Here is a 72,089-nt window from a genome sequence, read left to right on the forward strand (position 1 = left end):
GCCCAGGGGGCGAGTCAGAACCATATACCGCAGTCCACTGAGTCCGTCCCAGGGAACCATATTCCGCAGTCCACTGAGTCCGCCCCAGGGAACCATATTCCACTGTCCATTGAGTCCTCCCCAGGGACCAATATTCCACTGTGTCCGCTCCAGTGACCCATATTCCACTGTCCACTTAGTCCATCCCAGGGATTCATATTCCACTGTCCACTGAGTCCGTCCCAGTGACCCATACATATTTTACTATCCACTGAGTCTGCCCCATGGACCCATATTCCACTATCCACTGAGTCCACTCCAGGGACCCATATTCCACTGTCCACTGAGGCCACTCCAGGGACCCATATTCCAATGTAAATTTTTTTTTTTCACATAATTTACTGATGACTGAGCTTAATTAAACTACAGACATTTACTGTCCATTGAGCTCACTTGCACGCCTACATTTCACTGAGCTCATTTAAGGCACCCATATTCCACTGTCCATTGAGTCCTCCCCAGGGACCCATATTCCGCTAAGATCAGCCAAGGGCCTTCTCTGCTCATCTGGATACAGACCGGCCATGAATAATAAGACATGTGATATGAATTTCTAGTATTTACCTCATACAGTCCCAGCCGCATGAGCTGAGACACCGGGCCGAGAACTGGACCATGACTGCCCTCCAAAGCTGGGTGCAGCACAACATCAGACTCTGCCCTTTAATCACTGATCCAAGTGCTGACGAATTCCTCACCCATCTTATTATTTATATTATAGGAATACATATAGGATAAGAACACAGCTCAGTAATGGCCGACACTTGTGTTTATGGCTCTGCCCGCCCTCAGTAATGGCCAACACTGTTGTGTTCATGGCTCTGCCTGCTCTCAGTAATGAATGACACTGTTGTGTTCATGGCTCTGCCCGACCTCAGTAATGGATGACACTGTTGTGTTCATGGTTCTGCCCGCCCTCAGTAATGGATGACACTGTTGTGTTCATGGCTCTGCCCACCCTCAGTAATGAATGAAACTGTTGTGTTTTGGCTCTGCCCGCCCTCAGTAATGAATGACACTGTTGTGTTCATGGCACTGCCCACCCTCAGTAATGGATGACACTGTTGTGTTTATGGCTCTGCCCGACCTCAGTAATGGATGACACTGTTGTGTTCATGGCTCTGCTCGCCCTCAGTAATGAATGACACTGTTGTGTTCATGGCTCTGCCCGCCCTCAGTAATAGATGGCACTGTTGTGTTCATGGCTCTGCCCGCCCTCAGTAATGAATGACACTGTTGTGTTCATGGCTCTGCCTATTGGGTGCAGCACAGACTCTGCCCATTAATCACCGTGCCATGTGCTGAGCCATTCCTCAGCCATCTTAGAATTTATACTATGAGAAAACATACAGGATAAAGCTCCAGGTAACACCTCTGCCCCACCACACTATCCACCATCATAGGCAATGTAGATAAGCAAATGGTGGGTATATAGTGTGACTGCAAACATATTGTAATGATGAATGCAGCAACCCCAGGATGTATACATCAAGCAGGGCAGGATATGAAAGACTAAAAGCTGCCATATATACAGGAGGACAGCCATATATAGTGGGGTACAATGATCCAAAACCTGCATAACTATATACACTGGGGTAATGACATATATGCAGGGGTAAAGATTTCTAATGTATATACCGGGGTACTGCTACAGTTCAGGGGTACAATATATATATATATATAGGGGAAGTACCTACAGTACAGACCAAAAGTTTGGACACACCTTCTCATTTAAAGATTTTTCTGTATTTTCATGACTATGAAAATTATACATTCACACTGAAGGCATCAAAACTATGAATTAACACATGTAGAATTATATACTTAACAAAAAAGTGTGAAACAACTGAAAATATGTCTTATATTCTAGGTTCATCAAAGTAGCCACCTTTTGCTTTGATGACTGCTTTGCACACTCTTGGCATTCTCTTGATGAGCTTCAAGAGGTAGTCACCGGAAATGGTCTTCCAACAATCTTGAAGGAGTTCCCAGAGATGCTTAGCACTTGTTGACCCTTTTGCCTTCACTCTGCGGTCCAGCTCACCCCAAACCATCTCAATTGGGTTCAGGTATGGTGACTGTGGAGGCCAGGTCATCTGGCGTAGCACCCCATCACTCTCCTTCTTGGTCAAATAGCCCTTACACAGCCTGGAGGTGTGTTTGGGGTCATTGTCCTGTTGAAAAATAAATGATGGTCCAACTAAACGCAAACCGGATGGAATAGCATGCCGCTGCAAGATGCTGTGGTAGCCATGTTGGTTCAGTATGCCTTCAATTTTGAATAAATCCCCAACAGTGTCACCAGCAAAGCACCCCCACACCATCACACCTCCTCCTCCATGCTTCCCGGTGGGAACCAGGCATGTAGAGTCCATCCGTTCATCTTTTCTGCGTCGCACAAAGACACGGTGTTGGAACCAAAGATCTCAAATTTGGACTCATCAGACCAAAGCACAGATTTCCACTGGTCTAATGTCCATTCCTTGTGTTCTTTAGCCCAAACAAGTCTCTTTTGCTTGTTGCCTGTCCTTAGCAGTGGTTTCTTAGCAGCTATTTTACAATGAAGGCCTGCTGCACAAAGTCTCCTCTTAACAGTTGTTGAAGAGATGTGTCTGCTGCTAGAACTTTGTGTGGCATTGACCTGGTCTCTAATCTGAGCTGCTGTTAACCTGCGATTTCTGAGGCTGGTGACTCGGATAAACTTACCCTCAGAAGCAGAGGTGACTCTTGGTCTTCCTTTCCTGGGGCGGTCCTCATGTGAGCCAGTTTCTTTGTAGCGCTTGATAGTTTTTGCAACTGCACTTGGGGACACTTTCAAAGTTTTCCCAATTTTTCGGACAGACTGACCTTCATTTCTTAAAGTAATGATGGCCACTCGTTTTTCTTTACCTAGCTGCTTTTTTTCTTGCCATAATACAAATTCTAACAGTCTATTTAGTAGGACTATTAGCTGTGTATCCACCAGACGTCTGCACAACACAACTGATGGTCCCAACTCCATTTATACGGCAAGAAATCCCACCTATTAAACCTGACAGGGCACACCTGTGAAGTGAAAACCATTTCCGGTGACTACCTCTTGAAGCTCATCAAGAGAATGCCAAGTGTGTGCAAAGCAGTCATCAAAGCTAAAGGTGGCTACTTTGAAGAACCTAGAATATAAGACATATTTTCAGTTGTTCCACACTTTTTTGTTAAGTATATATATCGGGGGTGAGGGGAGGGCCGCATTGGCAGTGGAGCAGAGACTAGCTCCCTGCCCAACAGATGAGGGAAGGACCTTTGATGATGTCATACCCATGTGACTTATGTTTGGGGCCATGAAACAGCAGAAGAGAAGAGAGAAACTAGTGACAGGTAATTAGGGAACAGGAGGTACATATGGGGTTGCAGGATGTATATGTGGTGCAGGCTATATGTGAGGGTACATATGGGGGTGCAGGATGTATATGGGGGTTCAGGCTATATATAAGGGTACATATGGGGGTGCATGCTGTAGCATCGGCGTCTCTGCCCCGTTCTAGGCAGAGACGCCGTCCCTCTCACCTCCCCGCTCCTGGCGCGGCGTCCTCCAGCGCTTCTCTCCCCGCTGCTTCCGGCACGCGCTCCTTCCCCGGCAGTGTGCTTAGGGCGCGCGCGCGCTCCCCCTCTCTTAAAGGGACCGTGCGCGCCGTCCTAAGGAGTCCCCGGCCAATTGCCGGAGGACCTCCCATATAATAGGCACCTCCTCCAAAATGGAGGTGCCCGAGCAATGTTGTTGCACTGTTCACTACTCTGCTTCAGCCCTCAGGTCCCGTTGCCAGTTACCTGCCAGTTACCTGCCAGAAACCTGCCAGTTTGCTGTCTGTTTCCTGCCTGACATTCCTCCTACCTGCTTGCTAGCCTGAGGTCCGACGGTCTGCCTTCCTACCCCTGTCAGTCTGTCTATGGACCAGCTTGCCCACTCACCTGGGAGCGCTCATCTGCTACCTGTCTGTTTGCCTACCTGGAGGCTCCGCCGTCACATGCTGTGACCACCTGCTTATCCAGAGACTCTCGCCTGCTCACCTGGGAGCACTCATCTGCATCCGCCTGTTAGCCTACCTGGAGGCTCCGCCGTCACATGCTGTGACCACCTGCTTATCCAGAGACTCTCGCCTGCTCACCTGGGAGCACTCATCTGCATCCGCCTGTTAGCCTACCTGGAGGCTCCGCTGTCACATGCTGTGACCACCTGCTTATCCAGAGACTCTCGCCTGCTCACCTGGGAGCACTCATCTGCATCCGCCTGTTAGCCTACCTGGAGGCTCCGCCGTCACATGCTGTGACCACCTGCTTTTCCAGAGACTCTCGCCTGCTCACCTGGGAGCACTCATCTGTCATCCGCCTGCTAGCCTACCTGGAGGCTCAGCCGTCACAGGTCGTACCTACCCTATACCCAGAGACTGTCCCGGTCACCTGCTGTGACTGCCTGCCCGTCTACCCTGGTCGCCACCCGCTCCCTTACAAGGACCACCCCCTTGTATAGTAGCTCAGAGGTTCCGCCACCCAGACCCGTTACAGTTTGCTCGGGCCATGGAACCCGGTGGCACCCAAGCTCCCTCGTTCTCAGACCTGTGTCATGAACTGTCCCGTCAGAGGTCCCAACAGGAGTCCATCCTGGGTCACCTGCGGAATGTCAATTCTCGCCTGGACACTCTGACTGTTCTGCCTGCAACCACCGCCAGTGCCATGACTCGCAATCCGGCAGCTCCACTGCTCACTAATAACATGGTATCCTACCCCGGCTTTCTGCACCTCCTCGTTTTGGAGGCGACTCCGCCCAGGCTCGGCGCTTCATAAATCAGTGCACCCTGCACTTTGAACTCCTGTCTCACCAGTTTAACTCCGACCGGGCCAAAATTGCCTTCATCATGTCCCATCTCACCGGGGAGGCCCTGGCCTGGCTAAATCCTCTATGGGAGAGAGGAGACCCCCTGGTGTCCGACTTGCCTGCCTTTCTCACGGCTTTCCGGAAAGTCTTCGACGAACCCGGACGGAAGACCTCATCCGCATCATCTCTGCTACGCCTCCGTCAGGGAAGTCTCACCGTGGGCCAATATGCCATACGGTTCCGTACCCTTGCCTCGGAGCTGGCCTGGGATAATGACGCTCTGGTTTCCGTCTTCTGGGAGGGTCTGTCCGGCCGTATTAAAGATGAACTTGCCGGTCGGGACATTTGACGCGCCCCTGGGCCTGTGTCGCGCTGCGCTGCGCATGCGGGAGCTTACCCGGAGCCGGATCTGTTTAGGGTTGTAGTCTCGTGGCGGTGACCCAGTCCGTGCCCAGGGAGTCAAACTGGACGGCAGTCTGTTAGCGGTAGAAAATGGTTGATGACTACGCCACCCGTTGAATGCAGCCAGGGGGCTGCTGCTGCAGGGCAGACCGCTGAGGCCGGTGGAAGGATGGTGCAGCGTGATAGTATAACCCCCAACGGGAGGGGTATGGCCTCAGGGCAGCCGACGTGGATGATGGGGGTAGCAGGAACCACTCAGAGACGGTATGGTAGCGTTCAGGGTCTTTACTGGTAACAACGATAGACCCTCCCGGAGTACTTGCTAGCGAACGGGGCCTGGTCAGTCCTTGAGCAGATGGGATCTCCCCTGGCCAGGCGTAGTTGTAGGACTCCCAAGCTGACTGTACTCTTCTGGCTACCTTGCTAGAAGCTGATGTAAGTAGCCCACGTCCCTGAGTGTACCGTGTGGTGCTCACCCGTACGGCCGGTGACTCGGGGCCTTCTAATGGCTTCCGCTCCACGATGGCGGTGCTGGTCCCACGCGTGTGACCGGGCCTTCGGGCTTCTGGGCCAGGGGACCTGAAATCCCCTGCCTGACGGATTCTGCTGCTGGGTAGAAGTTAGTCCCCACAGCCTCGGACTCCGGGTCCGGTAAAGAATCTTCTTAGTCAGGGCGAGCTCTTTAGCTGCCAGCCCCTGACTCCTTGTGACTCTGCTGCTTCCTATGCTGCTCTTGTCTCTACTCTTCCTGGACTCCAGGCTCAGGCCCCAGGACAGGGCCTGCCTGTGGAGCAGAGCCCATAGAGCAGCTCTGCTCCCTGTCTTCTCCTCTCAGAACTCCCTACCCTGCCTCAGCCCCAGGTTTATATAGGGGAAGTCCTTCCCCTCCCAAGACTGAGCAGGAGGTGTGGCATGCACAGGATCCCTGACCAAAGGACCTCCCACCTGCTCTCAGACATAACATTACATTACTGTGGAAAACCAGACCCCTGGGGTGCCACATTCCCCCCTAGTGAAATTTAGTACTCCGGGACTAAACACATTTTTGTAACATAACAAAGTATAAACAATAACATTACAATAAGGAAACGCATAAAGCTGGTCACGGCGTGTCCGTAACCGGGTGCAGTCTTTGAAGAAAGCAAGGTGTCCATTTCACCAAAACAGGGAGACGTAACCAGGTAGGGGTCTGTCCTACCCCGAGTCCTTAACAGTCTTTTAGTCCATCCTGGGTTACGCTCCAACTATGTACAAGGATTCCCGGTAAATCCACCAAGGACTCCTATAAATAACTGGAAACACATAATATTTACAAGATATGGCCGCTCTCAGTCCTCGGCCAGTGGGGATAAGGATTGGCTGCTCACAGTCCTCAGCCTGTGGGGAGATGGGATGGCTGCTCACAGTCCTCAGCCTGGTTAAGGATAGGGGACACACGGGAACAGTTCACACTTGTCCCAACGGGGACCATATTTTAATTAGCAACACAAGTACCCCTACGGGTAACTATGTACAGTTCCCCTTTACCGTACTTCAGTAACGGCATCCTCCTGCTCCTTCTTGTGTGTAGGCTTCAGACCCGTCCGGGTCCTCTTGGCTTTCCTCGTATTGGTAGTACTGCAGCTCCTCCTTGGTTAACGTGGAGGGCGTACAGTCCTTTTGCACCTGGGGAGTTCAGGCCTTGCGACCAGGCGTGGAGAGGGTCGCCGTTGATGACGCCCGGGGTCAGAGGGTGTAACTTTGGGCCTGGGCGCGGGCTGGTGGTGGTAGTGCCCAGGGCTGGAGGGCTTGGCCGCAGGGCTTGTTGCGGGGGCTGGAGCAGGTCGGTGTCTGCAGCGCCCGAAATCGGCGGCTCCACCAGGGGGCCCGGGAGCAGGCTGACGCTGGCAGCGTCCGGGACAGGGAGACTCCTCTTACCTGCTCCCGCGACCGCTCCTGCGTCACGCGTCTTCTCCCGGCGCTGGTCGGGGCCGGCGACGACTGGGGCACTGCCGATGCTGGGCAGCTTAGTCTGCTGCCGGTCCGCCATCTTGCTGTCCGTTCCTGGTGTCCTCCTCCCCCCTAGTGGACCGTGGCCTACCTTCCGGAGATCCTCTTCCGTAGGCCGCGGCTCCGCAGTCAATCGTCGGGGTAGAGGACCTGGCGTCGCGCTCCTGTGACGTCGGCGTCTGCTGGGCTCCTTCCAGGACCTTACGCAACGTCCGGACGTGAGGCGGGGCTTCAGTTCTCGCGCGCTTTCGGAGTCCACGCCCATCTTCTTCCCGCGCGGCATCTCCAAGATGGCGCCAGATGGCGGGAAAACTCCTCGGATGGCGGGAAGAAGGCCGAAGATGGCGCCGGATGGCGGGAAACTTCACCGATGGCGGGAAGAAGGTAGAAGATGGCGCCGGATGGCGGGAAACCTCCACGGATAGCGGGAATCTTCACCACTGGTAAGTTTGAACAGTCTTTGCTTTTCAGGCACGCAGTACCCGGTGGTTGCGGGCACGAAATCCTGCCGACTACGCCAAAGTTGACGCGCCCCTGGGCCTGTGTCGCGCTGCGCTGCGCATGCGGGAGCTTACCCGGAGCCGGATCTGTTTATGGTTGTAGTCTCGTGGCGGTGACCCGGTCCGTGCCCAGGGAGTCAAACTGGACGGCAGTCTGTTAGCGGTAGAAAATGGTTGATGACTACGCCACCCGTTGAATGCAGCCAGGGGGCTGCTGCTGCAGGGCAGACCGCTGAGGCCGGTGGAAGGATGGTGCAGCGTGATAGTATAACCCCCAACGGGAGGGGTATGGCCTCAGGGCAGCCGACGTGGATGATGGGGGTAGCAGGAACCACTCAGAGACGGTATGGTAGCGTTCAGGGTCTTTACTGGTAACAACGATAGACCCTCCCGGAGTACTTGCTAGCGAACGGGGCCTGGTCAGTCCTTGAGCAGATGGGATCTCCCCTGGCCAGGCGTAGTTGTAGGACTCCCAAGCTGACTGTACTCTTCTGGCTACCTTGCTAGAAGCTGATGTAAGTAGCCCACGTCCCTGAGTGTACCGTGTGGTGCTCACCCGTACGGCCGGTGACTCGGGGCCTTCTAATGGCTTCCGCTCCACGATGGCGGTGCTGGTCCCACGCGTGTGACCGGGCCTTCGGGCTTCTGGGCCAGGGGACCTGAAATCCCCTGCCTGACGGATTCTGCTGCTGGGTAGAAGTTAGTCCCCACAGCCTCGGACTCCGGGTCCGGTAAAGAATCTTTTTAGTCAGGGCGAGCTCTTTAGCTGCCAGCCCCTGACTCCTTGTGACTCTGCTGCTTCCTATGCTGCTCTTGTCTCTACTCTTCCTGGACTCCAGGCTCAGGCCCCAGGACAGGGCCTGCCTGTGGAGCAGAGCCCATAGAGCAGCTCTGCTCCCTGTCTTCTCCTCTCAGAACTCCCTACCCTGCCTCAGCCCCAGGTTTATATAGGGGAAGTCCTTCCCCTCCCAAGACTGAGCAGGAGGTGTGGCATGCACAGGATCCCTGACCAAAGGACCTCCCACCTGCTCTCAGACATAACATTACATTACTGTGGAAAACCAGACCCCTGGGGTGCCACACATTCCTACCACTCTCGATGACCTAATAACTCTTGCCACCCGGATTGACCTGCGGTTCCAGGAGCGAGCCAAAGAGGTCACCCGTGAGAGGAGGTTTCCACGTCTAGCTCCTACTTTTCAGAAACCCGTCACTCCCTCCGTCTCTCCTCAGGTACGCTCTCCTGAGCCTTTGCAAGTCGACCAGACCAAGATGGTCGGTTCCCGCCAAGAATCTCGCCGAGCCGAGGGAAGCTGTTTCTATTGTGGCAGTATGAAGCACTTCATCCGTTCCTGCCCGGAAAAGCCGGGAAACACCAGTGTCTAGGACCACTCGGAGAGGTCATCCTAGACAAAAGTAAGCCCTCTCCGTCTCTGACCTTACCGGTCTCTATTGCCTGGGGAGAGAACCGTCTCTTTGAACTCGCCCATCTGGATTCTGGAGCTGCTGGAAACCTCATCTCCCAGTCTCTGGTAGAGAGATACCATATTCCCACCAAGTCCCTGGCTGAACCATTGTCAGTCGCCTCCGTGGATGGAAGACTTCTCTCGGAGACCATCCTGCTCGTCACTGAACCCATAACCCTGCAGGTGGGAATGCTGCACTCTGAGGAGATCTCATTCCATGTGCTGTCCGGACTTTCTCACTCCCTGTTGCTAGGTCTACCTTGGCTCCAGACACATGAACCCGTATTGAACTGGCGGTCCGGTGAAGTACTCCGCTGGGGTCCTGACTGCCATAGGACCTGCCTGGTCCCGGTCCGTCCACTTCGCCCTCAGCCTACTCCAGCTAACTTACCTGGTCTCCCGGCTCCCTACTGGCCCTATGCGGACGTCTTCGGTAAGAAGGAAGCTGAGACGTTGCCACCCCATAGGCCATACGATTGCCCGATCGACCTGGTACCTGGTACCACTCCTCCCCGTGGGCGTATCTACCCGTTGTCTGCAGCCGAGACCCGAGCCATGTCTGAGTACATTGAAGAGAATCTGGCTAGGGGATTTATCCGAAAATCTACCTCCCCGGCTGGAGCCGGATTCTTCTTTGTCAAAAAGAAAGACGGCTCGCTACGTCCCTGTATTGACTACAGAGGACTCAATCTCATCACGGTAAAAAACAAATATCCCCTGCCAATCATCTCCGAATTGTTTGACCGTCTCAAGGGCGCCAGGATCTTCTCCAAGCTGGATCTACGAGGAGCGTATAATCTGGTCCGTATCCGTCAAGGAGACGAGTGGAAGACGGCATTCAATACACGGGACGGTCACTACGAGTACCTTGTGATGCCCTTCGGTCTCTGTAATGCTCCCTCGGTCTTTCAGGAACTAGTCAACGACATCTTCCGTGACCTCCTGTACTCCTGCGTAGTGGTATACCTGGACGATATCTTGGTCTTCTCTCCGGATCTCCCCACACACCGGAGGGATGTTCGTCAGGTCCTGCTTAGGCTTCGGCAGAACCACCTTTATGCCAAATACGAGAAGTGCCTCTTCGATCAGACCTCCCTTCCGTTCTTGGGCTATGTCATCTCCCAAACAGGTCTGCAAATAGATCCCGAGAAGCTCTCTTCCGTTCTAAAATGGCCTCGTCCTGAAGGTTTGAAGGCGATACAGCGATTCCTGGGCTTCGCTAATTACTATCGTCTTTTCATCCCACACTTCTCGTCTCGGACTGCTCCCATATCTGCACTTACCCGTAAGGGGGCTAACCCCAGGACATGGTCGCCTGAAGCCGAGGAGGCCTTCCTTTCCCTAAAGAAAGCCTTTGCCTCTGCTCCCGTCCTGCACCGTCCGGACTGTAATAAACAATTCTACCTGGAGGTTGATGCCTCCTCCTCCGGAGCCGGAGCGGTGCTCACCCAGAAGTCTTCTACCGGGAGAATGGTAACGTGCGGCTTCTTCTCCAAAATCTTCTCCTCGTCGGAGCGCAACTACTCCATAGGAGACCGTGAATTGCTAGCCATCAAATTGGCACTGGGAGAGTGGCGCTATCTGCTTGAAGGGGCTCTCTACCCGGTAATTATCTACACGGATCACAAAAACCTGGCATATCTCCAAAAGGCCCAGAGACTCAATCCTCGCCAGGCCCGGTGGTCGTTGTTTTTTGCCCGCTTCGACTTCATCCTTCATTTCCGTCCGGCGGACAAGAACGTCAAAGCTGATGCCTTGTCCCGGTCCTTCCTGTCCTCCGATCAAGAGGGGGAACCTACGCACATCATCGACTCCTCCAAGGTGATGAATGTGGCCCCCTTGGATATGACTCGTCTTCCACCCGGTAAGACGTTCGTAGCTGTGCCAGATCGGGAGAGGGTTCTTCGCTGGGGACATTCTTCTAAACTAGCTGGCCATGCTGGCCAAAAGAAGACCTTCCAACTTATTACCCGGCATTACTGGTGGCCTACCCTGCGTAAGGACGTGGTAGACTTCGTCGCGGCCTGTTCATCCTGTGCCCGTAACAAAGTTCCCCGACATCTACCTGCCGGCCATCTCCTGCCCCTTCCCGTACCTGCTGCTCCTTGGCAACACATCGCTATGGACTTTATCACCGACCTTCCAGTTTCTGCCGGTTGTACTGTCATTTGGGTTGTCGCTGACCGTTTTTCTAAGATGGCCCACTTCATTCCCCTGCCTGGTCTTCCGTCTGCACCCGAGCTGGCTAAAGACTTTATCCGCCACATCTTCCGTCTCCATGGTCTGCCCCTCCACATCGTGTCGGATCGTGGGGTTCAGTTCACCTCTCGCTTCTGGAGAGCCACATGTAAGCTGCTGGACATTACCCTGGATTTCTCCTCCGCTTACCACCCTCAGTCCAATGGTCAAGTGGAGCGGATCAATCAGATCTTGACCAGCTACCTCCGGCACTTCGTTGATGCTCACCACTCGGACTGGGTGGATCTCCTACCATGGGCCGAGTTCTCTTATAACAACCATGAGAGCGAGTCCTCTTCCAAATCCCCGTTCTTTATAGTCGGTGGCCAACATCCCCGGATTCCACTTCCTGTCTCCGTTTCTGTGGACAACCCTGCTGCGGAGTCTCTTGTCAGCGAATTTTCTACTGTTTGGGAGAGCACCAGGTCCGCTCTTCTTCTCTCCTCTGAGCGGATGAAGAGATATGCTGATAAGAGACGTCTGGATCCGCCCCAATTCCGTCCGGGAGACAAGGTTTGGCTCTCATCCAAACATGTGCGGCTCAAAGTACCCTCCTACAAGTTGGGTCCTCGATTCATCGGCCCCTTCGAAGTCCTCAGGCAAATTAACCCTGTGGCCTACAAATTAAAACTCCCGGCCACTCTACGGATCCCCAACTCCTTCCACGTATCCCTCCTCAAACCCGATGTCTTTAACTTTTTTTCCAAAAATCCAGGTGCCCCTCCTGCTCCGGTTTCCGCTGATGACATCTTTGAGGTAGAGAGTATTCTGGCCTCCAAGAGGGTAAGAGGAAAAACCTTTTTTCTGGTAGATTGGAAGGGGTTTGGTCCTGAGGAGAGAACTTGGGAACTCAGGGAGAACATCAACGCCCCGCTTCTCCTTGAGAAATTTCTTTCTGGCCAAAAAAAGAGGGGGCCTAAAGGGGGGGGTACTGTAGCATCGGCGTCTCTGCCCCGTTCTAGGCAGAGACGCCGTCCCTCTCACCTCCCCGCTCCTGGCGCGGCGTCCTCCAGCGCTTCTCTCCCCGCTGCTTCCGGCACGCGCTCCTTCCCCGGCAGTGTGCTTAGGGCGCGCGCGCGCTCCCCCTCTCTTAAAGGGACCGCTCGCGCCGTCCTAAGGAGTCCCCGGCCAATTGCCGGAGGACCTCCCATATAATAGGCACCTCCTCCAAAATGGAGGTGCCCGAGCAATGTTGTTGCACTGTTCACTACTCTGCTTCAGCCCTCAGGTCCCGTTGCCAGTTACCTGCCAGTTACCTGCCAGAAACCTGCCAGTTTGCTGTCTGTTTCCTGCCTGACATTCCTCCTACCTGCTTGCTAGCCTGAGGTCCGACGGTCTGCCTTCCTACCCCTGTCAGTCTGTCTATGGACCAGCTTGCCCACTCACCTGGGAGCGCTCATCTGCTACCTGTCTGTTTGCCTACCTTGAGGCTCCGCCGTCACATGCTGTGACCACCTGCTTATCCAGAGACTCTCGCCTGCTCACCTGGGAGCACTCATCTGCATCCGCCTGTTAGCCTACCTGGAGGCTCCGCCGTCACATGCTGTGACCACCTGCTTATCCAGAGACTCTCGCCTGCTCACCTGGGAGCACTCATCTGCATCCGCCTGTTAGCCTACCTGGAGGCTCCGCCATCACATGCTGTGACCACCTGCTTTTCCAGAGACTCTCGCCTGCTCACCTGGGAGCACTCATCTGTCATCCGCCTGCTAGCCTACCTGGAGGCTCAGCCATCACAGGTCGTACCTACCCTATACCCAGAGACTGTCCCGGTCACCTGCTGTGACTGCCTGCCCGTCTACCCTGGTCGCCACCCGCTCCCTTACAAGGACCACCCCCTTGTATAGTAGCTCAGAGGTTCCGCCGCCCAGACCCGTTACACATGCTATATGTAGGGGAACATATGGGGGTGGAGGCAACATATGGGGGTGCAGGCTATATGTGAGGGTACATATGGGGGTGCAGGCTATATGTCATGGTACATATGGGGGTCCAGGCTACATGTCGGGGTACATATGGGGGTGCAGGCTATATGTGAGGGTACATAGAGTGGTGCAGGCTATAAGTCCGGGTACATATGGGGGTGCATACTATATGTGGGGGTACATATTTGGGTGCAGGCTACATGTGGGGGTACAGACTATATGTCATGGTATATATGGGGGTGCAGGCTATATGTGAGGGTACATATGGGGGTGCAGGCTATATGTGAGGGAACATATGAGGGTGCAGGCTACATGTGAGGGTACAAATGGGGGTGCAGGCTATATGTGAGGGAACATATGAGGGTGCAGGCTACATGTGAGGGTACATATGGGGGTACAGGCTATATGTGGGGGTCCATATGGGTGGGTGCAGGCTACATGCGGGGGGACATATAGGGGTGCAGGCTATATGTGAGGGTACATATGGGGGTGCAGGCTACAGTACAGACCAAAAGTTTGGACACACCTTCTCATTTAAAGATTTTTCTGTATTTTCATGACTATGAAAATTGTACATTCAAACTGAAGGCATCAAAGCTATGAATTAACACATGTGGAATTATATACTTAACAAAAAAGTGTGAAACAACTGAAAATATGTCTTATATTATAGGTTCTTCAAAGTAGCCACCTTTTGCTTTGATGACTGCTTTGCACACTCTTGGCATTCTCTTAATGAGCTTCAAGAGGTAGTCACCGGAAATGGTTTTCACTTCACAGGTGTGCCCTGTCAGGTTTAATAAGTGGGATTTCTTGCCTTATAAATAGGGTTGGGACAATCAGTTGTGTTGTGCAGACGTCTGGTGGATACACAGCTGATAGTCCTACTGAATAGACTGTTAGAATTTGTATTATGGCAAGAAAAAAGCAGTTAAGTAAAGAAAAACGAGTGGCCATCATTACTTTAAGAAATAAAGGTCAGTCAGTGCGAAAAATTGGGAAAACTTTGAAAGTGTCCCCAAGTGCAGTTGCAAAAACCATCAAGCGCTTCAAAGAAACTGGCTCACATGGGGACCGCCCCAGGAAAGGAAGACCAAGAGTCACCTCTGCTTCTGAGGATAAGTTTATCCGAGTCACCAGCCTCAGAAATCGCAGGTTAACAGCAGCTCAGATTAGAGACCAGGCCAATGCCACACAGAGTTCTAGCAGCAGACACATCTCTTCAACAACTGTTAAGAGGATACTTTGTGCAGCAGGTCTTCATGGTAAAATAGCTGCTAGGAAACCACGGCAAATGACAGGCAACAAGGAGAAGAGATTTGTTTGGGCTAAAGAACACAAGGAATGGACATTAGACGAGTGGAAATCTGTGCTTTGGTCTGATGAGTCCATATTTGAGATCTTTGGTTCCAACCACCATGTCTTTGTGCGACGCAGAAAAGGTGAATGGATGGACTCTACATGCCTGGTTCCCACCGTGAAGCATGGAGGAGGAGGTGTGATGGTGTGGGGGTGCTTTGCTGGTGACACTGTTGGGAATTTATTCAAAATTGAAGGCACACTGAACCAGCATTGCTACCACAGCATCTTGCAGCGGCATGCTATTCCATCCGGTTTGCGTTTAGTTGGACCATCATTTATTTTTCAACAGGACAATGACCCCAAACACACCTCCAGGCTGTGTAAGGGCTATTTGACCAAGAAGGAGAGTGATGGGGTGCTACGCCAGATGACCTGGCCTCCACAGTCACCAGACCTGAACCCAATCGAGATGGTTTGGGGTGAGCAGGACCGCAGAGTGAAGGCAAAAGGGCCAACAAGTGCTAAGCATCTCTGGGAACTCCTTCAAGATTGTTGGAAGACCATTTCCGGTGACTACCTCTTGAAGCTCATCAAGAGAATGCCAAGAGTGTGCAAAGCAGTCATCAAAGCAAAAGGTGGCTACTTTGAAGAACCTAGAATATAAGACATATTTTCAGTAGATTTACACTTTTTTGTTAAGTATATAATTCCAAATATGTTAATTCATAGTTTTGATGCCTTCAGTGTGAATGTATAATTTTCATAGTCATGAAAATACAGAAAAATCATTAAATGAGAAGGTGTGTCCAAGCTTTTGGTCTGTACTGTATATGTGAGGGTACATATGGGGGTGCAGGCTATATGTCATGGTACATATGGGGGTCCAGGCTACATGTGGGGGTACATATGGGAGTGCAGGCTATATGTGAGGGTACATAGAGTGGTGCAGGCTATATGTCCGGGTACATATGGGGGTGCATATTATATGTGGGGGTACATATTGGGGTGCAGGCTACATGTGGGGGTACAGACTATATGTCATGGTATATATGGGGGGGCAGGCTATATGTGAGGGTACATATGCGGGTGCAGGCTATATGTGAGGGAACATATGAGGGTGCAGGCTACATGTGAGGGTACATATGGGGGTACAGGCTATATGTGGGGGTCCATATGGGTGGGTGCAGTCTACATGCGGGGGGACATATAGGGGTGCAGGCTATATGTGAGGGTACATATGGGGGTGCAGGCTATATGTGAGGGTACATATGGGGGTGCAGGCTATATGTGAGGGTACATATGGGGGTGCAGGCTATATGTGGGGGTACATATGGGCGGGTGCAGGCTACATGTGGTGGTGTATATGGAAGGTGCTTGCTATATGTGGGGGTACATATGGGAGTGCAGGCTATATGTGGGGGTACATATGGGTGGGTGCAGGCTATATAAGCAGCATGGTGGTTCAGTGGTTAGCACTGCAGTCTCCCAGTGCTGTGGTCCAAGATTAAAATCCCACCAAGGACAGCATCTGTCAGGAGTTTGTATGTTCTCCTAGTGTTTGCGTGGGTTTCCTCCGGGTGCTCCGGTTTCCTCCCACATTCCAAAACTGATAGGGAATTTACATTGTGAGCCCCAATGGGGACATTGATGATAATGTCTGTAAAGTGCTTTGGAAAATGATGGCACTATATAAGCAATGCATAATAAATAAAATATGTATGGGGGTGCAGTCTAGTTGTGAGGGTGCATATGGGGAAGCAGATTGTATGTCGGTGTACATATGAGGGTGAATGCTGTATGTGGAGGTTACATGTGGGTGCAGGAAGTATGTGAGGGGTTCAGGCTGAATGTGGGGGGGTACATGGGGGTGCAAGCTGTATGTGAGGGTTAGATGGGGGTGCAGGCTGTATATGGGAGTGCATAGGGGTGCAGGCTTTATATGTGTGCGGTACAGGGCTGTGGAGTCGGTAAGCTAAACCTCGGACTCCGACTCCTCAATTTCCATGACACCAACTCCGACTCCAACTCCCTCATACATGGCTCATGTTTAAGTGATAAATTTACTGTAGCACAGATTCATCTCAGCTAAAAGTCTAGACCCTTAGATCAGGAATAGGACAGACATTTATAGGACATTTCATAACTTTCCCAAATTCTTATGAAAAAAATATTCCCCACAAACTGCATTAAACTACTGTACCCAATTTAATGTACATTTTAGGAGATGGAGTCAGACCATTTTATACCGACTCCAACTTTGACTCCACCAAAATGGACACCGACTCGACTCCACAGCCCTGGTGCGGTACATGGGGTGCGGACTGTATGTGATAGAGCGCCACAAAGGAGGGGAAGATAAGGGGAAGGTAAGCACTCCTTAGTGGAATTGAAGATACATGGAATTTTTACTGTAGACAGTGAGGGTGAGAGGTATTTATGGGCACAGTATGGAGGGAATATAGTGTGGGGAGGGATACTGCAGATGGGGACAATTTGGAGGCTACAGTTTATAACGCAGGTACAGTGTGGAGGGTGGACAGTGTATAGACCATAATTGTTAAGGGGGGGTGGTTTGACTGTTTTGTTCATAAAGAAAGCCAGTGTGGCAGGCATAGTTCATGGGGAAGGGATGGGGTGGCATAATATATAAGGGGGAACGGTGGGGAGGCAATATTTTATAGGAGAGGAGGTCATGTATCATAAGAGGGACAGTGCGGGTGTCACTTTTTGGGGCAGAAAGCACAGTGAGTAGCAATTATTTATTTAGGGCACAGCATGGGCAGCTATTTTTATTTTGTTGGCATTATAATGACACTTTTTATTTTTAAGGGCTCTGTGTCAGGATGTGCTGCCAAATTCTGTAGAAGAGGGACGTCTGCGGAGACGAGCTATAGCGACGTGACCAGATGAAGAAGAAGAGGAGAAGAATGACAATCAGAGGAGATTTCACCTATGATGTACCGGGATCTAAGGAGGCATTTACACTGGTCAATCGCAGCACTTAAATGACCACTGACTGGTTTTATGAAGCCGATTGGCAGTCATTTATTAACCTGTTCAGACTGACCAACTGCACCTTCATGCGCAGAAAGCCATCCTTAATATGATATCTCTGTGCACATAGAATAAAAATGTACTTGGCAGCTCGTTTACACTGGATGATCTGCTGCCGAGAACAATGATATTTAAGTAAGCTGAAAGGGGTATTCCCATTTCCAAGACCCTATCCCAATCTTTCCTCATGTGCAGGGCATTGCAGGACCTTAGGTATCCACGGTTATGACCGCTAGCAGCAAGCTGTCACTATGTCAGTGGTCGTAGGCATTAATACCTAAGGTCCTGCAATGCCCTGCACATGAGGAAAGATTGGGATAGGGTCTTGGAAATGGGAATACCCCTTTCAGCTTACTTAAATATCATTGTTCTACTTGAAGAAAGGACATAGCAAATCAGAAAAACTATACTATATTTCTAATTAGAGGTATTTGCTCATACTATAATTATTACAAATACTACATATTGGGATAGGATCTTGGAGATGGGAATACCCCTTTAAAGGGAATCTGTCCCATATTTGACCTTTCTAAACTATTAATATGGGCATACAGATTATAGACTGCTGAGGAGAGTGATACCTGTATGTCTCATATCAGATGCCTTGCTGTTGATAAATCATCTTTTATTACTATATATAAATGAGTTCTTCCAGGCTATGGGGAGGATGCTGCCTGGAAGAAAACTCTGCCTCCGCACTTTATGTCCATGTTTCTCACTTCCCATCAGAGTCACTCAGTACCTGTGACGTCGGCTGTTCGAGAGGAAATCTCGCACATGAGGATTACTGTTCTCTCTGCAGTCTTCCATCCTTCTATAGACACAGGCATGACTTTGTGTGGTTGTCTACCAGGAATATCAAGTTGAAGGTTCCTTTCTGGAAGCTGGGGCCAAGATTTATTGGTCCCTATAAATTAACCAACATCATTAATTCAGCAGCGTTTCGTCTTGAGCTACCTCAGGCCCTTAAGATCCACAATGTGTTTTACAGGTCTCTACTCAAGAAATATGAAGAACCTCTTGAGTCCTCTCCCCTGCCGCCACTCCCAATCATGGTTGATGATAATTTGAAGTTTCAAATTTCGAGTGCTGTGGATTCTCGTCTCCAGCGTCGTTCCCTACAGTACTTGGTGCACTGGAAGGAAAGGATGTGGGTTTCGGCATAAGAGGTGAATGCCCCTAGGCTAGTTCGTTTGTTCCACACCTCTCATCCTGAGAAACCTGGCCCTGAATGTCTGGAGGCCACTTGTAGAAGGGGGGGGGGGGTACTGTCATGGGTGTATCAAGTGTGACACAGTCACTCTGGATCCGGATGTAGAAAGTCACTGAGCTTGGCATTGCAGACGCCTTCTTGATTCTCTCATCTCTGTAGTGTAGTGATATCCTACTTCCTTTAGGACCCAGCAGCGACCTCCACCTTCTGCTGCTAATTGACACACCTTTTCTTGGTAGTTAAAAACTCTCAGTGTCTCCAGAGAGTCACCGGTGATAGTTCTATGTTCCTCTACCCATGCCTGGAGTTCTAGTAGTCAGCTAGTTTCTTCTTGGACTTCCCTTGGAGGACAGTTGGCATTATCTCTCTGGTATCTTCTCAAGCTAAGTGTATCCCCTTGGTTTGTTGACTTTAGTTACAGGGGGCCTGACTAGTATTCACCCTGTCCCTTCCCTACCTAGGGCCTGGCTCTAGGGACATTCAAGGATTAGGTTTCCTGCTCGGCGATAGGTGCAGAACCTATATAGGGACGATAGGCAGATATAATATCACCCTGACTACCCTAGGGGTCTTCACTCCCCATTTTCCTAGTTGTTGGTCTCCCTCCTCCCTCTACCCGTCATTGTATACTTGTGCCTTCCCTCACCTTGCATGACAGAAACTCAGGTGATTTCTCATACACTTGTCTGCATGCGCCCTTAGACTGTCAGCCGAACCTGGTTATACCGGCGAGTTTGGACGACTTTAGTCTGGTGTGTATGGGGGGCTTTAAAGGGTTTGTCCACTACTTTCACATTGATGCCGTAGGATAGGGTATCAATGTATGATCGGGCGTGGTCCCGCAAGCGGCACCCCCGCCGATTAGTTGTCAGCGGTGCCGGCCGCAAGTCCTTGCCTGCGGTGCTTGGCTGTCAAGTTGTAGTGGCCGCTGCGAGGTACTGCACATCCGCCTCCCATTCAATTATCTATACCATAACTATTATCTAAAGGGTATAGGCAATTTTAGTCTGGCTTATCAGTAGGGGGCGTCAGGACTTAGCATGCCTAGTGCAGCATGAACACAAAATACGGCCCTGGATAAGGGAAGTGCCATATATACCAAGGTACTGGCATATATACAGAGGTACAGCCACATATACTGGGGTACCGCTATAATTCAGGGATACAACCATATATATAGGGGACGTGCCATATATACTAGGGTACAGCAACATATACCGGGTAACCGCTATAATTCAGGGGTACAGTAATATATATATAGGGGAAGTGCCATATATACTGGGCAGCACTGGGATGGATAGTTATAATCCGTATACACAGCATGGTAAATATATAGCACAGAGCAGTATGCCAAATAGAGGTATTACCTACCAGGAAAGTAATGGCACCTCAGTAACAGCCGGAATTTTTTGTTCCCCAAGATAAGGGCAGATAATGTTACACTGAAGCAGTTCACCTTATCAAGCAGTACCAGGGCTAGTGTTTTACAGTAGTAAATATATATAAAGAGGAAAATAAATACTTGATACACTGCTGATTTTGCAAATTTTCCCTCCTACAAAGAATGGAGAGGTCTGTAATTTTTATTGTAGGCACACTTCACCTGTGAGAGACAGAATCTAAAAATAAAAACCATAAAATCACATTGTATGATTTTTGAATAATTAAATTGCATTTTATTTGAATAAATAAGTATTTGATAAGCTAGCAACCAGCAAGAATTCTGTCTCTCACACACCTGTTAGTTTTTCTTTAAGAAGCCCTCTTGCTCTGTACTCATTACCTGTATTAATTGCACATGTTTGAACTCTTTACCTGTATAAAATTCACCTGTCGACACACTCAATCAATCACACTCCAACCTCTGCACCATGGCCAAAACAAAGAGCTGTCTAAGGACACCAGGGACAAAATTGTAGACCAGCACAAGGCTGGGATGTGCTACAGGACAATAGGCAAGCAGCTTGGTGAGAAGGCAACAACTGTTGGCACAATTATTAGAAAATGGAAGAAACATAAGCTGATTGTCAATCTTCCTCGGTCTGGGACTTCGTGCAAGATCTCGCCTCCTGGGTACAGATGATTCTGAGAGAGGTCAGGAATCAGCCCAGAACTACATGAGAGGACCTGGTCAATGACCTGAAGAGAGCTGGGACCACAGTCTCAAACATTACCGCGAGTAACACACTATGCAGTCATGGATTAAAATCCTGCAGGGCACAAAAGGTCCCCCTGCTCACCAGCACATGTCCAGGTCCAATAGAAGTTCGCCAATGACTATCTGGATGATCCAGAGGAGGCATGGGAGAAGGTCATGTGGTCAGATGAGACCAAAATAGAACTTTTTGGTATCAACTCCACTCGCCGTGTGTGGTGGAAGAAGACGGGTGAGAACAACAGCGCAAATGTTCACCTGTAAAGTGGGCACTAGAATCTTTGAAGTATTATCTCTTAGGTAGGACATTTAAGCGTGTGTCAGGTCATGCCTCGCTGAACTGGATGAAACATAATAAGGAAAAAAATTCTAGAGTGACAAGTTGGTTTCTCTGGCTGCAGAATTTTAATTTCTCCATAGAACATAGAAGACGGAAATCACAGGGAAATTACGCATTATCAAGAATTCATTGTATGGTGGCCCAAAATACCCAGACCTCTGGTCTAGAGTGTAGCGTCAGTGTCTCTGCCTCCTGCCGTGAAAAGACGCCGTTCCCCTCACCGCCATGGACCTGGTCCGGCGTCCTCCAGCTCTCCTGCTGCTGTTGAGTGAACTGCGCGCAGCTTCCCGGGCACTGTGTTTAGGGTGCGCGAGCTCCCTCCCTCTTAGAAGGGCCCTGTGCGCCGTCCTAAAGAGTCCCCGGCCAATGGCCGGAGGACCACTCCTATTTAAAGCACCTCCTCCAAAATGGAGGTGCCTGTGCAAGGTTGTTGTTTGTGTGCTAACACTCTCCTCAGCCCTCAGGTTCCAGTGCCCGCCAGTCTATCTATCAGCCGTGCCTGCCAGCCTGTTTATAAGCTGTGTCCTCCAGCCTGTCTATCAGCCATGTCCGCCAGCCTGTCTATCAGCCGTGTCCGCCAGCCTGTCTATCAGCCGTGTCCGCCAGCCTGTCTATCAGCCGTACCCGCCAACCTGTCTATCAGCCGTGCCCACCAGCCTGTCTACCTGCTGTGCCCGCCGGCTTGCCTACCCAGATCATCTGTCAGGTTACCTGCTGTGCCTGCCTGCTTGCCTACCCGGATCACCTGTCTGGCTACCTGCCGTGTCCGCTTGCTTGCCTACCCAGATCACCCCTCAGGCTACCTGCCGTGCTCATCCGCTGTACTTGTCAGCTTCAGCCACCTGACGCGTCGGAGTCACCTGCTCTCACACAAGGTCAGTCCCAGAGTGGCACCTGGTTCACCTGCCTGGTCCCTCCTTGGTTCACGGAGTCGACTAAGCCTCCGTGTGGCCAGGGTAGGTCCAAGTGGGCACTTAATTACGCCCCTCTCGTCCCTCCTTGCATCTCAGCACAGAGGTTCCACCACCCAGTTCCGTAATAGTTTGCACAGGCCATGGAACCTAGTGGCTCCAAGGCTCCTTCGCTCTCAGACCTGTACCAAGAGGTTTATTGCCAGAGATCCCAACAGGATACGTGTTATGTTCTGCAACTTAGAACTAAGGAATAGGAGGGAAAAGCTGTCCCTGCACTGAGACTCAGCTTAACCCTACGCTGGGGAGGGTGCCCTATTCCTTGTGAATAGCCCCACCGACACTCCTGCACTGAACTCAAACCAAGACCTGAAGGAAGGGGAAAGGGTGTCCCTAAAAGATCTAAGGACTGGGAGCAAAAACAGGAGACCTCCTAAAGAAAAGTAAGTTGCAGAAACGAAGATAAAAGGAAACAAAACTGGTGGAACAAGAAGTCCCAGGATATCAATTGTCCTAAGAACAAAGAACTAACTAGGCAACTTAGCCAGAGCACAAGCGAAACAACACTGATGCCAAGCGGGGAACGGAAGACAGGTGCTGAGTAATAAAGAGTGAGGAGATCACGTGACCAAGACACCCAGCACCAGAGGAAAAGACTAGAAGCCAGCAAACCACAACAAGATGGCCGATAGTAAAACAACATAGATTCTAACAATACTATCCTGTCCTATCTGTGGACAGTCAACTCCCACTTGGACGCACTGTCCACCCCGACTGTGTCCGCCTCTAACCGAGCGGCACCCGCTCCGGCGGCACCCCAACCCAATGGCACTATGGCACCCGGCTTTGGACCCCAGCATTCTGCGCCTCCACGTTTTGGTGGAGACCCTGTCCTATGTCGGGGCATTATATTGAATGGGGTGTATTATACAAAATGGGCTATGCGGGTGCATTATATTGAATAGGCTGTGTGGGTCCATTATACTGAATGGGCTATGGGGATGCATTATACTGAATGGGCTATGGGGTGCATTAAACTGAATGAGCTAGGGGGTGCATTATACTATATGGGGGTGCATTATACTGTATGGGTAAAGGGGTGCATTATTATATATGGGGGTGAATTATACTGTGGGCTATGGGGTGCATTATACTATATGGGGGTGCATTATACGGTATGGGCTATGGGGTGCGTTATCCTGTATGGGCTATCGGGCGCATTATACTATATGGGGGTGCATTATACTGAATAGGCTATGGGGGTACATTATACTATATGGGCTATGGGGGTGCATTATACTATATTTGGGTGCATTATACTGTATGGGCTATGGGGGTGCATTATACTATATGGTCATGCATTATACTGTATGGACTATGTAATGTATTATACTGTATGGGCTATGGTGGTGCATTATACTGTATGGGTTATGGGGATGCATTATACTGTGTGGACTATGAGATGCATTATACTGTATGGGCTATGGGGGTGCATTATACTGTATGGGCTATGGGGGTGCATTATACTATATGGGGGTGCATTATACTGTATGGGCTATCGGGTGCATTATGCTGTATGGGCTATGGGGGTGCAATATGCTGTATGGGCCATGGGGGGTGCATTATACTGTATGGACTATGGGGTGCATTATACTGCAAAAACAAATGAAAAATACAGAGTCTTGTCGGTATAAAAATATGTTAATATTTATTAATACATTCGATACAAAAAGGGGGTTATATCATAGGTAAAATATGAACTGACAAGCAAACAATGAGTGGCAATATGATGTCACAACCCTTCCTAAATAGATAGACATGGTAAAGTACCCGCACGTGTATATATACATGGGGTTGGGCAAACAAGCCTTAAGTAAATAGTCATAGAACAAAAGTCAAACATAACAAAAGTATATTGGTAAAATTTAGGCAAGGCTTCCTTACCGCCGGTTGGAGGTCGGAAACAACAAGATTAGGGAGGAGAGGGTAGATGTCGAAGTGCAAGATAGCGCCTCGACGTGCATTTAGCCTGTATGGGCTATGAAGTAAATTATACTGTATGGACTATGGGGTGCATTATACTGTATGGCCTATGGGGGTGCATTATGCTGTATGGACTATGGGGGTGCATTATGCTGTAAGGACTTTGGGGGTGTATTATACTGTATGGGCTATGGGGTGCATTATACTGTTTGGGCTATGGGGGTACATTATGCTATATGGACTATGGGGTGCATTATGCTGTATGGAGGACTACATGGAGGCCTTTAAACTATATGCAAGCAATTTTACAGTGTGAAGGTTTGTGTAGGGTCCATCATGCTGTGTGGGGGCACAGTGTGGAAAGATGTGGGACCAATATATTGCATGTATTCCCATTATACTGCATGGAGGTCTGTGTGGGTGTCACAGTTGTGGGATCATAAAGTGTTGGGGTCACAATACTTTTCCGAGGCAGTTAAGGAGTGGGGTACAGTGGGGCCATCATACTTTACGAATGCAATGAAAGGGGAATGTAGGGCTCTAGTAGGAGGAAAATTATAGGGCACACAGTACCACACAGTAGGTGGTGATGTATTATACTGTATGGACTATGGGGGTGCATTATACTTGTGAATACCGGGGGTCTGCTACTCAGACAAAGCAGAGTGAGGATAACACAGTGTGGCAATACTTTATTGAACCACAAAGTGGACAATAAACACAAAGAACAGTCCCAGCAAATACCCAAGATGGTACAACATTACACAGTCTCACCCTTCCTTCTCCGCCCACCTGGGATAGAACATCTGCGACTTTGGAGACTTCCAGGGCCGACTACCTCAACCAGTGGCCCCCAGCTTCTGGCAAGCCCCCACAGAGACAAGGTAGTGGCAAGCTTAGGAATCTAGCAGTCCATCGAGGTACAAGGCCAGGAGACTCAAGGTTCCCACCCTGGCCTCTCCGAAAGTTTCCATGGGGCCGGATGACCGGCGGGTCACAATCTGGCTTCTCCAAATGTCTCCATGGGTTGCAGGCAACTGGTGGGTCCCTCCTGGAAACCCCAAACAACATATTCATGGGGCCAGGTGACTTCCTCGTCCCACACAGGTCTCCCCAAAATATATCCATGTCTCTCTGATGGTCAATGGACCAGATCCGAATCTTTCCAGTCAGGGCCGATACCCTTAGGCTAGAATCATGTAAAATCCAAATCTGTGTCTCTTTGGATGCCATGCTATACATCTACTTTCCTAAAGGATGTCTCTCATACTCCTTGTAAAGTCTTTTTGATGCTTCTCGATTCTGCCTGCAGCACTATAGACATCCCTGTTTATATTTACATCTGTGTAAGGTCACCAGTCACAGGTAATCAATTTACATAGTTGGTATCATAGGGGCTATGGTAAATAAACATCTAGCTGACTTTTAGTACAATTTGTCATTAGCATAGTAAGCATGATTGTTTCCAAACGAATAGAATTCAACATTCATCGTTATACAAATACTGGTCTGTGTTAATCAACTAAAGAAGAACACAGGTTAAAAAGTCAACATAAAAATAAAAGTATACTGCTTTTGCCATCAGAAAGTATGTCTGGCATAATTAAGATTTTACGCTGTATAGTCACATTGCTCCCCCAATCTTAATTAGCCAGACATGATAGGATCCCAATCATCCTTCTCCACTTATTGGAGACAGTCCATCAGCATGTCTTTAAGCACAGACACGAATGTAAGAGGTCTCACCTTCATGAGAACAAAACTTTGCATCATCCAATTTCCTCAGGGTATATTACATGTCCTCCTTGACACAAACAGACTGGTATTCATTGCATCCACACATGCCGTCCTCTGCATCCTGTGGTTCCTGAATTAAATCAGATTGAGTGTCGGTCGCTTGGTATTCAATCCGTTAAAGCTGGCACTGCTCCTGTAGTTGCAGTTTCTTATTGCTGCTGTATATCCTGTCCAGTCCTCCTCCCAAGGCCAGGCTGGTGGGGTTGGACATGGTAGCATCCGAAACCCGCTGTGTATGCCTCACCTATTGTCTGCTGGGTCTGTCTATGCGCCTCCTTGGATGTGGAGCTCTTTGGATGGTGTGTGCCAACACCAGTTCCCTGCAGCTCCCCCAGATCTGCTGGGCTGAGTAGTATCCCAGCGCTGCCACCAAAATGTGAAGACCCAGGGTCTTCTGTGTGCGTGAAGATACTCATACAACACAGGGTGAGGGTAAAACAGCGTGGCAATACTTTATTGAACCACAAAGCGGACAATAAACACATAGAACAGTCCCAGCAAATACCCAAGATGGTACAACATTACACAGTCTCACCCTTTCTTCTCCGCCAGGCTGGGATAGAACAGCCCCCACAGAGAGAAGGTATCGGCAAGTTAAGGAAGCTAGCAGTCCATAGAGGTACAAGGCCAGGAGACTCAAGGTTCCCACCCTGACCTCTCCTAGAGTTTCCATGGGGCCAAGTGATCGGTGGGTCACAATCTGTCTTCTCCGAATGTCTCTGTGGGTTGCAGGCGACTGGTGGGTCCCTATTGGCAACCCCATACAACATATCCATGGGCCGGTTGACTTCTTCGTCCCAACCTGACCTCTCTGAGATGTATCCATGTCTCTCTGATGGTCCATGGAGCAGATCCGTATCTTTCCAGTCAGGACCGTACCCTTAGGCCGGAGTCATATAGAATCCAAATCTGTGTCTCTTTGGATGCCATGCTATCCATCTACTTTCCTGAAGGATGTCTCTCATTCTCCTTGTAAAGTCTTTCTGATGCTCCTTGATTCTGCCTGCAGCACTACAAACATCCCTGTTTATATTTACATCTCTGTAAGGTCATCAGTCACAGGTAAGAGGTAAAAGTGCATGGCTCACCAGTAGTGATGAGCGAACGTGCTCGCCACTGCTCGGTACTCGCCCAAGCATCACGGTGCTCGACAAGCTCGGCACTCGGCGAGCATTTCCAAGTTGCTCGCGCGGGAACTCGGGTCCCCGCCCTGCATATTTGGCGCTCTTTAGAGAGCCAGTGAACATGCAGCCATTGCTTGCCGCGCACTGTAATGCCGTAGCCATGTTTGTTGTGGGCATTACAGTGATTGGCTGGGCACACAGCGTCATCAGGTCTATATAAGACCTGGCGCCGCTATGCTCGTCACAGTCTACCCCGGAATCAGGCAGAGTAGGGAGAGCTGCTGCTGAGTCAGGGAGAGATTTGCTTGTTTATAGTTGGTGTAGGTATTCCACAACATACAGTGGGTACGGAAAGTATTCAGACCCCTTTAAATTTTTCACTCTTTGTTTCATTGCAACCATTTGGTAAATTCTAAAAAGTTCTTTTTTTTTCTCATTAACCCCTTTACAACCCAAGGTGGTTTGCACGTTAATGACCAGGCCAATTTTTACAATTCTGACCACTGTCACTTTATGAGGTAATTACTCTGGAACGCTTGAACGGATCCCCCTGATTCTGAGAATGTTTTTTCATGACATATTGTACTTCATGATTGTGGTAAAATTTCTTCGATATCACTTGTGTTTATTTGTGAAAAAAATGGAAATCAGCACAATTTTGAAACCAATTTTTTTTTTATTAGGGAGCTATAAGGGTTAAAAGTTGACCAGCGATTTCTCATTTTACCAACAAAATTTACAAAACCATTTTTTTTAGGGACCACATCACATTTGAAGTCACTTTGAGGGGTCTTTATGACAGAAAATACCGAAAAGTGACACCATTCCAAAAACTGCACCCCTCAAGGTGCTCAAAACCACATTCAACAAGTTTATTAACCCTTCACGTGCTTCACACCAATTAATTGAACCTGAAAGGAAAAGATGAACATTTAACTTTTTTTCACTAAAATTTTATTTTAGACCCCAATTTTTTTATTTTCACAAGGGTACCAGGAGAAATTGGACACCAAAAGTTGTTGTGTAATTTCTACTGAGTACGTTGATATCTCATATGTGGGGGAAAGCCATTGTTTGGGCGCACAGCAGGACTTGGAAGGGAAGGAGCGCCAATTGTCGTGTTCAATGTAAAACTCGCTCTAATTGACAGTGGACCCCATGTCACGTTTGGAGAGCCCCTGATGTGCCTAAACAGTGGAACCCCCCAACAAGTGACTCAATTTTGGAAACTAGACCCCTTAACGAACTTATTTAGATGTGTGGTGAGCACTTTGAACCCCCAAGTGTTATGCAAAAGTTTATGACGTAGAGCCAAAATAATATTTTTTCCACAAAAACAATGTTTTAGGCGCAATATTTTTATTTTCACAAGGGTACTAGGAGAAATTGGACACCATAAGTTGTTGTGCAATTTCTCCTGAGCACGCAGATACCCCATGTGTTGAAGAAAACTACTGTTTGGGCGCATGTCAGGGCTCGGAAGGGAAGGAGTGACGCTTTTGAATGCAGACTTTGATGGAACGGTCTGCGGGCGTCATGTCACGTTCTCAGAGCCCCTTTTGTGCCTAAACAGTGGAAATGCCCAACAAGTGCCCCCTTTTTGGAAGTGATAGCTGATTTTTGAATTCTATAATGTAGTGTCATACGTCAGTTGTGTAGGACAACCTGACGAACACTGCACAACTGAAGCATGACAACCTGACGAACACTACGTCAGCTGTGTAGTGTTCGTCAGGTTGTCATATGTCAGAAATTAATTTAATAGTCCATGGAAGTATGGTACCTTTTGAAGCAGTCTTTCATGCACAGGCCAGGTTTGTCGGGGCAGGTGTCACATTGATTGCGTATTCCCCTTTTATAACACACTCGGCACCTCTTTTGTGACTTACCTTTTTTTGTGAGGGATCTGCCCTGGGAAATGCTGGCCTGGTACAATTCGAGGTCCTTCAGTTCCGGAAGTACAGGGGCCTGCTCCGTCACAGCTGCCAAATATCAGGGCCTTGATAACTGTCTCCTGGAAGTGAAGATACGACGTAGAAGTCTGGCCTGCACATTGTAACAGAAGGAAAGCGTTGTGCATTGCCATCTGTACAATGTGCACGGCCAGCTTCTTATACCATAACTTGGCCTTTCTCAAAGCACTGTACGGCTGGAGGACTTGATCAGAGAGATCAACTCCCCCCTGTAGCGCCGGCGTCCCTGCCCTCTGCTAGGCAGGGACGCTGTTCCCCTCACCCCTCTGCTCCGAGCCCGGCGTCCTCCTCCCGCTCTGCTGGCAGCGCGCGCTCCTTCCCGGCCACTGTGCTTAGGGCGCGCGCACGCTCCCTCCCTCTTAAAGGGGCCGCGAGCGCCGTCCTAAGGAGTCCCCGGCCAATGGCCGGAGGACTTCACCATATATAAGGCACCTCCTCCAAAATGGAGGTGCCCGAGCAATGTTGTTGCACTGTTCACTACTCTGCTTCAGCCCTCAGGTCCCGTTGCCAGTTACCTGCCAGATTCCTGCCAGTTGCTGTCTGATTCCTGCCTGATATTCCGCTTACCTGCCTGCTAGCCTGAGGTCCGACGGTCTGCCTACCGACTCCTGTCAGTCTGTCTAAGGACCAGCTTGCCCGCTCACCTGGGAGCGCTCTTCTGCTACCTGCCTGCTAGCCTGAGGTCCGACGGTCTGCCCTCCAACTCCTGTCAGTCTGTCTATGGACCAGCTTGCCCGCTCACCTGGGAGTGCACATCTGCTACCTGCCTGCTAGCCTACCTGGAGGCTCCGCCGTCACGTGCTGTGACCACCTGCCATTCCAGAGACTCCTGCCCGCTCACCTGGGAGCGCACACCTGCTACCTGCCTGCTAGCCTACCTGGAGGCTCCGCCGTCACGTGCTGTGACCACCTGCCATTCCAGAGACTCCTGCCCGCTCACCTGGGAGCGCACACCTGTTACCTGCCTGCTAGCCTACCTGGAGGCTCCGCCGTCACGTGCTGTGACCACCTGCCATTCCAGAGACTCTCGCTTGCTCACCTGGGAGCACACATCTACCATCTGCCTGCTAGCCTACCTGGAGGCTCTGCCATCACAGGTCGTACCTACCCTTTACCCAGAGACTGCCCCGGTCACTTGCCGTGACCTCCTGCCCGTTCATCCAGAGACTGCCCCGGTCACTTGCCGTGACCTCCTGCCCGTTCATCCAGAGACTGCCCCGGTCTCTTGCCGTGACCTCCTGCCCGTTCATCCAGAGACTGCCCCGGTCACTTGCCGTGACCTCCAGCCCGTTCACTCAGAGACTGTCCCGGTCACCTGCTGTGACTGCCTGCCCGTCTTCCCTGGTCGCCACCCGCTCCCTTACAAGGACCGCCCCCTTGTATAGTAGCTCAGAGGTTCCGCCTCCCAGACCCGTTACAGTTTGCTCGGGCCATGGAACCCGGTGGCACCCAAGCTCCCTCACTCTCGGACCTGTGTCATGAACTGTCCCGTCAGAGGTCCCAACAGGAGTCCATCCTGGGTCACCTGCGGAATGTCAATTCTCGCCTGGACACTCTGACTGCTCCACCAGCAACCACCGCCAGTGCCATGACTCGCAATCCGGCAGCTCCGCTGCCCACCAATACTATGGTATCCTATCCCGGACCCCGGCTTTCTGCACCTCCTCGCTTCGGAGGCGACTCCGCTCAGGCTCGGGGCTTTATAAATCAGTGCACCCTGCACTTTGAACTCCTGTCCCACCAGTTTAACTCCGACCGGGCCAAAATTGCCTTCATCATGTTCCATCTCACCGGGGAGGCCCTGGCCTGGCTAAATCCTCTATGGGAGAGAGGAGACCCCCTGGTGTCCGACTTGCCTGCCTTTCTCACGGCTTTCCGGAAAGTCTTCGACGAACCTGGACGGAAGACCTCATCCGCATCATCTCTGCTACGCCTCCGTCAGGGAAGTCTCACCGTGGGCCAATATGCCATACGGTTCCGTACCCTTGCCTCGGAGCTGGCCTGGGATAACGACGCTCTGGTATCTGTCTTCTGGGAGGGTCTGTCGGCCGTATTAAAAATGAACTTGCCGGTCGAGACATTCCTACCACTCTCGATGACCTAATAACTCTTGCCACCCGGATTGACCTACGGTTCCAGGAGCGTGCCAAAGAAGTCACCCGTGAGAGGAGGTTTCCACGTCTAGCTCCTACTTTTCAGAAATCCGTCACTCCTTCCGTTTCTCCCCAGGTACACTCTCCTGAGCCTATGCAGGTCGACCAGACCAAGATGGTCAAAACCCGTCAGGACTTACGCCGTGCCGAGGGGAGCTGCTTCTACTGTGGCAGTAAGGAGCACCGGATCCGTACCTGCCCGGAGAGGTCGGGAAACGCCTGTGTCTAGGTTCGCTCAGAGAGGTCGACCTAGACAAGAATAAATCCTCTCCATCTCTGCTGCTGTCAGTCTCAATTATCTGCGGGGAGAATCGTTTTTTCGAACTAGCCCAACTTGACTCTGGAGCGGCCGGGAATCTTATTTCACAGGCCCTGGTAGAAAAATATCGCATTCCCACCAAACCTCTGGCTATACCATTATCTGTCGCTGCTGTGGATGGGGGCCTCTTACCACGTCCCATCCAACTCATCACCGAATCCGTAACTCTGCAGGTGGGAATCCTGCATTCTGAGAGCATCTCTTTTCATGTTCTGCCTGGACTCTCTCACGCCCTCTTACTAGGTCTTCCTTGGCTCCAGAGACATGCACCCGTGCTTGACTGGCAGACCGGAGAAGTCCTTCGCTGGGGACAGGACTGTCATAAGACTTGTTTGGTTCCTGTTCATCCCGCCCGTCCTTCTCCTACCCCAACTAATCTACCTGGACTTCCGATTCCCTATTGGTCATTTGCTGATGTCTTTAATAAAAAGGAGGCAGAGACATTACCCCCTTATAGACCATACGACTGTCCTATCGACCTGTTACCCGGTGCTACGCCTCCCCGTGGGCGTATTTACCCATTGTCCGCTGCTGAGACCCGTCGATGTCCGAATATATTGAGGAGAATTTGGCCAGGGGATTCATCCGGAAATCTACCTCCCCGGCGGGAGCAGGCTTCTTTTTCGTAAAAAAGAAGGACGGCTCTCTCCGTCCCTGTATAGACTATAGAGGCCTTAACCAGATCACGGTGAAGAATAAGTACCCCCTTCCGCTCATTCCAGAATTATTTGATCGTCTGAGGGGGGCTAGAATCTTCACCAAACTGGACCTCCGTGGGGCGTACAACCTGGTCCGTATCCGTCAAGGGGATGAATGGAAGACTGCATTCAACACCCGGGACGGCCACTATGAATATCTGGTAATGCCCTTTGGTCTCTGTAACGCTCCTGCCGTCTTTCAAGAGTTGGTCAATAACATCTTCCGGGACCTTCTCTACTCCTGCGTAGTGGTGTACCTGGACGACATCTTGGTCTTCTCTCCGGATCTCCAGACTCACCGGAGAGACGTTCGTCAGGTCCTGCTCAGGCTCAGGCAGAATCACCTCTTCGCTAAATATGAGAAGTGCCTCTTTGAGCAGACCTCGCTTCCGTTTTTGGGCTACATTATTTCTCAGACCGGCCTACGAATGGATCCAGAGAAACTGTCTGCCATCGAGAAATGGCCCCGACCGGAGGGGTTGAAGGCCATTCAGCGGTTCCTGGGCTTCGCCAACTACTACCGCCTCTTCATACCGCACTTCTCTTCCCGGACTGCCCCAATTTCCGCGCTCACCCGTAAGGGCACTAATCCCAGAGAGTGGCCGCCCGAAGCAGAGGAGGCCTTTCTTTACTTAAAACAGGCCTTCTCTTCCGCCCCGGTGCTGCATCGCCCAGATGGCAACAAGCAGTTCTTCCTGGAGGTTGACGCCTCATCCTCTGGAGCCGGAGCGGTACTTACCCAAAAATCATCTTCCGGGAGAATGGTAACTTGTGGCTTCTTCTCCAAACTCTTCTCCTCTTCTGAGCGCAACTATTCCATTGGAGATCGAGAGTTATTGGCCATCAAGCTGGCATTGGAGGAGTGGCGTTACCTGCTCGAAGGGGATCTTCACCCGGTAATAATTTACACTGACCACAAGAACTTGGCTTACCTCCAGCATGCCCAGAGACTTAACCCGCGCCAAGCTCGGTGGTCCTTGTTTTTTGCTCGCTTTGATTTTATTCTTCATTTTCGCCCGGCTGACAAAAACATCAAGGCGGACGCCTTATCCCGATCCTTTCTGGTGTCTGATCTCGAGGAAGAACCAAAACACATCATCGATCCCGCCAGAGTAATGCAGGTGGCTCCCGTGAGTCTAAATCGTCTCCCTCCCGGTAAGACGTTCGTATCAGTACCTGATCGGGAGAAGATCCTACACTGGGGTCACTTGTCTAAACTAGCTGGCCACGCCGGTCAGAAAAAGACCCTCCAGCTTATTACCCGGCACTACTGGTGGCCTACCCTGCACAAGGACGTAATAGACTTTGTTTCTGCCTGTGTGTCCTGCGCCCGCAACAAGGTTCCGAGACATCTGCCAGCCGGTCGCCTCCTTCCGCTCCCAGTACCTGCTGCCCCCTGGCAGCATATAGCAATGGACTTTATAACTGATCTCCCCGTCTCTGCCGGTTGTACGGTCATTTGGGTGGTCGCTGACCGCTTTTCCAAGATGGCTCATTTCGTTCCCCTGCCAGGCCTCCCGTCTGCACCCGAGCTGGCTAAAGACTTTATCCGCCACATCTTCCGTCTTCATGGCCTGCCCCTCCACATCGTGTCGGATCGTGGGGTACAGTTCACCTCACGCTTCTGGAGAGCCACTTGTAAACTGCTAGACGTCACCCTGGACTTCTCCTCCACTTACCACCCACAGTCTAATGGTCAAGTGGAGCGGATCAATCAGAACCTGACCAGTTACCTCCGGCACTTCGTTAATGTCCACCATTCAGACTGGGTGGATCTCCTGCCATGGGCCGAATTTTCTTACAACAATCACGAGAGCGAATCTTCCTCCAAATCCCCGTTTTTTGTAGTCTTCGGTCAGCATCCTCGGATCCCATTTCCCGTCTCCACCTCGGTGGACAATCCGGCTGCGGAATCTCTTGTTAACAAATTTTCCTCCATATGGGAGAGTACCCGATCCGCACTCCTTCTGTCATCCGAGCGTATGAAAAGACATGCTGACAAAAAACGTCTGGATCCTCCTCAATTCCGTCCAGGGGATAAGGTCTGGCTCTCGTCCAAGTATGTCAGGCTCAAGATTCCTTCCTATAAGTTAGGGCCTCGGTTCATCGGTCCTCTGGAGGTCATCAGTCAGATCAACCCGGTGGCCTATAAATTGAAACTCCCGGCCAACTTGCGGATCCCTAACTCCTTCCATGTATCTCTCCTCAAACCTGTGGTACTTAACTCTTTTTCCAAGTCTACAGGTACGCCTCCTGCTCCGGTTTCCGCTGAAAACGAATTTGAGGTAGAGAACATTCTGGCCACCAAAAGGGTAAGAGGGAAGACCTTTTTTCTAGTAGATTGGAAGGGGTTTGGTCCTGAGGAGAGAACGTGGGAGCCCCGGGAGAACATCCATGCCCCTCTCATCCTAGCTAAATTTCTCTCTGGCCTAAAAAAGGGGGGCCTAAAGGGGGGGGTACTCTAGCGCCGGCGTCCCTGCCCTCTGCTAGGCAGGGACGCTGTTCCCCTCACCCCTCTGCTCCGAGCCCGGCGTCCTCCTCCCGCTCTGCTGGCAGCGCGCGCTCCTTCCCGGCCACTGTGCTTAGGGCGCGCGCTCCCTCCCTCTTAAAGGGGCCGCGCGCGCCGTCCTAAGGAGTCCCCGGCCAATGGCCGGAGGACTTCACCATATATAAGGCACCTCCTCCAAAATGGAGGTGCCCGAGCAATGTTGTTGCACTGTTCACTACTCTGCTTCAGCCCTCAGGTCCCGTTGCCAGTTACCTGCCAGATTCCTGCCAGTTGCTGTCTGATTCCTGCCTGATATTCCGCTTACCTGCCTGCTAGCCTGAGGTCCGACGGTCTGCCTACCGACTCCTGTCAGTCTGTCTAAGGACCAGCTTGCCCGCTCACCTGGGAGCGCTCTTCTGCTACCTGCCTGCTAGCCTGAGGTCCGACGGTCTGCCCTCCAACTCCTGTCAGTCTGTCTATGGACCAGCTTGCCCGCTCACCTGGGAGTGCACATCTGCTACCTGCCTGCTAGCCTACCTGGAGGCTCCGCCGTCACGTGCTGTGACCACCTGCCATTCCAGAGACTCCTGCCCGCTCACCTGGGAGCGCACACCTGCTACCTGCCTGCTAGCCTACCTGGAGGCTCCGCCGTCACGTGCTGTGACCACCTGCCATTCCAGAGACTCCTGCCCGCTCACCTGGGAGCGCAAACCTGCTACCTGCCTGCTAGCCTACCTGGAGGCTCCGCCGTCACGTGCTGTGACCACCTGCCATTCCAGAGACTCCTGCCCGCTCACCTGGGAGCGCACACCTGTTACCTGCCTGCTAGCCTACCTGGAGGCTCCGCCGTCACGTGCTGTGACCACCTGCCATTCCAGAGACTCTCGCTTGCTCACCTGGGAGCACACATCTACCATCTGCCTGCTAGCCTACCTGGAGGCTCTGCCATCACAGGTCGTACCTACCCTTTACCCAGAGACTGCCCCGGTCACTTGCCGTGACCTCCTGCCCGTTCATCCAGAGACTGCCCCGGTCACTTGCCGTGACCTCCTGCCCGTTCATCCAGAGACTGCCCCGGTCACTTGCCGTGACCTCCTGCCCGTTCATCCAGAGACTGCCCCGGTCACTTGCCGTGACCTCCAGCCCGTTCACTCAGAGACTGTCCCGGTCACCTGCTGTGACTGCCTGCCCGTCTTCCCTGGTCGCCACCCGCTCCCTTACAAGGACCGCCCCCTTGTATAGTAGCTCAGAGGTTCCGCCTCCCAGACCCGTTACACCCCCCATGTACTTGTTGCACCCCAACACACAGTCTGGTTTGTCGACCTGTGTAGTGGAACCTCGTACAGTGCTGAGGGTGCTGCCATCACCATGTATGGTGGTCAAGAAAAGGACATCCCTCTTGTCCTTGTACTTGACCACCAACAGGTGGTCCGTACATTGGGTTCTGCTCTCACCCCTTCTGAGCAGTTGCCCAATTAGCGTCTTTGGGAGACCTCTCTGATTTTTTCGGTCCGTAGCGCAGGCTGCGGTACCTCGCACAGAGAGGGACTTGAAGAGCGGGATACTTGTATAAAAGTTATTCAAATACAGGTGATAACCTTTATCCAGCAGTGGGTGCACCAAGTCCCACACAATTTTCCCACTCACTCCCAGAACAGGGGAGCATTGAGGGGGTTCAATCCGAGAGTCCTTACCTTCGTAAACTCTAAACTTGTGAGTGTACCCTGAGGTACTCTCACACAGTTTATACATCTTGATTCTGTACCTGGCCCTCTTACTGGGCAGGTGCTACCGGAATCCAAGTCGCCCCTTAAAAGCGATTAAGGACTCATCCACACAGATGTCCCTTTGGGGCACGTACACTTCAGCAAACTTGTTGTTGAAGTGTTCAATGATCGGCCGAACTTTGAAAAGACCATCAAAGTTCAGGTCATCGCGTGCAGGACACCTTGCATTATGTTACGGATCCGGGTGGTGGAACCTCTGTGCTGCGGTGCAAGGAGGGGCCAGAGGGGCATGACTAAGTATCAACTCGGTCCTACCAAGGTCGCACGGCGGCTCAGTCGACTCCGTGAACCAGGGAGGAACCGAGCAGAGGGATCAAGTGTCACTCTGGGACCGACCTTGTATGAGAGCAGGTGACTCCCAGGGGTCAGAAGGCAGGAACTGGCCGGAACAGCAGATGAGTTTCGGCAGGCAGGCAGACGGGTGGTCCGGGTAAACGAGCAGGCTGATTAGGCAGATAGCCAGGCAAGTGTAACGGATAGGCAGACTGGCGGGCACTACAGGTAGAAAGGTAGCTGACAGATGATTCCAGGTAAGAAGGCAGGCGGGCACAACAGGTAACAGGCAGGTGCTTCCAGGTAATGCAGGCTGGCAGGCACAGCAGGTGACAGGCAGGTGCTTCCAGGTAAGCAGGCGGACAGAGCCCCTAGACAGACTGGTGGACTGGACTGTAGACAGACTGTCGGGCTGGAGAGTAGTCAGACTGACGGACTGGACTGAAGATCAGACTGGCAGACAGGACTGACTTGCAGAGGACCTGAGGGCTGAAGCAAAGAAAGAATCACAAAGCACCAACCTTGCACAAGCACCTCCATATTTGAGGAGGTGCCTTTTATAGGGGAAGTCCTCCGGCCGGATACTTTTTAGGACGATGTGCGCAGCCCCTTTAAGAGGGAGGGAGCGCGCGCGCATGCGCCCTAAGCACAGAGCCGGGGAAGCTGCGTGTACCAGCAGCAGCTGCAGGGAGGCCGGAAGACAGCGGAGCAGGGCCGCGGCGGTAAGGGTGACGGCGTCTCTGCCGGGCAGGAGGCAATGACGCCGATGCTACACATTATCTTGGTAATGCTAGAACTTGTGGATGGCCAGAAAACGTTTCCGGATCATGACCATTCGGAACACTGGAGTGTTATACAAAACGTCAACACTCCAGTATTGCCGAAGATCTGGCTTCTTCAGGATCCCCATGAGAAGGACCAGGCCCCAAAACTTCATAATTTCTACTGCGTCTACAGGAGACCAGTTAGAAAATGATGAAGAGGGGTTTTGTTCCAAAAATTGATGAGCGTATAAATTAGTTTGGCCCACCATGAGGTTTACAAAATCCTCAGAGAAAAAGACTTTGAAAAAGTCTAGTTGTGTGAGGCCGGTGGTGTCAAACTTGATTCCTGATTCCGCCACAAAATCAGAAATCAGTGGCTCATAATTTTTGGGGAGCGAGGTCCATATGGGATCAGTAGTGGGGAGCGCAGGATCATCTTCTCTCCTGTGACGACTGCGGGCGGTCCAGCAGCACCTGAGGAGGAAGAGGAGGAAGAAGAGGAGGAGGAGGAAGACAACGAAAAATAAAAAAAATGTGAGATCCTCGCCCTCGCTGTCAGTGTTGGAGGCAAGAAAAGCGTATGCCTTCTCCGCTGAATAGCGAGTTTGGGATAAGCGGGACATTTTTTGTTATGTATGTGGTGCATTTGTGTCAGTACTTTATTTAGAGTGTGTGGAAAAAAGGAAATATAGTATGTGGGGCAAACAGCGAGCACGAGTGTGGATTGGTGAACTATGTCACCGATCAACACTTGGCGGTTGCTGGATGTGCACACGGATGTGTGGGGAGTGAGAAGAGGGGAACTGGGGTGGATGAGGGGAGATCAGAGATGGACTTACCAAAGTCTTCTCTGTTCTTCTTTCAGCTGCAGTACCGGCCCTGGTGAACGGGAGCCCGGCGCTGGTGATCGGGAGCCCGGAGCAGGAGACCGGGAGCCCGGAGCAGAAGACAGAGACCAGGAGCCCTGAGCAGGAGACCTGTACTGGAGCTGGAGATCAGAACCAAGAGAATTAACAGGGACACTGGGGTGAGGGGGATTGGGGTTTGAAGGGGGTAAAAAGATAGGGGAGTGGGGAGAGAGGGATTGGGGTGGATGAGGGGAGATCAGAGATGGACTTATCAAAGGGTCAGCAGGATCAGCAGCAGGACCGGAACAGAAGACCCGGAGCAAGAGACCGGGATCCCAATGCTGGAGACCGGGAGCCCAATGCTGGAGACCAGAACCGAGAGAATTAACGGACACTGGGGTGAGGGGGATTGGGATGGGAAGTGGGGTAAAAGGATTGGGGAGTGGGGAGAGGGGGATTGGGGTGGATGAGGCAGGATAAGCAGCAGGAACGGAACAGAAGACCCAGACAGGAGCCGGAGCCCGGCGCTGGTGACGGGGAGCCTGGCGCTGGTGACCGGAAACCTGGCACTGGTGACCGGGAGCCTGGGGCAGGAGCCCGGCTATGGTGACCGGGGGCTTGGAGCAGGAGACCGGGAGCCGAGCTGGGGACCGGGAGCCGAACTGGAGACCGCAGCAGGACGCACCAAAAAAAATGGTGGTAAGGGGGGTGAAAAGAGGGGGGAGGGGGATTGGGGTGGATGAGAGGAGAACAGTCTTACCAAAGTCTTCTCTGTTCTTCAGCAGGATCAGCAGCAGGATCAGCAGCAGACTCTGGAGCAGGAACCACAGCAGGTCAGGAGCAGGAGACCCATGACGCCGGAGCAGAAGATCCAGGAGCAGCAGCAGCGACTGGAGTAGGTGAAAAGGTGGTGTCACAGAATATTCTGTAGCACTACAAGGCCCAGCGACAGACACATCAGATGTGACAGCTCTGCAGAAATCCTCACCAAGTGTGAGGGTCTGCAGGGCAGTCACAGGGGGGTGATAGGTGGAGGTCACCACCCAGTCACCTCCCGGTCAAGTAATCTGATTGGAGCAATCGATGATGACATTGATCGCTCCAATCAGAGTATCTGAATACAGATGACCGGGCGGTCGCAGGGAGGTGTCACCTCCCTGTGACCCCCTGTGGTGCATGCTCTGCCCCAGTCATCTGATTGGTGACATTTATGGCTGTCCACCAACGTTCACCATCCAACCTGACAGAACTGGAGAGGCTCTGCAAGGAAGAACAGCAGAGGATCCCCAAATCCAGGTGTGAAAAACTTGTTGCATCATTCCCAAGAAGACTCATGGCTGTACTAACTCAAAAGGGTGCTTCTACTCAATACTGAGCAAAGGATCTGAATACATATGACCATGTGATATTTCAGTTTTTCTTTTTTAATAAATTTGCAAAAATTTCTACATTTCTGTTTTTTTTCAAGATGGGGTGCAGAGTGTACTTTAATGAGAAAAAAAATTAACTTTTTAGAATTTACCAAATGCCTGCAATGAAACAAAGAGTGAAAATTTTAAAGAGGTCTGAATACTTTCCGTACCCACATATATCCATCTGAACTAACAGTCCTTCTGAGGACTAATCCATGTGCATATTTTCAGTGGTGAAAATGATAGCAGGAGTTAGGCACGCAGGCTGTCTGACACTAGTCTCACACTAGATCTCTGTGAAGAATAGTATTAGTAAATTACAGGCCTGCTATTTAAAACCGTGGTTCTCTATGAGAGGTATCACATATATAACTGTGTTCCAAAATCAGCCATTTCTGCCTTTCATTTCATTGCAGTGTGTCGGTCAAGCTATTCACACTAAGTCTCTGTGAAGAATAGTATTAAGTAAATTACCGGCCTGCTATTTAAAATCGTGGTCCTCTGTAAGACGTATCTCACATATAACTGTGTTCCAAAATCAGCCATTTCTACCTTCCATTTCGTTGCAGTGTGTTGGTAAGCTATTCACACTAGGTCTCTGTGAAGAATAGTATTAGTAAATTACAGGCCTGCTATTTAAAACCATGGTTCTCTGTCATATGTATCGCATATAACTGTGTTTCAAAATCAGCCATTTCTAGTGAACGTGGAAAATATTGTCCTCCATTTAAAATGGGCAAGGTGCGTGGCAAGGGACGGGGAAGTGGACTTGACGGTGATGGAGTATGCAGAGGCCGAGGCCGTGGGCAAGCTGAAATTGTACCACAACAAACACCCACATCTTGTTGCCCGACCTTCCTGTCCCAATTGCTATGGGACCACAGCACACCACTATTGAACCCAGAGCAATGTCAACAGGTTGTTGGTTGGATAGCAGATAATGCTTCCAGTCACTTTGCCACCACCACCCTGTCTTCCACATGGTTAAGTCTCAGTAGCTGAGACGTGCAAGGAGGCAAGGACGTGCACGTGCTTGCTGATGGTGCTAGTTGAGAGTGTGCAACGACACGTGCAGGGCGGGAGGCATCTTTGCATGCGCCATGGACAGTGGATTGGCGTGCACGCACAACAGCGGAAGAAGCAGAGGTGTCACCCACAGACACTGTTTCTGGACACTGGTGTTCGGCCCACTTAGTAGGGTGCTTTGGTGCCATGCGCCTGATCATGCTGGTGGTGGTCAGGCTGCTAGTTTTGCTACCCCTGCTGATGCTGGCCTGGCAGGTGGTGCAAATGGCCTTTTTGGGGTTATCGGCAGAGTCTGTAAAAAACAACCTGACTCAGGAAGACCTAACAGTTGTGCTGGCAACTTCCATCATGTTGGTGTTACGGGGAAAACTTTCTCACCTTGTGTTTGTGGCCACCACACTGCTACTTTCTGCTTGTTGTGGTGCTACGCCTCCCTCCCCCTGTGTGCTGCTGTCCTTGCTCTGCATGTCCCCCTGCCAGGTTGGGTCAGTTACTATATCATCTACCACCTCGTCTTCCACTTCCACACCCTGGTCCTCCTCCTGACTTTCTGGCAATTGTGTCTCATCATCATCATCCACCTCTTGCGACAGTAATTGCACTTTCCCACCGTTGCTTTCGTGTGACCGTGGCTGCTCAAATATTTGGGCATCGCTACACGCGTTCTCCTCTTGACTCGCTTGAAGCTGGCCGGGTGAAAGTCTCGAATCTACAAATGGAAAAGTGAACAGCTCTTCTGAGTTTCCAAGTGTGGGAACATTTGTCTCCGGGCACTCGGCATGGTGGGAGGAAAGAGGATCAGGGTTAGGAATATGCAGTCCAGACTCACGGCTACTGAGACTTGACCATATGGAAGACAGGGTGGTAGTGGTGGTGGCAAAGTGACTGCTATATAACCAACAACCTTTTGACATTGCTCAGGGTTCAATAGTGGTGTGCTGTGGTCCCCTAGCAATTGGGACAAGAACTTCGGGCGACAAGATGTGGGTGTTTGCTGTTTGTTTGTGAGACCTAGTGGGAATAGCTTGACCAACACACTGCAAAGAAATGGAAGGCAGAAATGGCTGATTTTGGAATGCTGTTATATGTGATACGTCTGACAGAGAACCACAGTTTTAAATAGCAGGCCTGTAATTTACTAATACTATTCTTCACAGAGAACTAGTGTGAATAGCTTGACCGACACACTGAAACAAAATGAAAATGTAAGCCATTATTTTCCATGTTCAGTTCAAACTTCTGGATTTTTATTGCTGTAATATCAGGATTAAGATAAAAAAAAAATTGGCCCTGGCCCCTGCTATATGAGGCTATGGGTACAAATATATGTCAGAACAGCAGCAGCAGACAGCATTTTCAATGGACCCCCTTGTGCTGTATCATGCACTGCAGTCTGCCACATACACTGCCTGCCTGCCTAACTCCTGCTATCAAATTCACCACTGAATATATGCAGCTGGATTAGTCCTCAGAAGGACTGCAAGGCTATGTGCCCACGATGCAGAAAATTTCTGCAGCATTTCTGCATCTCCCTGGCAGAAAAAACGCATGCAGATTGTGCATGCGTTTTTCCTGCCAAATACATGTGGATGTGAAGCGTTCTTCACATGCATTTCCACATGTGAGTGTCAAGCGCTTTCCAAGCGATTTTAGCATCACTTGGAAAGTGCTTGACAACTTGGTCACACTATATAAATCCATGCAAACAGCATGGATTTATATAGTGTGACTGTAAAGAACGGTAAAAAATAAAAAAATAAATCTATACTTACCTTCCGATGGCCCCCCGGTGTCTTGCTTCGCTCCGTTCTGGCTGCTGGGAGATCGCGTTGCCCTGTACTGAAAGACCTGCCGTCACATGACTATGACGTCAGCGCAGGTCCTTCAGTCCTTTGCGATTTGCCAACAAAGGAGAGCAAAGTGCTGCAGGGGCCATCAGAAGGTAAATATAATCTTTATTTTTTTTTTATTTTTTTTTTTCACAGGTACAATGGTACCCAGGTCTGGATGAGAATCTTCTCTCCTCCAGACCTGGGTATCATCCGCATATAGAAACGCATATAATCCGTGTGTACAAATGTACTGATACGGATTATATGCATTTCAATGCAAGTCAATGGCGGCGATTACGCTGCGTGTCCGCAAAATTAATGGACATGCTGCGGATTTTTGAGCGCAGCATAAACGCTGCGGAAAAATCAACAGCATGGGCACTGACATTGCGGAATGCCATTGGGGACCATGGGGGACGGATTACCAAGCGTTTTTTAAACGTTTACGCTGTGGAAATTCCGCAGCATAAACGCTTGAAAAACGCATAGTGGGCACACAGCCTTAGTTCAGATGGATATATATGTTGTGGAATACCTATACTAACTCTAAACAAGCAAATCTCTCCCTGACGCAGCAGCAGCTCTCCCTACTCAGCCTGTTTCCGGGGTAGACTGTGGCGAGTATAGCGGCGCCAGGTCTTATATAGGCCTGATGACGCTGTGCGACCAGCCAATCACTGTAATGCCCACAACCAACATGGCTACGGCATTACAGTGCGATGCAGGCAATCCCTGCATGTTCATTGGCTCTCTAAAGAGCGCCAAACATGCAGGGAGGGGACCCGAGTTCCTGTCCTAGCAACACCGAAATATTCGCTGAGCTTTTCGAGCACCGTGATGCTCGGGCGAGAACCGAGCAGTGACAAGCACGTTCGGTAATTAATAAATAGTACCAACCCATAGAAAAACAAGTAACATGTTAGTTATTCTGCACAGGAGAAAAATTAGTTAATATCAATGAGTGATATGTACTTCAAAAATGATGCCATTGAAAAGTACAACTCCAAAAAAAAAAAAAAAAACTTGCACAGGTCTTAAAGGGATTTTCCAGGAATTGTTTTTTTTCTTTAATTTCATAGTCTTTAAAGGGGAAATATTAAATACAGCTTTACATACTCTTCCCTGCTCCTGTGAAGGATTATCAAAACTGCCTCCCCTCTTTGTTGGTAGGCGGGAGCAGTGATGTAAGGTCATCAGTGCTGCAGCCAATCATTGGGCTCAGCAGCTCATGCTGTCTGCATTGACAGAGTCACTGAGCCCAATAATTAGCTGTTGATGTGAAACCGCCAGTGCAAAACAGACCAGAGGCAGGGGTGAAGAGCTGAAGTAGATGATAAGTAATGTTCAGTTTGATATTTTCACCTATTGGGACTCTAAATAGGCTTTGTACTTAGGGGTTAAAAAAATCTGTGGGAGGAAAAAAAATACCAAATAAACGACCCCTATTTTACTGCATTTCTACAAAGTACTGTATTTTGGAAGTATGTACACAGTTGTAATCAAAATGATTTAATCACCACTGCATATTAGGTTTATTAGTAAAAATGTACAAACTTTCTGCTGTTTGTGGGAAACAAACAAATGAAACAAACACTATTTACATAGCTCAACACAACTAATATAACAAGTGATATCTCCAAATTCATCAAAAAAGATGATTTTTAATGACTATTGCAGCCTCAGAATTATTCATCTCCTTTGTGACAAACATCCTTATTACTTATTTATTTTACTTTCTTTTATAGCTCCATCATATTCCACAGCACTTTACAGATATTATCATGACTGTCCCTGTAACACGGGTACTTTAGATGCAGTGACACAGAAACACAGAGCAGACAATACGGGGTTAATAAACGGGGGGATTTATAAGAACAAGGTCAATCTCCATGCAGGGAGCAACAAGGAAAATATGGGGAAAAAACAAGGGAAATAGCAGGTGAAAGTCTATAACTAACAGTTCACAGTCTGACAAGATGTAGCAGAGCCGAACCGGTTGTAAACGTCAGTTTGTACACTTAGCTGACTCCGGCTCCTCACAAGGCAGTCGCCAGCAGATGCAGGTGATGATTTCTTCAGGCTTCCCCGCCCAAACAATGCTCCGTCTTCTGGCAGCAGCGGGCGGTCTCCGGTTTTACCCGCTGAGCCCCTAGTCCATAACACGGCACCTTACATGCCTCGGCTCCACGGACACTGAGTCCCTTGTCTCTATAGTCGTGCTTGACTCCTCCGGTCCACTGCACCCGACTCCTGATCCCAGTACTCGAGCCAGGAGCTTGGACCCTCTCACACTGTTCTCCTGCGCAGGACTCAGCTCCGCTTTCCAGCCAAAACGTCCTCGTCTCTTCCTCTCTCTAGTCACACCAGGAGTCCCTTGATCACCTGACCTCCCAGCTCTGTCTCTGGACACCCCCCCACTTCCCAGTCACATGACTCCTGTGCTCGCAGTCTGTCTCCCCCCTGCAACAGGAAGTACAGCCCCAGCAGTTCCAGATCCCTTGCTCTGAAAGAACTTACACCCTGGTCTTCCCCCTTACATCCCCATTGGAGCTCACAATCTAGATTTCCTATCAGTATGTCTTTAGAGTGTGGGAAGAAACCGGACCCAAAGGAAACCCACACAAACATGGGGAGAAGATACAAATTCCTTGGAGATGTTGTTCTTGGTGGGATTTGAATCCAAGACTCAAGAACTACAAGGCAGCAGTGCTAATCACACTGAGCCACTGTATTTTGTATTATGTCATGCGAATTGTGTCCTGCGTCTTAAAAATATTAATGTAATGTGATCAGTGTTAATAGTATTATGATGTAATATGAATAGTGTAATGCGATAAACATGTTAATGATGTTGGTAGTGTATATAATTGACCATAGTGTAAGTTGGAGTTAAAGGTTGGGACTAGGCCACAGTGGGAGGGGCTAGTATATGGGAAAGTGACAGCTTCCTGCTAGGAAGTCCAATAGGGTCGAGAGTACAAAGTGAGCGGACTAAAAGGTCCATAGTGAGCAGTGCTGCATTGGAGGTGGACCCTGAATGAGAGGAAACTGAAGGGAAGGGATAGTGAGATCCTGAGGAAAAGTGACTGTAGTATCGGCGTCTCTGCCCTCTGACAGGCAGAGACGCCGTCCCTCTTACCGCCACGCTCCCCGCCCGGCGTCCTCTGGCGCTCCTGCATCTGCTGCCGATGCGCGCAGATTCCCTGGCACTGTGATTAGGGCGCGCGCGTGCTCCCTCCCTCTCAAAGGGGCCGCGCGCGCCATCCTAATGAGTCCCCGACCAATGACCGGAGGACCTCCCATATAAAGGGCACCTCCTCCAAAATGGAGGTGCCCGTGCAAGGTTGTAGCTTTGTGTGTTTAACTCTGCTTCAGCCCCCAGGCCCCGCTGCTTGCCTGACTATCAGTCCAGCCCGCCAGCCTGACTACCAGTCCTGTCCGCCAGCTTGTCTACCCTCCAGCCTGACAGTCTGCTTACAGCTCCGTCTGCCAGTCTGTCTATGGGCTTGGCCAGTCCGCTAATACGGAGCTTTAACGTGCTACCTGTCTCCGCCAGCCAAGGACACTCTCCAGCACGACGGTCTGCCTACGGTCTACCCGCCAGTCTGTCTATGGGCTAGGCTAGCCTGCCTACTTGGAAAACCTGCATGTTACCTGGAGGCTCCTGCCTGCACCTGCCGTGTATAGCTGACAGCCTACTTAGAGGCTCCTGCCTGTCACTTGCCGTGACCACCTGACAGCCTACCTAGAGGCTCCTGCCTGCACCTGCCGTGTATACCTGACAGCCTACCTAGAGGCTCCTGCCTGCACCTGCCGTGTATACCTGACAGCCTACCTGGAGGCTCCTGCTTGTCGTGCTCATCTGCTGTACCAGTCAGTCCCTGCCATCTGAACTGTGGGAGTCACCTGCTCTCTTACAAGGTCGTCCCCAGAGTAGCACCTGGTCCCTCTGCTCGGTCCCTCCCTGGTCACGGAGTCGATTGAGCAGCCGTACGACCTTGGTCAGTCCGAGTTGATACCTAGTTATGCCCCTCTGGGTCCCTCCTTGCACCGCAGCACAGAGGTTCCACCACCCGGATCCGTAACAGTTTGCACGGGCCATGGAACCCGGTGGCCCCCAGGCCCCCTCACTTGCTGACCTGTACCAGGAGGTTTCTCATCAGAGATCCCAACAGGAGACCTACCTGCGGAATGTCAACTCTCACCTGGACACGCTGTCTGTCCCACCTGTGTCCGCCTCGAGTCGAGCAACTCCCGCTCCGGCAGCGCCGCTGCCTACCAATACCATGGCATCCAACCCAGGACCCCGGCTTTTTGCGCCTCCTCGTTTTGGAGGTGACTCCGTCTCATGTCGGGGCTTTCTGAACCAGTGCACGTTGCACTTTGAACTTTTGGCACATCAGTTTCCCTCCGACCAGGCCAAGGTGGCGTTCATCATGTCTCACCTCACCGGGGAAGCACTGGCATGGCTTAACCCCCTATGGGAGAGAGGGGATCCCCTGGTGTCTGATCTTCCGGCTTTCCTCTCTGCCTTCCGGAGGGTCTTCGATGAACCCGTACGAAGGATTTCTACTACCTCCTCATTGCTCCGTCTCCGCCCAGGATGTCTCACCGTGGGCCAGTATGCCATACGCTTCCGTACCCTTGCTTCTGAGCTTGCCTGGGGCAACAAAGTCCTGGTGTCCACCTTCTGGGAGGGTCTTTCCGGTCGGAATAAGGACAAGTTAGCCGGCCGGGACATTCCAACCACCCTGGATGACCTGGTGTCTCTAGCTACCCGGATTGACATCCGTTTCCAAGAATGTACCAAGGAGGTTGCCCGGGAGAGAAGCCCGGGAGAGAAGATTTCCTTTTCTTGCTCCTGTTTTTCAGAAACCGGCTTCACAACCAGCAACTCCCCGGGCACGCTCGCCCGAACCTATGCAGATCGACCAGACCAAGATGGTCAAGTCTCGCCTAGAAACTCGCCGAACCGAGGGAAGCTATTTCTACTGTGGCAGTAAGGAGCACTTCATCCGTTCCTGCCTGGTGAAGCCGGGAAACTCCAGTGTCTAGGACCGCTCGGAGAGGTCGTCCTAGGCAAAAGTAAATCCTCTCCTTCCCTGACTTTGTCTGTCTCTATCTCCTGGGGAGAGAACTACTACTTTGAAATCGTGCATCTGGATTCCGGAGCTGCTGGAAACCTCATTTCCCAGTCCCTGGTAGAGAAATATCAGATTCCCACCAAACCTCTGGCTGAACCATTGGCAGTTGCTTCCGTGGATAGAAGACTCCTTCCGGTGACCATCTTGCTCGTCACAGAACATATAACCCTGCAGGTGGGAATGCTGCACTCAGAGAGGATCTCCTTCCATGTGCTTTCCGGACTCTCTCACTCCCTATTGCTAGGTCTACCCTGGCTACAGAGACATGAACCCGTTCTGAATTGGCAATCCGGTGAGGTGCTCCGTTGGGGGCAGGATTGCCATAAGGTTGTGTGCACACGATGCGTTTTTTAAGCGTTTCCGCAGCAGCAAAAACGCTGCAGAAACGCTTAAAAAACGCATGGTAGAAGGCCTGCCATGTTGCCCAATGATAATCTGCTGTGCACATGCTGCGGAAATTTCCACTGCGGGTTATCATTGCGGAAAAAAACGCAGTACTACCAATTATTTTGCGGAAGCGCTGCATTTTTGCCGCCATTGACTTGCATTAGAACGCGCCAATTCCGCATCTGTACTTGCGTAATTGGCGCGTTCTAATGTGCGTATGGTACCCGGGTGTGGAGGACAGGAGGCTCTCCTCCGGACCCAGGTACCATAAAAGCTGTAAAAAAAAAGAATAAAATAAAAAATAAAGATTATATTTACCTTCTGGCGGCCCCTGCAGCGCTCCTTCTCCTTTGCCGACAGATCGCGCAGGACTGAAGGACCTGCGCTGATGTCACAGTCATGTGACGGCAGGCCCTTCAGTACAGGGCACCGCGATCAGCTGGCAGCCAGGACAGAAGCGCAGCAAAACTGCAGGGGCCATCGGAAGGTAAGTATAGGTTTATTTTTTTATTTTTAACCATTCTAAAGGTCACACTATATAAATCCATGCCGTTTGCATGGATTTATATAGTGTGACCTAGTTGTCAAGCACTTTCCAAGTGATGCTATAATCGCTTGGAAAGCCTCGACACCCGCATGCGGAAATGCAAGTGAAGAACGCTTCATTTCCACATGTCCCTGGCATGAAAAACGCATGTACAATCCGCATGCGTTTTTTTCTGCCAGGGAGATGCAGAAACTCTCAGGAAAAAATCCTGAGCATTTCTGCATAGTGGGCATATAGCCTAAGACCTGCCTGGTTCCAGTTCGCCCGGCTCGTCCTCCACCTACTCCGGGTAATTTACCTGGTCTACCGGCACCTTACTGGTCCTATGCAGATGTCTTTGACAAAAAGAAGCAGAGACACTTCCACCTCATAGGCCATATGATTGCCCTATCGACCTGGTACCCGGTACCACTCCACCCCGTGGGCGTATTTACCCGTTGTCGTCGGCTGAAACCCGGGCCATGTCGGAGTACATCGAAGAGAATCTGGCCAGGGGATTCATCCGGAAATCTACCTCCCCGGCTGGAGCCGGATTTTTCTTCGTCAAAAAGAAAGACGGTTCACTACGTCCCTGTATTGACTATAGAGGACTCAACCAAATCACGGTCAAAAACAAATACCCCCTGCTGCTCATCTCTGAGTTGTTCGACCGCCTTAAGGATGCAAAGATCTTTACCAAGCTGGATCTACGTGGGGCATATAACCTGGTCCGGATCCGTCAAGGAGACGAGTGGAAGACGGCATTCAATACCGGGGATGGTCACTATGAATACCGTGTGATGCCCTTCGGTCTTTGCAATGCTCCCGCCGTCTTCCAAGAATTAGTCAACGACATCTTCCGGGACCTCTTATATTCTTGCATGGTGGTGTACCTGGACGACATCTTGGTCTTCTCTCCGGATCTTCCCACACACCGGAGGGATGTGCGGCAGGTCCTGCTAAGGCTCAGGCAGAATCACCTTTATGCAAAATTTGAGAAATGCCTCTTCGAGCAGACCTCTCTTCCGTTCCTGGGCTATATTATCTCCAAAACAGGTCTATGAATGGACCCCGAGAACCTCTCTGCTGTCTTAAAGTGGCCCCGGCCAGAAGGGTTGAAGGCGATACAGCGATTCCTGGGCTTCGCCAACTACTACCGTCTCTTCATCCCGCATTTCTCTTCCTGGACTGCTCCCATCTCTGCGCTCACCCGTAAGGGAGCAAATCCCAAGGAATGGCCGCCAGAAGCGGAGGAGACCTTCCTGTCCTTAAAGCAAGCCTTCTCCTCTGCCCCAGTGCTGCACCGTCTGGATTGCAACAAGCAATTCTTCCTAGAGGTTAATGCGTCCTCCTCCGGAGCCGGAGCGGTGCTCACCCAAAAATCTTCATCCGGTAGAATGGTAACCTGCGGCTTCTTCTCCAAGCTCTTCTCCTCGTCTGAGCGCAACTACTCCATAGGAGACCGAGAACTGCTAGCCATCAAATTGGCGCTGGAGGAGTGGGGTTACCTGCTTGAAGGGACTCTGTACCCGGTGATCATCTATACTTATCACAAAAACCTGGCATATCTCCAGAATGCCCAAAGACTCAATCCGAGTCAGGCCTGGTGGTCTTTGTTCTTCGCCCGCTTCGACTTTACCCTACATTACCGCCCGGCGGACAAGAACGTTAAAGCCGACGCCTTGTCCCGATCCTTCCTGTCTTCCGATCAAGAGGAGGAGCCTATGCACATCATCGATCCCTCCAAAGTGATGAACGTGGCTCCCTTGGACCTGACTCGTCTCCCACCCGGTAAGATGTTTGTAGCAGTTCCGGATCGTAAGACGGTTCTTCACTGGGGTCATTCTTCCAAACTAGCCGGCCATGCTGGCCAAAAGAAGACCTTCCTGCTCATTACCTGGCATTACTGGTGGCCTACCCTGCGCAAGGATGTGGTAGACTTAGTCTCGGCCTGTTCGTCCTGTGCCCGCAACAAGGTTCCCAGACATCTTCCAGCCGGTCGCCTCCTGCCTCTTCCCATACCTGCTGCCCCGTGGCAACACATTGCTATGGACTTTATTACCGATCTCCCGGTTTCTGCCTTTTGTACGGTCATTTGGGTGGTCGCCGACTGCTTTTCTAAAATGGCTCACTTCATCCCTCTGCCTGGTCTCCCGTCTGCATCTGTGCTGGCTAAAGACTTCATACATCACATCTTCCGTCTCCACGGCCTACCCCTCCACATTGTGTCTGATCGAGGGGTCCAGTTCACCTTGCACTTCTGGAGAGCTACGTGTAAGCTGCTGAATGTCCCCCTGGATTTATCCTCTGCTTTCCATCCGCAGTCCAATGGCCAGGTGGAATGTATCAACCAGATCCTTACCAGCTTCCTCTGGCACTTTGTCAACGCTCACCATACCGATTGGGTGGAGCTACTACCATGGGCCGAGTTCTCCTATAATAACCATGAGTGCGACTCTTCTTCCAAGTCCCCGTTCTTTGTGGTCTACGGTTAACATCCCCGGATTCAGTTTCCCGTTTCCGCTTCTGTAGACAACCCTGCCGCGGAGTCTTTGGTCAGCGAATTCTCCACCATTTGGGAAAACACTAGGTCCGCACTTCTTCAGTCCTCCGAGCGGATGAAGAAACATGCTGACAAGAGACATCTGGATCCGCCTCAATTCCGTCCGGGAGACAAGGTTTGGCTGTTCTCCAAACATGTTTGTCTCAAAATACCCTCCTACAAGTTGGGTCCTCGGTTCATCGGTCCATTTGAAGTCCTCAAGCAAATCAACCCTGTAGCCTACAAGTTAAAACTCCTGGCCACCTTGCGGATTCCCAATTCCTTCCACAAATCTCTCCTCAAACCAGTTGTGCTTAATTCCTTTTCCGACAATCCAGGTACCTCCCCTGCTCCGGTCTCCGCTGAGGATGTCTATGAGGTAGAGAACATTCTGGCCACCAAGAGGGTAAGAGGAAAAACTTTTCTTCTGGTGGATTGGAAGGGGTTTGGCCCAGAGGAGAGAACTTGGGAACCCAGGGAGAGCATCCATGCCCCGCTTCTCCTTAGAAAATTTCTTTCAGGCCTAAAAAAGAGGGGGCGTAAAGGGGGGGGAGGTACTGTAGTATCGGCGTCTCTGCCCTCTGACAGGCAGAGACGCCGTCCCTCTTACCGCCGCGCTCCCCGCCCGGCGTCCTATGGCGCTCCTGCATCTGCTGCTGGCGCGCGCAGATTCCCGAGCTCTGTGATTAGGGCGCTTGCGCTCCCTCCCTCTTAAAGGGGCCGCGCGCGCCATCCTAATGAGTCCCCGGCCAATGGCCGGAGGACCTCCCATGTAAAGGGCACCTCCTCCAAAATGGAGGTGCCCGTGCAAGGTTGTAGCTTTGTGTTTTTAACTCTGCTTCAGCCCCCAGGCCCCGCTGCTAGCCTATCAGTCCAGCCCGCCAGCCTGACTACCAGTTCTGTCCGCCAGCTTGTCTACCCTCCAGCCCGACAGTCTGCTTACGGCTCCGTCTGCCAGTCTGTCTATGGGCTTGGCCAGTCTGCTAATCCGGAGCCTTCACCTGCTACCTGTCTCCACCAGCCAAGGACACTCTCCAGCCCGACGGTCTGCCTACGGTCTACCCGCCAGTCTGTCTATGGGCTAGGCTAGCCTGCCTACTTGGAGAACCTGCATGTTACCTGGAGGCTCCTGCCTGCACCTGCCGTGTATACATGACAACCTACCTAGAGGCTCCTGCCTGTCACTTGCCGTGACCACCTGACAGCCTACCTAGAGGCTCCTGCCTGCACCTGCCGTGTATACCTGACAGCCTACCTAGAGGCTCCTTCCTGCACCTGCCGTGTATACCTGACAGCCTACCTGGAGGCTCCAGCTTGTTGTGCTCATCTGCTGTACCGGTCAGTCCCTGCCATCTGAACTGTGGGAGTCACCTACTCTCTTACAAGGTTGTCCCCAGAGTAGCACCTGGTCCCTCTGCTCGGTCCCTCCCTGTTCACGGAGTCGATTGAGCCGCCGTACGACCTTGGTCGGTCCGAGTTGATACCTAGTTACGCCCCTCTGGGTCCCTCCTTGCACCGCAGCACAGTGGTTCCACCACCCGGATCCGTAACAGTGACTGATGAGACAGAGTGGCTTCCCGGAGACGGGTCCTTGGAGTGGACGCCAAGCCACGAGACCTTGGGCTTGTAACGCAGAAAGAAATGTCCTTAACAGAACTTTCAAACTGGAACTAATGTGGGTCCCGAGCAGGAGCTCCAGGGCCACAGTAGTGGAAGAAATAGGATGCGGAACCGCTGAACAAGTAGCGGAGGCTTGTTAATCAGGACCGCTGCGTTAAAGCTGGGTTGTGGCGAAGTAAGGAGAAACAGCAGATACAGAAAGCCCTGGAGTATACTACAGAGGAATGATACTGTGTGGAAATTGCTTCATACTGTAAAGGAAACGTCTTTAAGACTTTGTACCCGCTATCCCTTTTATATAACCCTGATCAAGTTGCCATTCAGTAGAGTTTATTTTCTAATGATGGCCTCTCTCATTGAACTGTGAAACATCTGGTTCTGGAAAACCAGCAACATTAGCTACATTTTGCCTGCATGGGTGTAAGGATCTCACAGCACAAATCCACACACCCAGCCAGGACCTTCACTTTCATGTAATGTGCCGGGGCGCTGGAGACGAGTGCCTCGCCCACGGCTACTTCTCCACGCTGTGTTACACCACCATGCTGCTAACTCTACTTAGTAGAATTGCAATGGTGATAGCCAGCCAGACATAGCTTCTGGAAGCATTCTTGGGGAATCTTAACCCATTCATCATGGTCTACAGGTAACTAATTTTCTTGGCTTTCCATGTTGCAACCGCCTTCTTCAAATCCCATCAAAAATTTCTATGGGCTTCAATTCAGGCGACTGTGACAGCCACCTGAGAATCTTCTAAGACTTCTTCTGAAACCATGCCTTGGTGGACCTTTGGGATCATTGTCCTGTTGGATAGAATAGTGTAATAATAGAATTGGTGCGAATTGATTTTCAGGACCCAATCAATTGGCCAGGTCAGTAATCTGTGTCTGCTCTAAAGGCGCCCTGAGAACCGCCTCTTGCCTAACGGCATCTTCGGCTCCTCCGGCCTGGCTACACATCATTGTTGGAGTGTGATGTACATGTGATGTCGCACCAGGCCGACTAATCAAAAAAAGATCCACCGATGCCAGGAGGTAAGAAGTGATATTCAGACCTCCCTTCCAGCAAGCACTGATTACGGACGAGGCCGATGAATTAGATCCTGTGACTTGGTTCGCACCAATTCTAAGGCCACATTCACACGTTCAGTATATGGTCAGTATTTTACCTCAGTATTTATATGCCAAAGCCAGGAGTGGAACAATCAGAGGAAAAGTATGATACAAACACGTCACCACTTCTGCATTTTTCACCCACTCCTGGTTTTGGCTTACAAATACTGATGTAAAATACTGACCAAATACTGAACGCATAAATGAGGCCTAAGGTCGTAGACAGACAGCCGTATAACTCAGGAGAGGATCGCATCGCAATATTCGGACTGGCTGTCGGCTCCTGACCTGAGAGTAGCAGCATGTATTTCTCTGCAGCTGTCACGCTCAGGTCAGGAGCCGACAGCCAGTCCGAGGATTGCGATGCGATCTTCACCCGAGTTATATGGCTGTCTGTCTGCACCCTAACGCTCAAGCTTCATCTTCCTCAGGAAGACCCTCCACACGCTGCAGGTTTCCAGTGGCAGAGGAATTGTAACAATCGTGTGGTCATTAAGTGATTTACTGCAAATTGAATTCTGTTGTGTTTTTTACCAGTTTTATTTCTATGTTGATTTGCATATTACTAGACTGTTAGTTCTTTTTTGTTAAAATAATATAGTCAGTGATCATCAAATGTGAAATTTCACTTCAGATATGTGCACACAGGAGTGTTTGAGGCTGTATTGGAGCAGAGACTGAGCGGAAACTCTCCAAATCCTCCTCAAAAACTTAGAGGATCTGCTGTGAAAACTGCAAAAAAGACTCGGTGTGCACATAGAAGAGGTGTTTCAGGATCAATATCCGGCACCCCCACCGATTAGCTGTTTTCAGCTCTGGTGGCTGCCAGATGTAACCAGTGAATGGAGTGAACAGCATGGTCCGGTTCGTGGCCTATTGGCTGTTCATGAATATTTCAGCTCAGTTTTTATCCACTATGCAATAAGAGCTGCACACAGAACAGCCAATACACCGTGAACAGAGCTGTGAGGGTCTGCATGGGTCACTTTCACATCCCCCCGCTGCCAGAGCTGAAAACAATTGATTGGTGGGGTACTGCGTTCTGGGACACCATGCATCTGATACTGATGACCTATCCTAAGAATAACTTACCAGTATCTTAAGCCTGGAAATCCTCTTCAGATTACTACATATATGTTGTAGGTAGGCAGAGCAAAAACATTGTCTGCTGAGAGCACAGAATTAAAGGTGTTGTCCAGGCATACTGTAGTTACAATGTTTACAGTCCGCTGGAGCAAAAAAACAGCTGATCGGTGGGGGGCGCTGAGTGTCGGAATCCCACCAATCAGCTGTTCATGACCTATCCTGTAGATAAGTCATCAACACCATAAGCCCAGACTCCTTTACACCTGAGATGAGTGAATGTGCAGTGCCTTAATACTTGTGCCAACTTCATGTCAGCTCACTAGGGACATCTAGTGGTCGCTATCTGAAAGTACATTTACAACTGAAAAATAATCTGTTCGCTATTTTGACTCTCCAAGACCACTATCACTATTAAATGGGTACAAACTCAGGTGTAGTAGTAATAATAAATGTACCTTAGAAACAGAAGTTTTAATATCTCCTGCTTTGTTGCAAATTACTCTAATATCGTAGACTGGATGTTTCTTTAGCAGACGTGTATCGAGCACTGGTGGACACAGGCAGAAAAGGGCCCCTGTGCAAGAACAATATATGGGCCCTTTGCAGCCCCAGAGCTGCTAAAAATGCAAAATTGCACCTGCTTTGGAGGTAGAAATGGGCCCTTTTACCTCTTGGGCCTCTGTGGGACCGCACAGGTTGCACCAATGATATGTCCGCCCCTGGTATCCAGTGATCTCCTCATAACCCCTCTCCTTTAGGTTAGATTGATGCCTCTGACCTCTCCTGCATCATCCACTGTTATATGAATAAACATCAATCAAATCTAAACAAAAAGGGGTCGCTGCTGAGACCACAGGATATTTGGCTACTAGAGAAACTGTGGAGGCTTTTAAAGGGAATCTGTCATCCCCGGGGACTTATCAGACCTCTAATATAGGCATACAGGTGATAGAAATGTAAGTCTATACATACCTGTATGCCTAATATTAGAGGTCTGCTTGCTTTGAAATGTCTTTTTATTCAGTTAGTTTTCTCATTCTTGAGAGCCGGGGGACGGACAGAAATCCCAAACTACTTTGCTAATTACAATGTTTCCCCCCTCCCCTGCCCTGTGACGTACAGTCTCGTCTTCCAGATCCCGCGCATGCACAAATCATCTATAACGCAAGGTGCACTTTTTTTTATCCCGGCTATATTTTTTCCAGCAGTGATCCTTCCAGACATTTAGGCCTCATTCAGAAGTCTGTTTTCCAAATACTTGTTTTTAATGGATTACAAAAAATAATAAGAAGAATAATAAAAAGAATCAAAGTGCTGTATCATGATGCAGAGTAGACAGAGTACATAATTTCTCCATCTTGTCCCTTGTCTGAGTCCGTGGAAATTGGACTGCACTCAGATGACATCCGAGTGCAGTTCAATGTTTCACACTGATGTCATACAAGTCCATAGACTTGTATGCAAAATCGGCATGAGAAAAAAACACTAGTTGGCACTGCCCCACAGTATAACATTGGGCAGAGTGCTATCTGATAAAACATCGGACAACACTCGGCCATGTTAAGCGGTCGTGTGGACGAGCCCTCAGTCTGAGCCTGCCATTGATAATTATGACTTGACACTATAGGTCCCATTATTTTCTTTGTGTTGTCAACCAGACATTTAACAGAACGAGTATTTTTTAAACACATTTATACACAGATCGTTTATTCTTGTAATGATTTAATCCCATTTGTATCTCTATTTATACCCAGCTTTACGCATACAAGGACTCTATCTGTCTCACCCTTTTTTTACTGCATAGATTCATTTATCATCAGGTTTTTAATCTTATGTATTTTTATTTTTAATGATTTTAATGATCTTTTAATCTTATGTATTTTTAATAATGTTTGTGCTTTTTCACAATATCCCTCCACCCCTCACGACATTTATCAAGGGATGCGGTGATCTTTTTTTTTTAACTTAAAAGTAAGTTCAAGAGATAAATACGCGGCACATGGCAAATGGTGAAAATATACATTTTTCCCCAGTTAAGGTTTATTTTTTACAGCATTGACCATTTCATATCAATTACATATTAACTTTATTCTTTGGGTCAGTACAATTAACATAAAATCACCATTTACTTATGTTTTATGATGTCTGTATGAAAATAACACATTTTCAAAAACAAAACAATTTTACATTGCCATATATGGAGAGCCATAACTGTTATATATATATAGGTGCTGTGAGGACCCGTGGTCTTCCGTGGGGGTAACGCTACTCAGACAACGCAGGGTGAGGGTAAAACAGCGTGGCAATATTTTATTGAACCACAAAGCGGACAATAAACACATAGAACAGTCCCAGCAAATGCCCAAGACGGTGCAACATTACACAGTCTCACCCTTCCTTCTCCGCCCTCCTGGGATAGAACAGCTGCAACTTTGGAGACTTCCAGGGCTGACTACCTCAACCAGTGGCCCCCCGCTTCTGGTGGACCCCCACAGAGAGAAGGTAGCGGCAAGCTTAAGAAGCTAGCAGTCCATCGAGGTACAAGGCCACAAGACCCGAGGGTCCCAACCTGGCCTATCCGAGAGTTTCCATGGGGCCAGATGACCAGTGGGTCCCTCCTGGCAACTCCCAATATCTCCATGGGTTCTAAGCAACCGGTGAGCCCCTACTAGCAACCCCAAAACAACATATCCATGGAGCCAGGTGACTTCTTCATCCTCTCCTGGTCTCCCTAAAAGAATCCATGGTCTCTCTGATGGTTAATGGAGGAGATCCAAATCTTTCCAGTCAGGGCCATCTCTTTAGACTAGAATCATGTAGAATATAAATCTGTGTCTCTTTGGATGCCATGCAATCCATCTACTTTCCTGAATGATGTCTCGTATTTTCCTTCTAAGGTCTTTCTGATGTTCCTTGATTCTCTGTCCCAAGTCTTATTCTGTCTCAGAAACACATGTCTCTTCTTAAATACACATCCACAGGTTAAGAATTAATGAGTTCACTAGGAGGAATATTTCTGTGTAGGCACACATAAACGACGGACCAAGGTTACGGAAGTGGCTTAGTGTCAAATAAAACTGTGGATTGCTACATAGTTTGTGTCACTCATTCTTTACTTTCAAAGTTGGGAAGTATGCGTCTGTGCCTCCATACCTAATAATGCCCCTTTTGTGCCTCTTTATTATAAGAATGCCCCATTTAATTTAGCAGTACCACAGAGCTCAGTGATTGGCTGCAGCGCAGGTGACATGAAGATGCAGCTGATTAAAAATGTCTGGAGCAGCAAAAAGCAGTGCTGGACCCCGGGTGAGGAAAAGCTCAGTTTGATTGTTTGTTTGTTTCCTCATGACCATCGTTGGAGTTCGGCCGTTTAACCTACTGGATGTAATAGAGTCAATAGTGACTGTGTCATTTAGAGGAAATCAAATTATATTTCCTAAAAAAAATGTTCATAGTGTGCAAAAGTAGCAAAGCATAAAAAAACTAAACACATCTGGTATCACTGTAAGGTTGGGGCTACACGAGTGTGAAAAAAAATAGTGGAAAAAATTTGGATGATTTTTATCGATTTTGCCATTCGTATGGCATCATTCCTTATTTATAAAAAGATCAGAAATTTTATATAAATTTACAAAAAATTGCAATTTTCAAACTTTTAATGATTATCCCTTTAATCCAGATAGTCATACCACACAAAACAATAATAAATTACATTTCAATCATGTCTGCTTTCTATCAGCACCATTTGTAAAATGTAAAAATGTTTTATTTTGTTAGCATTTTAGAAGGTTTAAAAATGGAGGAGTAATTTTTCATATTTTCAAGGAAATTTACAAAACTTATTTTTATAGGGACCTGTTCAGGTTTGAAATTACTTTGAGGGTCCTATATATTGGAAATCCCCCCAAAAGTGATACCATTTTAAAAACCACATCCCCGTATTAAAAATTTAATTGCTTTCAGGTGGTTCATTAACCCTTCAGGTGCTTTTCAGGAATTAATGCAAAGTGGCATAACAGGAATGAAAAAGTTTATTTTCACCGCCTACATTTTAACAACTTCTGAACAGGCCACTATACGCGGCAGGCTCTAAGGCCGTTATTCGACTGCCATGGTGAACATCAGGACCGCACGATTAAGATCTCAGGGTGCCAATGTAGTTAAAGAGGGAGCCCCCACACTCTGTTAACCATCTAGATGCCGTAGTCACTATTGGCAGCAGCATTTAAGGGGTTAAATGGCTATAATCAGTGCCGACCCTGATCGTGGCTGATGCAGCAAGTTGTTAGCTATAGTGTACAGCTGATAGCTGCAGGATTGTCACCTGTCGGGGGATGCTAATCTCTTATATCGCAGGTCCGTAAAAAGACGTATTGGTGGTCACTATGGGGTTAAAAAAATAGAATTGTTTCTTAATCTGATGTTTTTTTGTCACAATATACACATACACATTATACAGACACATGACTTACACATTATATATACACATATACACATGACCTTTAGATATACACATGACCTGTACATATATACACTGTATATACACAGGAAAAAATAGAAAAATGCTCCAAAGAACCAAAGGATGAATTAAAACAAGCAAAGTTTATTGCTACATATTAAGAATATGCGGGATACGGGATGAGGTGCCACACACCCCAAAGTAGATAGTCTTAAGTCAAGACACAGGAGGATTAGATGGTATTATGCCGTTTCTCCGCTTAGTGGTAAGTTGTGCTCCATTCTGGAGCCACAAATGGGAAACTCGTAAAAATCCTCTGTTCTTCAGCCGGAATTGTCTCGTTCAGGTCTTCACTGCGCGGTGCTGGGATCTGCTGTCTCATGCTGACATTCATGTTCCTTCTTATAATAACTGGAGATGGCGCTTTCCCTGTTTCTATGTCTGTCCAGTTTAGATTTGAAAATAAGGGGTGTTTTCTGATTTTTCCATTAACCCCTAGCCGGACATAATGGTCTTTGCAGAGTAGTTTGGACATAATGTCCACAGCATCGTGGTCAGTGAGGATTTCATATGATGGTTCAGAGTAGATGACATTTCTCTCAATCTCTTCAGTGGTGTCTCCTGTAAATGGTGAGTCTTGGAAAATCATGTTGTACAATATGACTCCAAAGGCGAACCAATCTACACCTTCATCATAAGCGTCTCCCATGATCATTTCTGGGGCGCCATACCCAGGTGTTCCACTGAAATCTCTGGCATTAAATCTCTTATCAAACTCATAAAGAGATAGTCCAAAATCAGTAATCTTTATGTGGCCGTCACCAGTCAGCAGGATGTTATCCGGTTTTAAGTCCCGGTGAATGATGTCATTGCTGTGCAGGAATTGTAGGCCACAGACGATTTCTGCTGCTATAAAGGTTACAGGTTCCTTCAGGGGAATGGTACTATATATATAGTCATGCAGATCCCCTCCACTGGCCAGCTCGGTGACAAAATAGGCATGGTTTTCAGTATGAAACGCGGCATGGCAATGAGTTAAGAATCTGCTGTTGTGGCTAAGCTTCAGGACATGGTGCTCAACAAGGCATTCAGGGAAGGAGATTAGGCTTTCCTTCTTTATGATTTTAAGGGCCACACTTTGTTTCCGTATCTTATCCGTGGCCAGTACAACCTTCCCATAACTCCCTTCTCCAAGTATGCCATGGCAGATAAACTTATCCCTGGTGAGAGGGACAGTGGTCTTTATTTTTTTGCTACTGGGGCCACTAAATTCACCTGAGATGTCATCTTGACTGGTGGTTGGATCTTCATGATGTTTCCTTTTTCTCCCAGTTCTCTTCTCTTCTGCTGCACTTTCATTACCTCTCGTGTTAATGATCCTGGTTGGACCCACAGTCTCTCTTTTCCTCTCTCTTGTACTCAGCTTTTGTAGATTGGTATCAGCTTGATTTGTGATGTATCCCACAAACTTGTCACATCTGTTTTGTACAGTGTCTAGGAAGGAAATATTCTGGGTTCCCTCATTGTCAGGTAGTATTTGACAATCCTGCCCAGATTTCTTGGAGTCCATCTTCCTTATCTTTGGTGGAGGTTCCTGGTTATTTCCAGTGTCTTCTCCATCTGGTGTTTCTTTCCTTTTTCTCTTTCTTTTCCCTGTAAAGTCCATGTTGCATCAGGCAACAACAGGGAAATTATCCAAAAAACGTATGTAAAATTACTAAATGCAATCCACACGTATATTGTAGTCAAAGCCAAATACAACTAAAGCTCAATGGCTGCAGTCAGTTGTTTATGGAACTTTGTGGAATGTGATGTCACTGTGCCGGTGATGTCACACTCACTGTGATGTCAGCAGATGTATGTGAGTGTTACATCACTGCTGAACGTGAAAGTCTCGGAAGGGGCGGGGCTTAGTCACAAATAGCAACCTGACTAGTCACACTATTATAAAAGAAGAGTTAATGACTTAAAAATGACTACCTGGGCAGATCTGGCATTATGCAGACTGGAAAAGCTGGGTAATAACCTCTGTCTAAAATGTGACACATTGTTTCTGTAGGCTAAATATATACAAAAGGAAAATATTAGGAGTGTTATAGAAGAACTCTTCATTTTTACATAACACTGGTTCAATTAAGTTGATATTAAATAGGTTGCTGTTACAGTAATAAAAATATAAGGCACGAATGTGCTTAAAATAAAAAATGGTGGCATACTCTCCCTACACTGCCCTCGCACATCAAGCGCAGTCCACTTCGGAGATCTGTGACGACTCCTGAAGTGATGCCTACTTTTTTACAAAGTCAGAGAACCAGCGCAGCTAGTGATTGGCTGCAGCTGTCAGTTACTAGAAAAGTGAGTCATGCATTTTTTTCTCTAATGATGTGCTCTTCTAGTGATGATGGGAAGCAGTACGGTATACCACTATTTGTGAATTACTGGTGGACTGGTTACCACTACTGGAATCTAGGAAAATCCTTCCAGCAAAGAGCCAGCTCACGGTGTAGACAAAACGCATGAAGCTTATACCCAGACCCTCCATATGGCCTCCTTGGCTCTTGTGCACTGGCCTTAAAGGTTTTCTTCACCTCAGGAGCTCACCGTTTCCCTGCTGCCCAGCTTCCTTTTGTGCGGAGGTTGTGGCGTTGTTGTCAGACTGTGTGCTCTTCGTTTCTGCAAGCAAAGTCATCCTTGTCTTACAGCATTGGAGGAGCTGGGTGGTCCTGAACCTGTCCTGATCCAGCAATCCAGCGAGCTTCAGAATTGCTCCTTGCCTAGTAGATTAGTTACTCCTCAGCTGTAAGCAATAATACTTAAAAATGACTCCATTCTTGGAGAGGATTTTTAATAACAAGCAAATTGCAAAATTGCTTTTTCTTTTTTCAAGTGCTTTAAAATTGTACCCATTTATGATGAGACAACCCCTTCATAACATAGCTGCTCCTGTGGTAAGAATACACTGCTCTTCTGTTTTATGTTTTTAAATTGAAAAATCAGACAAAATGAGAGTAAGAAAGAAATCAGAGCAGGGAAATCTAAATACAGTGAAGGAAAGAATTATTCCATCCCTTGCTGTTTTTGTATGTTTGTCCACTGACAAAGACATGAACAGTCTATAATTTTAAGGGTAGGTTAATTTTAGCATTGAGAGAATATCCCCCCCAAAAAATCAAGAAAATCCCATTGTATAAATTAGATAAATTTATTTGCATAATTTATTTGCATTTGGCAGTGAGAAATAAGTATTTAATCCCCTACAAACCATTATGAGTTCTGGCTCCTACAGACCAGTTAGATGCTCCTAATCAACTGGTTACCTGCATTAAAGACAGCTGTCTTACATAGTCACCTGTAGAAAAGACTTCTGTCCACAGACTCCATTAATCAGTCAGACTCTAACCTCTACAACATGGGCAAGACCAAAGAGCTTTCTAATGATGTCAGGGACAAGATCATAGACCTGCACGAAGCTGGAATGGGCAACAAAACCATAAGTAAGACGCTGGGTGAGAAGGAGACAACTGTTGGTGCAATTGTGGCACCCCAGGGGGTCTGGTTGCCACAGTGGTAGAAATACCATGTCTGAGAGCGAGCATGGGTTTTCCTGGTCAGGAGCAATATTGCATGCAACGCCTCCTGCCCCAGTCCAGGAAGGGGAGGATCCTGCCCTTTATAAACTTTATCTGGGGCGGGGTTAGTGAGTAGTTCCAGAGACAGGGACAGAGAAGCAAGGAGCTCTGTAGGAGACAGGAGCTGAAAGCCAGGGACTGGAGCTGTGCAGAGCTCGTCCTGGCCGAAGACGCAGAGAACTGGACACAGGAGTCCGAGGCTGTGAGGATATCCACATCCAGCAGCAGAAACCACCTGGCAGGGGATTTCAGGTCCTCTTGCCATAGAAAGCCCGGAGGCTCAGTCACAAGCAAGGGACCTGCACCGCCATTGAGGAGCGGAAGGTACCAAAGGCCCCAAGTCACCAGCCATACGGGTGAGCACCACACGGTACACTCAGGGACGTGGGCTACTACACGACTACAGCAGGGTAGCCAGGAAGAGTGCAGTCAGACGGGAAGGCCTACACCTCCACCTGGCCAGGGGGACTCTTGTTCGCTCACAGACTGACCAGGCCTCTAATGTTAGCCAGTACTCCCGGCAGGGCCTTCTTCATTACCAACAGTAAAGACCCTGAACTGCACTGCACGGACTCTGAGTCATTTCTGCTGCGCCCATGCACCACAACCCTCAACATCTGCACTCACTGCCCTGAGGCTATACTCCTCCTGTGGGGAGTTATACTACCCTCTGCTGCGCACACAACATCAGCCTCAGCGGTCTGCCCCGCAGCGGCGGTTCTCAGTGACCGCAATCCACGGGTGGCATAGTCGGACATTTAAACATTAAAAACCAAGTAAACAGATCGGCCACTGGTTTGACCACCCTGAGCCACGGGACCGGGTCGCCGCCATGGAGACTACAACCCCTGACATTACATAGAGACCCGACTCCGGGTATTCCCCCACACACGGCCCAGGGGGCACGTCAACTTTGGCGTAGTCGGCAGGATTTCGTGCCCGCAACCACCGGGTACTGCGTGCCTGAAGAAAGACTGTGATACTTACATGGTGAAGTTTCCAGCCATCCGCAGCCGTTTTCCCGCCATCCGCAGCCATTTTCCCGCCATTGGGCGCCATTTCTGGGATGCCGTGCGGGAAGAAGAGGGGCGTATACGCCAAAAGCGCGCGAGAGCTGAAGCCCCGCCTTACGTACTGACGCTGCGCAAGGTCCTGGAAGGAGCCCAGCGGACGCCGACGTCACCAGCACGCGACGCAAGGTCCTCAATCCCGACGATCGCCTGCGGAGCCGCGGCCTACGGAGGAGAAGCAACGGGAGGTAGGCCACGGTTAACTAGGGGGGGAGGAAGACACCAGGAATGGAGGGAGCTCCCACCGCCAGCGCGGCTGCTGCCGCAGTGATGCCGTTCACAATGCCATATATCCCCGGAGCGGCATGGTTACCCCAGTACTCAGGGGAGTCGCATACCCTGAGCGACTTTAAAGAAAGACTGTATAGCCTATTCAAAGTATACCCCCTGTCCGAAGAACAAAAAGTGAGCATCCTGATAGGCCAGTTAATCGGAGCAGCCCAAAGAGAAGTGAAGTCCTGGTCAGCCATGGAAAAGGGGACTGTAAAGGAAATACTGGCCCGTCTAATGGACACTTTTGATACCCGCACCTCAGCAGAGATCAAACTAAATTTTATGGATGCAAACAGCGGGCACAGGACAGTATACGGGACTATGCTTTGAATTTGCAGGAGGCCCTCAGGGCCATTAAGCAGGCAGACCCTGACAGCGTGCGGAATGAGGATAGGCTGTTGACTGAACAGTTCATTGAGGGTCTACAGTCCAGCGCCCACCGAACCCAGTTGCAAGTAATGGCCTTGCAGAACCCTGATTTGGACTTTGCGCAGTTTAAAGACAGGGCCATCCGGGTGCTCCGAGAACCTGCACCAGGTGGCGCTGTAACCCACAGGCGCCCTGCTATCACCTATCACCAGGAGGCGGCGCCCTTCTCTGCAGAGCCTGTTGGAGCTGATGCACAGGCTTTGGACAAAGCCCCGGCTGCAGACCTGCACCATCAGGTCCAAGAGCTGACCAAAAGCGTTGCCGCGCTAACCAGAACTGTGCAGTCTTTACAGGTGTCCCCTCCAGGAAAGATCCAATTGGCTTCCAGTCCGGAGGACGTCCCTTGGCGCCGACAGAGGAGGATCCGATCGTCCAGAGGAAGGCCCAGCGACCGCTACGACCAGGACGGACAACCCATCTGCCGCCGCTGCAACCAACCAGGACATATGGCAAGGTATTGTCATTTAAACGGGCCCAACCTGGGGCAGAGGGCCGACCCCCAGGCATAAGGCCATCAGGCCCATCGAGCTGGCGTGATAAGTACGTAGGGGGACGACCGGTCTTGCCTGTGGTGCTGGATGGCCTTCCTATGAGTGCACTACTGGACACCAGGTCACAGGTAACCACCATCCCCTATGTGCTTTTTAAGCGGTACTGGAATGACTCAGATATTACCCGCTACCCAGATAGCGATTTGAGCATCATCGCCAGCAATGGTCAGCCCGTACCGCAGGTGGGATTCAAGGAGGTGACCATCAAAATTGTTAAAGTTGAACTGCCAGCGCAAGGACTGATTATTGTGGACATTGACCGTCATGAAAGCCACCCTAAGATAACCTTGGGCACTAATGTTATTGAAAATTGTCTTGCAGAGATAATTGTCATATTACAGCAGGTTGCGATGAGCGCCAGCTCCAGCCAGCAGCGTGTCCTACAAAAAGAGATCAGAGCCCTGATGAAAAGGCAACAGGTAGAACTGTCTGGTGGTGAGATTGGTAGTGTTAGGATGAGTGACCCGTTCCCTATCGCCATGCCCCCAAAAAGTGAGATGATGATCTGGTGCCGGACTGCAATCGGGTTAAGAGGAAGGGACTGCCAAGCCATGGTAGAACCCGTCTACTCAGACAGTAGGTCCACCATTTTGACAGCACGGAGAGTGGTCGATGTACGCCATGGGAGGGTACTCGTCCGCATCCTAAAGATTGGGGAAAGAGAAGTATACTTGCCCCGGTATGCCACTCTAGCCAAATTGTTCACCGTTAACCAGAACTCTGTAAAGGCCGTGGAACCCTTACCTCCATCTCAACCAAAGGAGGGTAACGGCTCCAAGAAACAAATGGAGGACTGGTGTCAGAAGCTGCATGTGGGCACCGACTCCACTCCCTCACACCAAAAACAGGTAGTCTACCGGGTGGTGCAGGAGTACGAAAGAGTCTTTAGCAAACACCCGCTAGACTTTGGGCAAGTAAAGGGGATAGAACACCACATCCCCACAGGAGACCATCCACCCATTAAGGAAAGATACCGACCTGTACCCTCTGCACACTATCAGAATGCAAAGGGAATGTTGCGAGAAATGAAGGAGGCTGGGGTAATCAGGAACAGCTGTAGCCCCTGGGCAGCTCCACTAGTTCTTGTGAAAAAGAAAGATGGCACCATGAGAATGTGTGTAGATTACAGAAAGGTCAACCGTATCACACACAAAGATGCGTACCCGTTACCTAGGATAGGGGAATCTTTAGCTGCATTAAAGTCTGCTAACTTCTTCTCCACTTTGTATCTTACTAGCGGGTACTGGCAGGTTCCTGTAGCAGAGGCAGACAAGGAGAAGACCGCGTTCACTACCCCGATGGGTCTCAGTGAATTCAACTGTATGCCGTTCGGGCTCTGCAACGCACCAGGAACCTTCCAGCGGTTGATGGAGTGCTGCCTGAGGCACAGGAATTTTGAGACGGTCCTGCTATTCCTGGACGATGTCATAGTGTATTCCAAAACATATGAGGACCATCTGAAACACCTGGCAGAGGAGTTTGACGCCCTGGCAGGCTATGGCCTAAAGGTGAAACCCTCCAAGTGTCATCTACTGAAACCAAAGGTACAGTACCTGGGACACGTGGTGAGTGCTGACGGAGTAGCTCCAGACCCTGATAAGATCACAGTGATTAAGGACTGGCCAAGACCCTCCAGCATAAAGGAAGTGCGGCAGTTCCTTGGGTTGGTAGGCTACCACCGAAGATTCATCTCTGGATTCACCAAAATGGCAGCTCCTATGCAGGATCTCCTGATAGGCCAGTCCAGGAAGGCCAAAAACCAGCAGCCGCCCTTCAAATGGGACAAGCTGGAGGATGAGTCTTTCCGCCAGCTGAAGATGGCCCTCACGGGAGATGAAATCCTGGCGTACCCTGATTACAGCCAGCCTTTTATTCTCCACACAGACGCGAGCAACATCGGGCTAGAGGTGGTGCTGTCCCAGATCCAACAGGGCAGAGAATGGGTAATCGCTTATGCCTGCAGGAAGCTCCGGCCTACAGAGAGAAACCCTGAAAATTATAGCTCCTTCAAGCTAGAGTTCCTGGCAGTGGTGTGGGCAGTGACGGAACGTTTCAAACATTACCTTGCCTCTGCCAAGTTCACTGTGTACACGGACAACAACCCGTTGACACACCTTGACACTGCAAGACTTGGTGCCCTGGAGCAAAGATGGATGGCCCGGCTGTCCAACTATGAGTTTACCATCAAATACCGGGCGGGACGCACAAATGCCAACGCAGACACCCTGTCCAGGATGCCGAACTTGCCGGACAGAGGGGAAGATCCAGAAGAACTGGAAGAGATTAAACTCCCTGCGTTCCACCGTCATGGGATTACCCAGTGTTCCCACTGTGTAAGGGACAAGCACTCTGCCATGTTCAATACCTTACCCCACTACAGCTGGGCAGAGACGCAAGACAGTGACCCAGCCGTCCGCCTGGTAAAAGAGATGCTGACTCAGGCTGATGCCCGCCTTGACCCAGATGCTCCGGAAGAGACCAAATAGGTGTGGCAGGAGAAGAGTAAACTGTTTCTCTACAAGGGGAAGCTGTGCCGGAGGATTGTCAACTCCCGGACACATGAGCTGACCTGGCAGGTAGTGGTCCCGAGACTAGACGCGGCTATGGTCCTGGAGGCATACCACGACGGAGCAGGGCACTTTGGATGGAAGAAGTTGGAGTTCCTGTTGCATGAACGGTTCTTCTGGGTAGGCATGAGAGGGGCCATTGAGAGATGGTGCATAGACTGCGGCCCGTGCAACCTGAGAAGAAAGGATCGTGTCAGCCAGAAGACTCCCCTGCAGCCCATCATCACCAAGCAGCCACTAGAACTGGTAGCCCTGGACCACGTGAAGCTGGCTCCAAGTAGGTCCAGGTATGTCTACGCCCTCACCATCGTAGACCACTACTCCCGGTTCCTGGTGGTGGTCCCTGTCAAGGACTTAATAGCTCAGACGGCAGCTAGAGCCTTCCAGCAGCACTTCTGCCGTCCACACGGGTATCCGGAGCAAGTGTTCACTGACCAAGGTCCAGCCTTCGAAGCGGAGGTCTTCCAGGAGTTCTGCAACCTGTATGGCTGCAAGAAGATAAGGACAACACCCTATCACCCCCAAACCAACGGATTGTGCGAGAAGATGAACCAGGTGGTGATAGACTTGCTGAAAACGTTGCCCCTGGAGGAACGCAGTCTGTGGCCTGAAAAACTGCCTGATCTGGTGGACTTGTATAACCACATCCCAGTAAATTCCACCAACTACACCCCGGCTTACCTAATGAGAGCAAGACCTGGTAAGCTGCCTATTGACCTGGATATGGGAGTCCTGACACCCGAGGACACCTCGCCAGAAGCAGACTGGGATACAGAACGGCAGCAGCAGTACCGGAAAGTGCAGGAGAGTGTTGAGAGAAGTCTGTCTCAAACAAGACTCAAGCAAGAGAAAAGCAAGAGAGGACTTACAACCAGCATGCTCCCGCTGTTCCCCTGGCACCTGGAGAGCAGGTCTTGAAGAGGAAGAGGCGGCTCCATAAGTTGGATGACCAGTGGGAGAAAGACCCGTACACAGTACTGCCCTCAAGTCATGAAAATACGAAAGTATGCATTATCAGTAAGGATGGAGGAGAGACCACAGCCACTGTCTCCAGAGACCACCTGAAGAAGTGTCCCGAGCAGCTGCAAAGCACTGATGAAGACCAAGATAGCCCTCAACCCGCAGAGGAAAGGGAAGAAATGGTCAGTACAGTACTCGGAGAATTTCCCCGGTCCTGGACACAAATTAACAACGCTATTGTGGTACCCGTCCTTACCTTTCTCCAACCAGCCCCTCAAGGGCCTACAGAAGAGCAAGTAGAGTTGGGAGAGCAACCGGCCCTGGAGGCAGAAGATTCCATACCAGCAGCCCAGGAGAATCAAACCTCTGCTAGTAGTGAGCCTGCCGTGCCCGTGGTAAGCCAAAGAGTACACAGAAAGCTGCCCAGCCTACCCGTAACATCTCCAAACACCTGTAGTGAAGACACTAGCGAGCCCACTACACAAGGGGTGGAAACAGGGGACCCAGAAAGAACACCACCAGATAGCGTGTTACGTAGGTCCACCAGGAGCACTAGAGGTCAGAAGCCTGCTCGCTGGAGAATATAGAAAGAAAATGATATATACCTGTATATTGCAAATGTTGAAATATTTTATGTTTGTTACATGAATAATAATTATGTTTCTCAAGTTACCCGACTGGTTCTATGGACTGACAGGTTATGGACAATGAATAACCGGAACTGTACCTTGTAAATAGTTGCACCTATTAAGTGCCCCTTTTGTGCCAGACCACAGAACAAAAACCCGTGGAGGTGGCTAAAGACGAGGTCCAACACCAGATCATCGATGCCCTGTAGCCACCCCAGGGCCTACGTGGAGGGTTTGGGACGGGTCCCTCAAAATACATCTTGGGTGACATGGACAGCTGGTTACGGAAGCGCCGTGACCTATAAAGACTGAACTCCTTGTATATATGTTATGTTATTGCTTATACCCTGTTATGTATGTTTTCATAAAATGTGTTTAGTCCCGGAATACTAAAGTTTACTAGGGGGGAATGTGGCACCCCAGGGGGTCTGGTTGCCACAGTGGTAGAAATACCATGTCTGAGAGCGAGCATGGGTTTTCCTGGTCAGGAGCAATATTGCATGCAACGCCTCCTGCCCCAGTCCAGGAAGGGGAGGATCCTGCCCTTTATAAACTTTATCTGGGGCGGGGTTAGTGAGTAGTTCCAGAGACAGGGACAGAGCAGCAAGGAGCTCTGTAGGAGACAGGAGCTGAAAGCCAGGGACTGGAGCTGTGCAGAGCTCGTCCTGGCCGAAGATGCAGAGAACCGGACACAGGAGTCCGAGGCTGTGAGGATATCCACATCCAGCAGCAGAAGCCACCTGGCAGGGGATTTCAGGTCTTCTGGCCATAGAAAGCCCGGAGGCTCAGTCACAAGCAAGGGAGCGGCACCGCCATCGAGGAGCGGAAGGTACCAAAGGCCCCAAGTCACCAGCCATACGGGTGAGCACCACACGGTACAATCAGGGACGTGGGCTACTACACAACTACAGCAGGGTAGCCAGAAAGAGTGCAGTCAGACGGGAAGGCCTACACCTCCACCTGGCCAGGGGGACTCTTGTTCGCTCACAGACTGACCAGGCCTCTAATGTTAGCCAGTACCCCCGGCAGGGCCTTCTTCATTACCAACAGTAAAGACCCTGAACTGCACTGCACGGACTCTGAGTCATTTCTGCTGTGCCCATGCACCACAACCCTCACCATCTGCACTCACTGCCCTGAGGCTGTACTCCTCCCATGGGGAGTTATACTGCCCTCTGCTGCGCACACAACATCAGCCTCAGCGGTCTGCCGCGCAGCGGCGGTTCTCAGTGACCGCAATCCACGGGTGGCGTAGTTGGACATTTAAACATTAAAAACCAAGTAAACAGATCCGCCACTGGTTTGACCACCCTGAGCCACGGAACTGGGTCGCCGCCACGGAGACTACAACCCCTGACATTACACAGACACCCGGCTCCGGGTATTCCCCCACACACGGCCCAGGGGGCGCGTCACAATGAGTAAAGAAAATGGAATAAATAGAAAATGACTGTCAATCGACATTGATCTGGAGCATCATGCAAAATCTCACCTCGTGAGGTATCCTTGATGATGAGGAAGGTGAGAGTTAAATTATACAGATTTAGATCAAAGCTGTGCATTTTTACAACAGGAAAATTAATGAAATACACTGTATTTTATTATGCAATTTCTCCCAAGAACGGCAACATCTTATGACGCGCCCCCTGGGCCGTGTGTGTGTGGGGATACCCGGAACCAGACCCATTGTGGATGCTGGGGGTCGTAGTCCTTGCGTGGCGGGGACCCAGTCCCGTGGCTCAGGGTGTCAACCCAAATGGCGGTCTATTTATAGGGTTTTGAGGTTAAATGTCCGACTACCCCACCTGTGAATTGCAGTCAGAGGGAACCGCCGCTGCAGGGCAGACCGCTGAGGCCGGTGTTGTGGGTGTAGCAGAGGATAGTATAACTCCCCACGGGAAGAGTATAGCCTCAGGGCAGTAAATAGGGATGTTGGTGGTGATGGTGCGCGGGAGCAGCAGTAACCACACGGAGTCTGTCATGCAAGTGAGGGTCTTTACTGTTGGTGGTATTAAGAGACCCGTCCGGAATACAGGTTAACAATGGAGGCCTGGTCAGTCTGAGAGCAACTGGGAAATCCCGCTGGTCAGGGGGAGTTTGTAGGCCTACCGTGCTGACTTCACTCTTTCTTGGCTATCCCGCTGTAGTGTGGTGGTAGCCCACGTCTCTGAGTGTACCGTGTTGTTCTCACCCGTATGACTGGCGACTCGGGCCTTCCGTGCTTCTCACCCCTCCGGGGCAG

The sequence above is a fragment of the Phyllobates terribilis genome, unplaced genomic scaffold (assembly GCF_046119375.1).
Source record: "Phyllobates terribilis strain yellow unplaced genomic scaffold, ASM4611937v1 Scaffold_5__5_contigs__length_657084704, whole genome shotgun sequence".
NCBI lineage: Eukaryota > Metazoa > Chordata > Amphibia > Anura > Dendrobatidae > Phyllobates > Phyllobates terribilis.